Consider the following 72,089-nt stretch of genomic DNA (forward strand, 5'->3'; position numbering starts at 1 on the left):
TTGCTTTTTTAAATTCCCATTTTCTCTGTGTAGATAGGCAAGTAGACAAGTTGTGGCCCTTGGGAAATATGGTCTCTAAGTATTTTCCTATCTTTTTTATTTTTCTTCTATTCAACATATTCAACACACATTCTCTATGCAATCCAAATTACTGAATTCACTATCTGAAGAATATACCATATAATTTCTTCTCTTGCCATTAGAGTATGTGTGTATGTATGTGTGTGCACTCATACCCATATAATAAAAAGGCCTATACCAAAATCAGAGCAGTATTTATGACTAATGTGTGATTTACGTGTAATGTGGGCAAAGGAATATGAATATGTGCATTCTGTTTTGTGTTTTCCCAAGGTTTCTTCAGTTATTACAGTTACTGTTAACATTATCTTAATTAAAACAATTAAAAGGAGATAAGACATATCATTTGCTTTTATATGAAAAGTCAAAACTCTTGAAATGTGCTTTCAAACTACATTTTTATCTTTTTCTTTTCCTCACCATTCAACACACAGTCTTTGTAAGCCGAATTAATGTATTCAGTCTTTATTCAACACCATGTATTTTTTTCTCCTACTTTTTCTACATTTATTTCTCTTTATTTATTATTTCTAATTTTCTTCCCTCCTATAAAATTCTTGGGCTAAAGAATCTTACATTTTATATACTTACACTTCCTTAAGTGTTTATAATAGTGCATGCCCATAGTTAGCATTCAGCAAGATATCTCCTGATTTGTTTTTGTTTAACCGATTATTTTTAAACATAATTATCGTCACTAGACTTCAATAAATATAATTTCTTCTTCTACTTAACCATCTTTTCTGACCCCTGATACAAATGCAAAAACAAAACAATCAGAAACTGTCCACCATTTACCACTTTCATTTCTATTATCTCAGCAATCAAAGGGGTTTGTTTATTAAGACAATGGCATTAAATTATCTTCCACTTACTGCCCTAGAGAATTTGAAATAATAACTTATAATAAAAGGTGCAAGTTTGGTAAGATTCATAACAGAAAGTAGAAAATCAAAGACTAGTGGAAAGAGGGAAAAAAGTCAATTGTCTAAGGGATTCATAAACTGTTATTTTTTTATTAACGGCTTTTTAAAAAAGCAGATGTTTTAACAGAATAGATGTTCTCTACGTTAAACAAAATCTTACGTAAAAATCCTGTGTATGTAACAGGTTAAATGGAGCCCTCCTGGTCCAAGGGAGGCAAGGTGAGATCCAGAAGTCCTGAACAATAGATACCTCTCCTCAATCCCTGCACTGGCTGCCTCAGTGATGACTTAGATTTCAGGAGGTTCACAGTATTTTCACTAATACAATAATAGATATTATTATGAAGCCTCCTGCTTATATTTAACTCTGGGCTTCTTGGAAGAAAGTGCGAGAAGGTACACAATATCATAGTCTTAGTATGTAATGGAAAAAACATCGACGATCTTACAAAGAAGCACCAGTTTTCTTAGTAAAAATAGATTTACTGTGTGTACCCTTATGAATCATCACTGAAAAACATATTTGACAATGTCTTCAAAATGAATCTTTCAAACCATAAAAAATCATGTTTCATATAGCTGTTTCTTATATCTACGCTCAATAAAAACTTGGGAGAACTCTGTTAGCATGAAGAAATTTCTGCTTATGGTTAAACTGGTTAAGTATAAGAAAGTAGGTTTTAGGTATTCTAAACTAGTATATAAATAACTTAACAGTGGATATGTGGGAATAGAGTACCTATGTCTTCTATAAATACAATACGTTTGCCAAGCCTTTTGATAATAGAAGATGGGTAACACTTCACTTTAGGTTACGATTTTAAGTGAAAGCCTACGAATTTTGCCATATAAATGACTATATATGTATCAAAATCCTAGTATACAAATTTTGATTTAGGCTGCCTTTTCTCTTCAGTCCTTTCTCTTTTGTAAAATTTCATCTAAAATATGCGATGAATGCCTATTAACAAATTATGTACAATTTCTTGTATTTGATAGAGTGTCCAACATTTTGGTTAAATACCAAAGTTTGGATTTATTTTACGTATTTCAGGTAGTCCTATTCCAAATCCATATCAGCCAACCTTACCTGTCAGCCCAGGAATGAATAGAGGAAATGTTCTTTCCTGGATAATCCTTGGAATAAAGTCACAATACTATTCCCTTCACAAGTTAAACAACATCTGAAGATACTTGGTCTCTCCTGATCCCTTTACTAAGAATCTCTTCAAACAAACCTTCTTTTAAGCTATCTGCTCAAAGTTAACTATTGGAAGTTATTTTTTTTATTTTTATTTTTTCACTTTTTATACTTCCTGTGCTCTGTATCTATTCATATATGTTCATTCTTCTCCCTCTCTCCCTTTTAATCTTCCTCCTTTCCTTTCTTCCTCCCTCCCATTCTTCCCTCCTTCACTCCTTTCTTCTTTCCTTCATCATGCAATTATTTATTTTATCATACATTTAACAAATAATTAAATCATTTTCTATCTGTGATCATCTACCAGGTAAATATCTTAAAAAATAAAAAATCCTTAATTTACAAGAACACTGTATAGGTGAAAAAGGCTTTTCTGGGCAGAGGATAGCTTATATGCAATGCTAGAAGTTTGTATATTCATATATCTCCTTAACCAAAGGCCCGTAAATAAATTTGTTCTCATATTTAGCAAGAACAAAATTTATATTGGGATATAGGAAGGAGTAATAGTGAAAAAGGAATGAATTTATATGAAATGCTAAAGACGTTTAGCTTTATTCTGCATTATTTACAAAGTCAAGGCAAGATAATAAAAAAGGGATGGGCATAAGATGTACATTTAGTATAATATCCCTAGCACAAGCGTGAAGGGCTGAATGAACAGACAAGTACAGAGACTAGAAGATTATCTGGGAACCGTGTGTCAATATGCAGAGAACAGAAGATGAAGACCTGAGTCAAGTCCAAGGGAGTGATAAATAAATTAAAACATAAAATCTGTAGAATTTATATTTGAATTTTTGACTATTGATTGAATGTAGGAAGTGGCTGAGGAGAGAAATACATGATGCTTCAAATTCTCATACAGCTACTAAATGGGTGGTGCTGCTACTTACCCAACTCAGAAAAATAAGGAAAAGTAAGATTCGGGTTCATAGATGATAGGTTTAGGTTTTTTGATTCTTGTGAAAGATATCTCCAAATGAACATTTATATACTTTGCTTTATTCATTTCTCTTTCACATAATTCTGTTTCTATGTTTGTTCCAGCCTGTATGAACATGAGTAAATCACACATCCACTCTGTGCTTCAGTTTACTTATCTATAAAAAAAGATATGACAATAAAATTAGCAATGCCTATCTCATGAGGTTGTGGTAAGCAATAAAAGACCAACACATATATAAAGGGTTTATATAATTGTGAACTGTTATTATTATACCTCTGCTTTATAGCTTCTCAATACCTTCCACTAAATAATTTATGTAGCTCATGCTGTGTCAAACATAAATTAATTACTCTTTTCTCTCCTTTCCCCCCAAAACGCCTAGCTGTGAGCAATATTGTCTGACCCCCCTTTTTCTGTGCCCAGCATTATAGCTGGTATTACACACATCCCATAAAAAGAAAATGTATTTTTCACATGTGTGCAGTAGCCCATATGATTGGCAGGAGCTATGGAGGTCAGAAAGAACATTATGTTAAATATTAAGCACAGACTGTTTGAATTAATTACCCTTGGGGAGTGGGAATTTGGAATTATCTGTGTTAGAATGAAGTTTGAGGACTTCATATTCAGGGTCTTAAAAGTACAAAAGTCATTTTGAATCTCAAAAAGAGTGCTAAGACAAAGCACTTTATGTGAACTAAGGCCTGAGTATAGAGCATGCCAGGGATGAGGACAGAGATGGGAATAAAAATTGGGGTCACGGAGATGAGCCTGTGGTGTCAGAACCAGACATGCAAGGTGAAGAGAAAGCAAATAGAAACCAAATCGGGAGATTCCAATTGCCAGTAAATGAAGAACTGAGCATTCTGGGGGCAAATCCCTTCTGCCAAATACACAGAAAGGCTAAATAATATGTTTTCGGGAAATGACCATAATAAATGCATAGTAAATAAAGAAACAAAATGAGATAACTTACCAGGCAGACAAAAGAATAAATATAAAGAGGAAAATGAAAAATTGAGAGATAAACCTGAAGGCATTTGCCAATACCAGGAATAGAAATTTGGTTTTTATTAATAACTACCACTCCTGGAATGTTAATAAATCCTTGAGCTCTTCTTCAAAAGTAGAAAGCTGGAACTGAAAACTCCATGTAAAGGCAGATCTCAGAAAATTCTGCATTCTATGAAAGAGTAGGATAGGAAAATGAGTTTCTACTAGCAAAGTGAGACAATCAAGGAACTTTTCTTCTTTTCTTAAATTCACATGGAAAAACACATAGAAATTCAGGCCCTGGAATTCAAAATACAGTTCTGTCATCTGGATTTGGTGTTTAAATGTACATATATAGACATATATAGACATACATATTTATATGTAGCCTCATAAATAACATAATCAATAGAAAAAAGGCAAACAACCCACCAGCAAATATACTGAAGTGTAGTTTGAGATAACTACTATAGTGAAAAATTCTGCAAAATCTTTATTACTTTTATTATTATGTTTTTGTGTGTTTTAAATATAATATAGTTGAAAGTAAAAGGATTGAATTCAGAGAGGTAGGGTCTTGAGTATGTGATTGGCTAGTACAGGCAGATACTGAGTTTTTTCTTTGTATCTGAGAAGTGCGGCATTAGAAAAGTTTAGAGGATTTAAAGAACTCAGAGTAAACCAATATAGATGTATTTTACATAATCATTATAGTTAAATAAATATAATTGAATATAAAAGCTCATTACTGAAAATAACTCTGCTTAGCATAAATCACTTTCTGAAATGAAGACTCATAATCTCTCACATGCTCTGCTCTCTTGAGATCACCTTCAAACATGACATGTCTGATGTTCTTACAGGCTTGCTTATGCTGGTTGACACGGATTCTGGAATGCTTGTTTGTGTGATGTGTTCCAGTAAGAATTATTTAAACAGATTCTGGGAACATAATAAATACCATGAATAAAAGCAGAGTTTATGTGTTCTCTGTAAGCTTTTATTTTCAAATACAGAACTGCCCTTTTGTTCTCCTCACTGATTAATTTCACTACGTGCTTACTTCTGAGGCTTTTATATTATAATATAAATGATACAAAGGCAACATGAGATTATATTAACCCCTATAGGTTTTTTCCATTTTAAATCTGAGCACAGGCGGGGCGCGGTGGCTCACGCCTGTAATCCTAGCACTCTGGGAGGCCGAGGCGGGTGGATTGTTTGAGCTCAGGAGTTCGAGACCAGCCTGAGCAAGAGCGAGACCCCATCTCTACTAAAAATAGAAAGAAATGATTTGCACAGCTAAAAAAATATATATAGAAAAAAATTAGCCGGGCATGGTGGCGCATGCCTGTAGTTCCAGCTACTCGGGAGGCTGAGACAGAAGGATTGCTTAAGCCCAGGAGTTTGAGGTTGCTGTGAGCTAGGCTGACGCCATGGCACTCTAGTCAGGGCAACAGAGCGAGACTCTGTCTCAAAAATAAATAAATAAATAAATCTGAGCACAGAAAATATTTTGCTGAAAACAGAGAAAATCAAAGAATTATAAAATTATTAGAGCCAGCTCCTTCAAATCCAAGTACGATAATCTAATTGTAAAAATTTCAAGAAGGCTCATTTATAAATCAGAATTCTGAGACTCTCACAGCCAATTAGAACAACAGTGAGAACTACATAACAGTCCTGCTACTTCCCCTGGAATCTCCCATTGCTCATCAACTCTCTTGAATTATGCTAGTTTTCAACTTAGCATTTTATTGCACTCAATATTTTTTTTGGACATGGCCAGGAAACTAAATCGACAGAATTTTAACCAAAAAAAAAAAAAATACTAATATATTGAAACTTGTTTAGCATTCTTAAATGTTGATAAAACACTCTTGTGGGAGGTATAGTGAAAGGCATCATAGACTATGAGATAATTTGTATTCTTCATGGGGCTTAATAATGTGATGACTGTAAACATTGCACTTTCCCCAGCTGTAAAATTGGTGCTTATACAACACACCTCTTCAAAGTCCAGCAGGTATGTTACTTGGAAGGGTCCTCAGCACTATTCTTTGCCGTTTTCTCAGCAGTGACTTTACATCCACTGATGAAGCATTCTTTGTCCTCTGGGGTCTCCTCAGCTCCTAGTATCAAACTTGTTCAGGGAATGGAACTGGTGAACTGGTGGATTTCTTTACGTTAGAGTACAAATGCTTCTCAAGTCTCACTTTCACTTGCCACCTTGTTACTTTCAGATTCATCTTGCATTTTAGTTGGGAAGAAAATTTTAAACCAAGAAAATAAATAGCTAATAATAGTGTTTGAGCTGTAAAGCAACAAGAGAGAGAAAAAAATTGGAAGTAATCAATATAATAATACAAATACATGCAATAGGAAAGTTTTCCTGTTTTCATATCAAGAAATACCATACATAATATGTGTACATAGTCACTCTGTCCATAATTAACCTATAACACCAGATAAATAGTAACCTTTGAAAGTCTGTTAAACCTTAAACTTTTATAGATTATCTTCTCTAAGAAGGGCACAAAGGGAGAAAAATATGAGTGTTAAGGGAATTCTAGAGCTACAAGGCTTATGACTTATGTTCATGTATCATAAGACTGGAAAGCCCCTCTCTGTAAAGACAATGACTAAGCAGATTCAGGCACAGGATAGTGGTAGGTGTAAAATACAGGGAAAAACAACAAATAAAGTTACAACTTTGGACTGAGAGAGCCTAGTCAGAGTTCTGACTGCAACAATTACTATGTGTGATTATGAGCAATTCTTTAACTCTTCTGAGTAAAGCTAATTGGGAGGCAGAAGACCACATATCTCTGATGACATGATATGAGTCAGACAGACAGACAGACATGGACTGAAAGCCACCCCGACCTCTTACTAACTTAAAGTTCTTCAAAAATTAAATTCTTTGATCTTCAATGTCTTCATCTATAAAATGGAGATTAATATATGTTTGAACATTGAGATCTGATGAAGAACTTAGGTAATATGCTAAATACATGATAGTTATCTATAAGAATATTGGACAGGTGATTATCACTCTGCTTGAGAATATGGAATCTTGTAAATGCACGTTAGTGGTGCCTACATGGGATTCTAAACTAGTAAGGTTTTCCCACTGAAATTCTCAAAATATGAATAATACTCAATATAGTCTTCTCTATTGTCCCAACATAGTACAACTAATGAATAGTTCTTTAGGAAAAATATTACTTTCTCCTTTTAAAGGTCTCTGGTTTGGTAAGGCATTAAGTTCCTAGTGTGTTCGTAAATGAGACTGTAGTATGTTATCTGCTCTGAGTTTGAAGTGAGAACAGAAAAGGGGGAGAGTATATGAAGAGCAAATATTTTAAAGATCAGAAAATAGTCATATTATTCACATCTTGATAATTGAAAATGGCCTGTACTTTACTATCTATGGCTTCTTACACTGCTGACAGTTAAGAAGCATTCCAGACTTGCCTGATATTCCTGGTGGCAAGACTGATGGATTCATCAATGCTTCAGTCCACAACCACATAAAGTCTATTTGAGAATAATATGTGAGTGCCAATTTTTGTCTGTAACTTCTGTTGCCAACATCAAAACTCACAGAGTGAGATGTTAGCAGTTTGGAAGGCATGATGCATACAGCAAGTTTTCCTAAAATTCCTCGGGAAAATTGGCTCACTCTGTTGATTTCAAAAATTAGTAAACTGGGACTTGGGGCTTTCTCTTATCCCAGTAGGATGAACTCCATCCGTGATAAGCTTCCTGTGAATTTGGTGCTTCTCTCTCTCAGGGTAACATCCCAAGGGCTCTAAAATCCCTAGGTGATAGTTGGCTGGAATTCCATGGCAAAATTTGAGCTGATACTCAAGTCTGGACCGCCTAATCCTGAATCAGTGTATTCATGCTCCCACAAAGAAGGCCATTTGTCACTATTGCCCTTTGTGAAGTGAGAATAACAGGATGGATTAGGTTTCCTCTACTAGATCACAGACCAGCCCACATGTTTAGCAGAGCAAAATGTCCCTGGTACTTCTCTCAGTGGGACAACAAGAGGATTAGGAGCCCTGATTTTTCTCATCTCTAGGAGACTTTACCTTGCAAGTTTCCCAAGGAAGTCTTTTCCTTAAGACCAGGTGTGTGATACTGGAAATTATTCAGAGTCCTAGTTGACTGCAAACATACTTATTTTATAGAAAAGAATAACATTTCAGGGGGGGAAACGGGAGCATTAACAAAGGCTGCATCAGTAATGGTGTTGATGGAACAGAAGATGATATTACTTAAATAAGTAAAACCAAGATTTTCCAAAGGGCTCTTCATAAAATATGCTTTTTATTGTTTTTAAACAATAAAATATTGAGCTATGTGAGTATCAATACCAGGAAACACAATATACACAATATTCCTATAATGTACAACTTGTTCACCAGGTATTTAGGCTTTGTAATTGCCTGTGAGTAAAGATAAAACACATAAATTTCTTTTGATATTCCTGTTTAGAGTACAAAAGATGTTGTTTTCTATTCATTTATAGTGTTACTAAAATAATCTATACAATTGTTTTATATCTTACAGGTTTGTATAAAATAACACACATAAACTTTATATAATAGATTAAGTGCTCAAGGAACACTGAGTTTTGAGACTTATTTACAATCTTTACGAAGCTATCCAAGAGACTTTAATTATGATTTTATGTCCTAAATTTTAAAAAGCCATCCTAAAAATGTTAGTGATATGTAGGGTGCAGTTTAAAGATCGATTTTTATTCTTCAGAGAAATTTCACTTGGCTTAACACATTTCTTCTTTAAAAATGTCTGGATAGCAGGTAGAGTTGGTGTTATTTATAGTTTACACTGAGTAACTGATGGCCAGAAAGTACAATGGGTGAGTCTTGGCCCTTAACTTGACCCCCAGGCATCTGCACTTTCCACCGGAATCTTCCTTGTCTGACAACTCTGCTGAAAACCTTGCTGGCCAGGGAAACAGTTTTGAAGCTTTTATTTTTTTTTTTAATGATACAACAAGAGATGTTCACAGAACACTCTTCTGTTCTTCCATCTCTCTTTCCCACTCAAGAAAGTCCAACAGAATGTGAATGGGAAAGATGTTATTACAGTTGTTTCAGATGAGTCTCTCATATTATTAACTTAAAGTTATTAATCATCACTCCTTTGAACACACATACAACACCCTTCTTTGGACACTAAAATATTGGAATTTCCATTTACCTAAATTGGGAGGTGGGGGATTGGTAAATCAAGACATTAAATTCTTAATCGTTAAATAAAAAACATCAAGAATTCAGAGCTTTTGTACCCCCATGATGAGCTGAAATAAAAAAAAAAAAAGAATTCAGATGTGAGATGGAGAAGATTTTAAAATAGGAACAATTCAGATGATGAACTTTCTTTTCTGCCATCACCACTGGCTCTTGTCCCAACTTACACTAGCCTCGGAATTTGGTAGAAGGGAGGAAGAATAATTGGGTAGATAAGAAAGTAAAATGGAATGTCTTCCCTTCAATTCACACTACTGGGCTACTGCTGGGTGGGAAAGGGACAAGATGTTCAAGGAAACCTTAGGGAAAGTAACTAGCCCCACCTCAGTCTGGGCCAGAATGCCTGTTCTGGGGATGTGATTTGGATGAGGGGTTCTCAATCTCTTTGATCTCAGAGGCCTCTTTCTTCTTTAAAAATTATTACATATCCCAAAAAGTATTATTATATGGCATATATATATGAAATTAAAACTGAGAAATTGTTTAAAACACAAGAATACATAAACTGCCATAAGAGTGATGTCATCACATGACATGTAGCTTCTGCAAAATTCCAGTTAAAAACGAACACAATACCTTAGTATTATAATGGAGGTAGTCGGCTCTCACAGACCCTGGAAAGGATCTTAGGAAACCTCAGCGTTTCCCAGACCACACTTTGGAGTACTGTTGCTTTAGAGAGCCCTACATTCTCTCTCTCTCTCTCTCTCTCTCTCTCTCTCTCTCTCTCTCTCTCTCTCACACACACACACACACACACACACACACACACACCTGAAACACAGATATTTTATTTTATGTTTTGGTTTTGTGAAAAAGCTTTTTGAAAATTTGCTTACCAGATGAATATTACAGGAAAGCAAGGTGAAATTAGGACTTGTCTCTAGTCTGGAGGATCCGGGGCTGAGAGCCCAGGAGTACGAATGCATACAGGAGGCCAGTACTATGGAAAAAATTACAGCCTCTGTCCTGACGAGGCAGACAAGAGGCCTTACTTTGGCTTAAAATTAGCTGTCTCCAATCACCGGAGCAGATGTCTAGGCAGACCGAGTTCATCAGACGACAGACTGTGGTGCTCCTTCCCTCCTCTCTGTTGGATTTTGGAGGCATATAGGACCACCTGGGAACCCTGGGTCAGAACACTTAGGTGGAGAGCAGGGAATCACATGCTTGATTCATCTCCCTGGAAACAGATCAGATCATTTCCTACACTAGCTTTGGCAGATCCTGTCACTATCTGCAATCCTCAGCCAAGACTCAGATTTTGTTCTGATCTGTCCCAACAGATCAAAACTATTGTTCAGGGCTGCCCTGAGAGAGAGCAAGACTCCTTTAACCTCTAGGGGGTGAGGGATCTCACAATCACCAGTCTCTGCAAGCCTGTGGAAAAGAGACTATGGATATATATATATACACACACACACATAACACATATATAATTTATCAGTATGTCATCATAAGGTATGTTGGTACATTTTTCCTCTTTCTGAAAGCCCTTTAATGTTTTGGCCAGAAAGCAACATAGCTGAGAGGCTGCTTCCACCTTGATACTTTCGTTATTATTGGCCCTGCCGTGTTCCCCAACTCAACACAAATGGTGCAATCAAAGAAAATGATGGCAATGCAGAGCTGGATGTAACAATGGCTAAGAACCATCTCTGAATTTTTTTCAAGTCTTTGAAGAAATTTGTGGGAAAGCCTAATTCCCTGTACTTAAATATGAGCTGGGAGTGAGTGCAACATGGCCACCAAAATGCCATCAGATACAAAGAATTTCACAGTGCACATTTTCCATTTCTCATTTCATAGATGAAAGCAAATCTAGAGTGAATTTTTAGCTAAAGACATAGATGGCAATGTTGAAACCTCAGAGGATTGCCAATAGCAGGACATTTAGGCAGGGGGCTGAGTTAGAAGGGGAGGCTAGTCATCAAGGAGTTCCATCTCCTAAAAGCAATCGCAGTACAAAGCACAGACCAGTAGAACTAAGTCCATCCGTTCTGATAACTACGACGAAGTAGCCATGAGTCACACACACTTTGCTATCTCTGTCATCCTGAAGTTATTTTATTTCTTTTGAACACAGATGCCACTTTTGGTAAAAGAAGATAGAAGGGAGGACCTACAATTGAACATGATGTAGACCTGGAAAGATACCACATAAAAATGAGAAAACCATAAGTAGAACTGACTTCATTAGGCATCTTACATCTGGCCTTAAAAGAGTTAGTTGTTAAGTTAATCAAATAAACATAAGAAAAATTAATTTTTATTCACTGGCTGTGGTCACTATAAACTCTGGCCTGTTCCCTTTCTCTAGTAGGCTAGATCCTCGATATAGAATTGAGCATAAGCACATTTGCATATTTCTTCTACTCAATCTTCTGTAATAATAACAAAAACAGTAACTATGTCAGATAATTTTATTTGTTATATTTATGAGCTACACAGTCATGAGATCTTTTGGGGAGTTATATTATTTAATCATCACAATAACTCTATAATTTGAATGTTACTATTAATAATATATCCATTTAAAAATGAGAAAATAAGGCTAAAGAAGACGAATTAATTTGCATGAGTTTATATAGCTTGTAAGTAGCAGAATGACATTTATACAATCAGGCTATCCCTTTCTTGAGACCATGTTGTAATCAGAGTTGTTAAGATTATTGCTTTGACTTCAATTGCTATATGTTATTGCAGTGAGAAGCAGTAATGATATATGTGTTGATTTTTTTTTTTTTGCTAACTCTTTTAGGTGTTAATTTATAACTCTAGAAGCTGAATATGTATTTTTAATGGAATTAGCTCTAACACTGCATTTTTTCAGTATATAAAGCTCATATACGTATATTATTTGCTTATATACGTGATTATGAGCAAGGACAAAAGAAGAGTAACCCATTCATTTACAGATTAAGAAAATGAGGACCAGGGATAATGGCAGATTTCTTTTTATGTGGTGTTTCTGCATCTCATGAGAGATATTAGTTTGTAATTTTTCTTCTTATAATATCTTTTTCTGGTTTGTGTTTCAGTGTAATGTTGACTTGATAGAATGAGTTAAGAATTGATCCCTCTGCTTCCATTTTGTGGAAGAGATGGCTGAGGATTGGTATTGTTTCTTCTTTAAATGTTTTGAGAAATTCATTTTTAAATATATCTGGGCCTGGCAATTTTTCAAAGAGGTTATTAATTATTGATTAAATTTCAATAATAGACATAAGCTTATTCAAGTTATTTATTTCACCTTATGTGAGTTTTGGTATTTTGTGTTTTTCAAATTCCATTTCATTTGTTATCAAATTTGTGGGCATAAAGTATCTTTTATTTTGCTTATTTAAGGTTTGAATTCTCTTTCTCTAAATTCCTAATGTGCAAGCTCAGGTTTTTGATTTAGGTTCTCTTTCTTTTCTATATATGTATGTAGTGCTATAAATTTTTCAGTTTATGTGTTATGGCCCAGAATTTGGTCTATCTTGTTGAATGTTCATATGAACTTGAAAATATGTATGGGTCTATAATATAATTCTTACACTTTTTCCTTTATATTAATAAATAAAATGGGTTTTTGCCTCTGGCTTCTTCAAGATTTGTTCTCTGTCTTTGGCTTTTTTGCAGTTTCAATATGATATGCATAACTGTGGCTTTCTTTGGTCTTTGAGATTACAGGATCTGTGGTCTAATGACTGTCATAAATTTTTAGAAGTTCTTGGCTACTATAGTTCAAATGTTTCTTCTGCTTCATTCTATTCTTCTTGTTTTCAAATTACATGTTACATCTTTTGAAATTGTTCCACAGTTCTTTCATGTTACTTTTTGTTTTTATTTTTATTTTTTATTACTGTTCATATTTACATTTCACTTTGGGAAATTTATATCAACGTATCTTCAAGTCCACCAATTATTTTCTTAGCTGAATCTAGACTACTGATAAGCCCGTTAAAGACATTCTTTATTTCTCTTCAGTGTTTTTGATTTTTAGAATTTCCTTTTGATTACTTTTTAGAGTTTTGAGATCTCTGCCAATTATTACTCAGCTAGTCTTGCATGTTACCTGCTTTTTCTATTAGAGCCTTTAACATATTAATCATAGTTATTTTAAATTCCCTGTCTAATAAATTCAACTTCTGTGTCACATCTAAATCTGGTTCTTATAATTGCTTGTCTCCTTAGACTATGTTTTATCTTCCCTTTTGGCATGCCTTGTAACTTTTTGTTGAAATATAAGCATGTACCAGGTGCTGGGAACTAAAGTAAATAGGCTTTTAGTGTGAGGATTTATTTAAATATGTCAAAGAGCTGGGCTATGTTTAAGGCTTACTGTGGCTGTCAGATCCTGAGGTTTCAAATTCTCCCAGTGTACTTTTTTTTCTTCTCTTCTGTTGTCTGGAGTTCCCTAAGTACTCCTCCTCAGAGATAGTCTGCATCTTGCAGCTTTTTCATCTGTAATCCTCTGTTATTATATGGAAGTTTTGTTGGCACATGGTACAGTGTAGATTAATTCTTTAATCTCATGCTTAAGCTGTAGTGTTTTAGTGTGCTTCTGTCTGTCTCTCATGAAGGGATGTTACCTTCATAAGAGAGTATCCAATTATATAGCTTTTTTCCCCTTTCTCCCTACTGTGTTACGTGGCTTTTGTGTTCTGAATCTATTTTCTTGAAGTGCTGGCTCCTGTTAACTGTGTATACACACACACACTCCCTGCTTCCTAGTAAGGAAAGAAGGCTAGAAGAGTCTAGAGAAGGAGAAATGCCCTTCTTCAGCTGCGATAAGGGTCACAAAGTATTTTTTCTCCCAAGGAGACTAGGTGTGTGTTGTGAAGAAGGCTCTGGTTATATTTCACAACAATTACTCTTCTCTTTCCCCTGCCAGCACCATTAGTGCATTCTTCTGGGATCTTGACTGTGAGATATTGATGGAGCTCCTAAACATAAATTGCATGAAGGTGCTGGGGTCCTCCTGAGTCTGCAGTTGCATGAGTGTCTCACTCTCACGCTCACCCACACTCGGCCTCCAGGAATTCATCAGATTACCATCTAACTTTCCCTAGCAGTTTATGGCTCCAGCAGTTTCTGCTCGATGTGGGAAAATCTCAGCTATGACTTTCCTTTTGTGCATGTATCTCCATATTTTAGGATGACAGGTAGTCCTGGAAACTTAATTCCCTGATGGGTACCAGAAGGCACATTAATTTTCAGTTCCTCCAGGTTTTTATTGTTGCAAGACAAAAATGTTGATTTCTAAGGTCTTTACATTTTGGCACCAGTGTCCCTTCATCATTGTTCACTAATATTGCACTCCTTTTCTATGCTCTAATTCCACTGTGTGTGTTCATCTACATTCCATGTATTTCTGCATTCCTACTACAGTTTTCCACTAACATACTAATTAATGCTTGCTTAAATGGTGAAACTACACAACATCTCACCCTCAATGTCCAAAGAAAATAAAGTCTATCATGCTTATGCAAATCAGATTTTTTCTTCTTGTCTATAAGGCATCATGTGTACATCCAAGTGGCAACTGTGGTAAGAATCTTCAAAAAGTTGCCATTTCAGAATCAGGCTAGTGTTCAAAATTAGGCAATTAAATCTAACTATGCTTTGAGGAGCTAGAAATCAAAAGACAACAATTTGTGTGGAAATTTGGAGATATCAGAATGAAGGTGATCCTAAACGTGTTACCTATGCAAAGGTTAATTGCACAAATAAATTAAGAATGACAATGAATGGAAAATATATAAATGTAGTAAGAGACTTTAAAGATTAAGAAGAACCAAATAAAAAAGCTTGACCATGGAACTTCAAGAAGAGAAGAAGGGCCGGGCGCGGTGTCCTAGCCCTCTGGCAGGCCGAGGCGGGTGGATCGCTTGAGGTCAGGAGTTCAAGACCAGCCTGAGTGAGACCCCATCTCTACTAAAAATAGAAAGAAATTATCTGGCCAACTAAACATATCTATAGAAAAAATTAGCCAGGCATGGTGGTGCATGCCTGTAGTCCCAGCTACTCGGGAGGCTGAGGCAGTAGGATCACTTAAGCCCAGGAGTTTGAGGTTGCTGTGAGCTAGGCTGACACCACGGCACTCACTCTAGCCCGGGCAACAAAGTGAGACTCTGTCTCAAAAAAAAAAAAAAAAAAAAGGAAGAAGAGAAGAGAAGAGATGAGATGTTATATTGTGTTACATAAATCTGGGCCTATACAAAGAATATAGATATTTAAATCATTATATGTAGTCGACTGCCTGCTTTCTACACTCTTAAATAGAAAATTTATATGTATGTATAACCCATTTGAATTTATTTTGTTTAAATTTTGTGTATTCATTACTCTTTACAAAATACTATATGTTAATATATATGTAAACAAACCAAGCATTGTTTCTCATGTATAACAGTAAAACAAGGAAAATTGGCTTTAATAATCTGTGTGTATGTGTGTCTGTGTGTGTGTGTTTAATTTTGGATTTAAAGTTTAAATGAGGTACAAATAAAAATAAGTTTTAAAATTCTGTCTTACATTTATTACAGCTTGTGGGGATTCAGTAGACGTCTCACTGGCTCATTAGTGGTGCTTATGAAACAAGAGCAGTTGAAAAGGGAAGAAACAGCTGTTTGGAAATGCAAAGAGAGAAATTAGAGGAGAAATACAGGTAAAATATGGGCACTTTGAAAATAATTGTAGTGACATGAAAGAGGTACAATTTAAACATTATTTAAAAACACCTTGCAAACTACTTTAAACTCAGGGATCCTGAGTCAATAATGAGTTTATACATCAGCTCCTCCAAATGTAGTTGAAATGTGGAGAATGCTATCTAACTTATTCATTCAAAACTCCATCCCATTGCTGAGTAGGAAAGTAACTTCTTCTTTGGAGAACTCTTTTAAGAGTCAGCAATTTAAAAATACAGGGAAGAGTCACTAGGCCATTAGTATTTTTTTGTTTGTTTGGTTGGGTTTTTTTTTTTTGGTTTTTTTTGAGGCAGAGTCCTGCTGTGACACCCTGGTTAGAGTGCCGTGGCGTCAGCCTAGCTCACAGCAACCTCAAACTGCTGGGCTCAAGCAATCCTCCTGCTTCAGCCTCCCAAGTAGCTGGGACTACAGGCATGTGCCACCATGACTGGATAATCTTTATCTATACATTTTTAGTTATCCATGTAATTTCTTTCTATGTTTTAGTAGAGACGGGATCTTGCTCTTGCTAAGGCTGGTCTCGAACTCCTGAGCTCAAACGATCCACCCGCCTCGGCCTCCCAGAGTGCCAAGATTACAGGCATGAGCCACCGCGCCCGGCCTAGTACTTTGATTCATGACTTAAAGCGTGACTTGTATGAGGGGACACCTGTCTCACTCAGGTGCTATCTTTAATTGTGGAAAAAAGGCAATTTTAGAAGCAAAATGAAGAGAGACTTAAAAAAAATTAGAATAGTGAGATTTATTTGCATATTCTTCTTATAAGAGAGAGTGATTTAAATAAATACTGTAATTGTATTCAAATTTGGAAAAAAATATAGTCTGTCAACTTTACTGTCTTGCACTATTTAAATTTTTCTCTTTTTAATCAAAGTCCAATTCAAACTCCACATTTCTGGAGCTCAAATTCTGTTGTTTATGGGTCTAAATTCTTCAAACATATCCCCTTCCTGAACTTACAGAATCCTCACTCTCCCCATGGCAAAGTGCGACACCTCTAATTACATGACATGCAACCAATAAAGTAATCAGATTGACTTTGCTCAATGATATCTGTACAAAAAAATAGTGTTGTTATAATAGGAATATACTACGATATATTTTAACCTTGAATGCAGCAATATGACGCGTTAGTTTATTTAGACAAATGTATGTCAATAGGTGGGATATGGAAAACTTTTCCCAAACATAATTTACTCTCTACAAAATTGTATGTGAGGATCCATTTCTTTATATACTTTTTAGCCAAGTAAGTATTTTAGGTTATGTCCATACAGTTGGAGGATCACTTCATTTCTTCATTAATTGAGTTTTGAAATCTCTAAAGTGCTAAATATGCTGATTGAGAAGCAAAAACAGAAAGAAAAATCCATCTTAATTGTTATATCATCCATGCAGCAAAATCCCAGGTTTAGTTTAAGCAGTGACTGTTGTAAAGCTATCTCTTCTTTCTGAATCCAGAAGATCTATGCTCCTGAAGGAAAGAACGATTCCACATAGCCCCACTTTGGTAGAAAATCAAGCATATTTGCAAAAACTCATAGAGATGACTGGGAGAAATAGCCCTGAACTTTGCCTTTCTCATCCTTCAACAACCAATCCAGCTCCCCATGATTAGTTTTTCACATTTGGGTTTGAAGTCAAGACACATCTAGTTATAATTGTTCCTTTTTAGGTTATTATAGTCATCTATGTCTTTCATTAGCTTAAAGAATGATATATGATGGAGAAAAAAAATTTTTTTTTTTTTTGAGACAGAGTCTCACTTTGTTGCCCGGGCTAGAGTGAGTGCCATTGTGTCAGCCTAGCTCACAGCAACCTCAAACTCCTGGGCTTAAGGGATCCTACTGCCTCAGCCTCCCCAGTAGCTGGGACTACAGGCTTGTGCCACCATGCCTGGCTAATTTTTTCTATATATATTTTTAGTTGGCCAGATAATTTCTTTCTGTTTTTAGTAGAGATGGGGTCTCCCTCAGGCTGGTGTCAAACTCCTAACCTCGAGCGATCCACCCGCCTCGGCCTCCCAGAGAGCTAGGATTACAGGTGTGAGCCACCTCACCCAGCCGAGAAAAAAATTTTAAATTTTGGAGGGTTCCATAACAACTATCATCTCTAAGTCATTTCTTGTAAAAGATTTCATAGGTATAGTAACATACTTAACCAAAGAAATGAGAGATCTCTACAAGAACTACAAAATACTGACGAAAGAAATTGTAGAAGACATAAACAAATGGAAAAACATCCCACACTCATGGATTAGAAGAATCAACATTGTTGAAATGTCCATACTGCCCACAGTGATTTACAGATTTAATACAATTCCCATCAAAATATCAATGTCATTTGTCACAGAATTAGAAAGACAACTCTCAATTTCATATGGAACCAAAAAAGACCATGAATAGCCAAAGCAATCCTAAGCAAAAACGACAAAACTGGAGGCATCATATTACCTGACTTCAAATTATACTACAAGTATTCAAGTACCCGAAACATCATGGTACTAGCATGAAGGCAGACACATAGATCAATGGAACGAAACAGAGAACTCAGAAATAAAACCACATAGATACCGCCAGCTGATTTTCAGTAAAGCAGACAAAAACATACACTGCCCTATTTAACAAATGGGGAAGGACACCGTATTCAATAAATAGTGCAGGGAAATGGATAGCGGCATGAAACTGGATCTCTATCTCTCACCATATACAAAAATTAATTCAAGATGGATTAAAGACTTAAATGTAAGACCTGAAATTATAAAAGTTATAGAAGAAAATGTAGAAACAACTCTTCTGGACATTGGGCTAGGAAAAAAATCTATGACTAAGACCCCAAAAGCAAATACAGCAACAACAAAAATAATAAATGGGGCATAAATAATGTAAAATGTTTCTTCACAGCAAAGGAAATAATCAACACAGTAAACAGACATCCTACAGAATGCGAGAATATATTCACAAACTATACATCCAACAAAGAACTAAAATCCAGAATCTACAAAGAACTCAAACAAATCAGCAAGGAAAACAAACAAACAAAAAACAAATACCCCGTCAAAAATTGGTCAAAAGACATCAATGGATTTCTGTCAAAATAAGATAGACAAAGGACCAATGAACATATGAAAAAATACTCAACACCAAAAATCATCAGGAAAATGCAAATTAAAACCAACATGAGATACCACCTTCTCTGTCAGAATTACCATTATTAATACGTCAAAAAGCAATAGATGTTGGCACAGATGCAGCAAAAAGGGAACACTTACACACTGTTGGTGGGAAGGTAAATTAGGACAACCACTATGGAAAACAGTATGAGATTCATCAAAGAACTAAAAGTAGACCTTATGAATACCATTTGATCCAGTAATTCCACTACTGGGTATCTACCCAGAGGAAAAGAACATTATATCAAAAAGACACCTTTCCTGTATGTTTATTAGAGCACAATTCGCAATTGCAAAGATATGGCAACAACCTAAGTGCCCATCAACTACTGAGTGGATAAAGAAAATGTGGTATATATAATATATATTAATACATGGAACACTACTAAGCTATAAAAAAGAATAAAATAACATCTTTTGGAGCAACTTGGATGGAACTGGAGATCATTATCTTAAGTAACTCAGGAATGGAAAAACAAGTACCACATGTTCTCACTTATACGCAGGAGGTAAACGATGGTTATATACGGTCATAAAGTACTATAGTGGACATTGGAGACTAACTAAAGGGGAAGATGGAAGGGGGTAAGTGATCAGTAGTTAATTACTGAGTACAATATACACTATTCCAGTGATGGGTACACTAAAAGCCATGATTTCACCATTACAAAATTCATCCATGTAACAAAAAAAACACTGGCACCCCCTAAATCTATCAAAATTTTAAAAAATAAAAAATGAAAATAAAAATTGGGGAGGGGGTTCCATGAGCAAATATCATCTGTATGTCATTTTTTGTAATGGAAGATTTCATAGATGCAGTGTCTAAACCAACAAAAAAATGACATTTAAACATGACACTTGAAATTAGGAAGAGCATAAAGATTCTGTAAGTCCTATGATAGATGCTAAACACAGAATCTGAGAAGATAAAGATTCAGAAAAAAGCTGTCATCAAATATGGTTGTTTGATTCCAGTTCCTGATAAGATGGACAACGCACCCACTATCCTGTCTATCAGGGTGAATGCATGGAGACGAAATTTTAGGACACTAAAATATAAATAGCATGGGATTGGGGATGACTATCAGAAGTACCCTTGAAGTGATAGTTCATCATTTCTTTTATTTATTTTTATTTTCGTTTATATATTTATTTTTTAGTATTCCTCTACTGGAAGGTAGTGCAACCTGAAACTTGGAAGTAAATACGAAGGCACAAACAGAGCTAGAGCCAAAAGTTCTTTAGTTCCACTTCAAGGAGCAGGTCAAGGAATTCCTAACTCTCAGAGAAAGTGTGGCATCCCCTTCCTTTTGTTGTTGTTGTTGTTGCTGTTTTCTTTTTCTGTCCTCACGTAGCTGGAAAAGGGAGTTCCTGGGAGCCTTAAATTACCCAGGATATCACACAGAGGAAGGACAGCACAAAAAATAAATTCATAAAGTTGTTTATGACCTACTTTTTCATCTCAACTTTCACATCCATGAATGTGATCTCAATCAGCATAGTAAAGACTTTGAGAACTGACCACAACCAAGGATGTAGAAGAGCTGCTAATTGGTGCATACCTAAGACAGATCTGAAGAGCAATGCAAAGGATTTGAAAAAATGAACTGACATTAAAACCACAACTGACAGAAGGATGTTAGAAGTATGGGCTTGAAACCAATCAGGTATATTGCCTGCTAAATTAAAAAAAATATATCGAAACTCTTCTTAGAATTTAGATAAAAGCCAGACTCCCATAACATACTAATGAAAGTATACAGGATATAATACAAAATTACTCAGGAAAAGAAAGCAAAGGAAATCTCAGCTAACACAGAAATAGACAATAAGCTGACATTAACAATGAAATGACACAGATTTCGAATGTTCTAGCAAAGTATGTAACTAATTCACAAATGCTTCATCAACAAGCCGTCATGAACACTTAAAAATGGAAAAATTCCAAATGTCAGCAAAGAAATATAGAATATAAAGAAGAACCAAATGGAGATGTTAGAACTAAGAGTGTACTAATAGATATGAAACCCTCACTGATTGGGCTAAATAGCGACATAAAGAAGAACTTGAAGATATGGCAACAAAAATCATTTAATCTGAACAATAAAAAGAATTTTTTTATAATAGTGCTCAGACCCTCAGGGATCTGTGGGACCAACAGAAAAGGTCTAACATTTGTGTCATCAAATTCCATAATGGAAGGAGAAAGGGGGGGGGTGCTGAGAAAGTATTTGAAGAAATAATAATTGTAAACTTCCAAAGTTTAACAAGTGATATGAGAACCTATGAACTTTTTAATTGAATCTGTACATTTTGGCAATGTTTTCTTTTTCATTTTCTTTTTTAAAGTATCACATACTTTAAATAAAGATAAAATGCTTTTATATTTTCAAAGATCAGTGATAGAGAATAGATCAGTGTTTTCCAAGTGTTGGGAATTGGTTAGGTTAGAATGTGACTATCAAGCCTTAGTGATGTTTTTATTATTCTGTGTCTTCATTGTGGTGGTAGGCACAGAATCTACAGATGTATTAAAATCCTAGAACTCTGCACCACAAAAAAATAATCAATGTTATTATATGATACTTTGAAAAAGAAAATGAAAAAGAAACCATTGCTGAATTAAGATTCAAAGGAAGAGGTTGTTTCCTTCCTGCTTAATTGTATTCAACCAATGTGACTGTATAGGTTTGGTTTAATGGGAAATAGGTAGAGGCCTTAATGTGGATCTTACTAATATTGGAATACAGGAGACAAGATTAAAAATGCTAAAATTACATTTAAAACATCAATTTCATAATTTCCTTTAAAAATCATTTTCCAAATAATTTTTTTTTGTTTTTGTTTTTAGGTAAAAGATTTTAGGCAAATAAAAGTTGGCCCAAGATTTGGTTGTCTCATTTTCTTACTAAATTAGAAATTAAAAAGTAGTCAAGAAATATAAACACAAATGCCTTTCATTGTGTTACAGGCTTTAGGGGGAAAATAGGTTTTGGTTAGGGGGTTGAGAAAGCAGTAAGAAAATGTGAAGAAATTAAAATAACAATGACTGTTTAAGTACCTTAGAGTATATTTAATAATTCAGTTCAAGGAGGAGAAGAACGGTAAGAGGGAAGGAGGAAAGGAGGGAGAGAGGAAAATTAGTTTCAGATATAAGACACGTATCATATATTATTTTAGAACAGTGTTGTCTAATAAAAGTATAATGTAAGACATAGGCAATTTAAATATTCTGGTACCTACATTAAAAAAGTGAAAGGAAAAATGAAATTAATTTTGAAAATATATAATACATATATCTTATGTTATTTTCTATTAAATGTACAATAAGTATATATTCTAATAGGAATTTTGACTAACCCATCATAGTCAAAATGGTAATCAATATAAAGGTGTTTATGAAATATTTTACCTTTTTGTACTACTTGAAATCTTTACACATTTCAATTCCAGTACTAAATTTCTATCAGGAATACATAATCTATTTTTAAATTATATAAAATTAAAAGTTGAAAAAGTAGATTTACCTGCTCATGTTCCAAACATGCTTCAACATTTTCTAGTAACTGAATTGAGTAACCGTTTTAAATGTTAACTGATCAAATAACAACTTAAATTTAAAAATTCTATTAGTCGGTCACACTAGGCACATTTCATGTGTTTGTTATTCACTGGTGTCCTTTGGCGTTCATTTTGGACAGCACAGTTCTAGTACATGAATTTAAATTATGTCAAAATACACACATTTTCAGTAGGTTATTTCCCCTTTAGAAATGACTTTGTATCTTGTAAGTTTTATAGTGAAAACTGTTTTGTCCTATTGATATTTATTCTAGGAAATATTAATTTGTGCCCTGAAGTTTAAGAAAAACAGAAAAAAATTATCAATGTTTTTAATTTTATTTCTTGTGCCATGATTTTGACAAAACTGTCCACTATGCTGGTATTTGCCAGTGTAGCAGCCAATCTGGTGTATTAATATTGATTGTGTTTGTCCTGATTGTCTACTTCATGTAGAGCATTCTCTCTTCTGATACATCTGCTCAGTTGAGATACAAAATGAAATGAAATAATTATTTGCAATTTGTTACCATTTGAATTGGTTAAAATTCTCTTTTCTAGATACATTAAATGATGTAATTGCTTAATATAAAAATCATCAGACTTATTTCATTTTCCACAAGGAACAGACGTCATGGCAAATTCCTCCTCACATTTGAGCAGCCCCAGACATTATAAAAAGAATTTGTCATCTGCAAAAGACAGCTCCATGGATTAAACAGAAAAGTGGGCAATTTTTAATGTAGATACTCTTCTACTTTGTGTCTTTGTGTCTAATTCCATACTTTTAATACCCCAGGGCCTTCTTAATTTCTTGTTACGTCCCCTAAAACTCCAAGTACATCATACGTGATAATTTATATCATTATAATTCATTGAAATGAAGAAACTAGGAAAGAAGTTCTATGGGAAATTATTAATGAATAAGGGAATCCAAATTTTGACAGATTTTATCCATGCATTTCATCACCCACATAAACGCACACATCTATCTGTGGACATAGTTACAGTTAATGATTGGTAAACACATTTGGAGTTATCCAAGTTTGGTGGAATTAAAAGTGTGAAAATTTGTCATGCATTTTTCATAGAATCATAAAGAGATGTCCTATTTTTGTTTTTACTTAGACTCTTTATACCTTCCTGATCAAAAGTATACTGCATCTTCGCTGGTTTGGATGAAGCAGACTTTTTTTATTTTTTATTTTGTTCATCATTGCAACTTGAACCTAAGACAATGTAAGGCCAGGAAGACTGTGGCTCTATAGGTATTTGCTGAATACAAGATAAAAGCTTATCTGAGAATGGAGTTAAATAATAGAAAAGGGGTGTCAAAAAACATGAAACAAGCAACAAAATCCACATGAGAATGTTTGTGCCTCAGAAACAAAATGAAGTGTCACTCTAGCTACTTCTGAATTTTTTATAATAATTATGTGATCCATGTTCCTCAACCCCCAAGATAGTTGTGCTGTGTTTTCTTTCATTATACAAGAGCAATGTATCATAAAACTTGTTTTTTGGAAGTTTCTCTCAACAAAAGTATCATGACTTATTTTTTGTACGTGGCTTCTTTCTATGTTGTAAAGGAAATCAGTGGATGAGTAAAGCCATAACTTTACAATGTATGGAAGATGCTGCATTGGTGAGGTTCCACTCTCATTGCATATTATTAGCATCTCTAGAAAATAAGTTTGTAGGGGAAGTCTGAAACCTTAGAAATAAAAATCAAAATTGTTTCTTCATCTAACATTTGAGTCTTTCATATGGCTATGATGAAAATATGTTTAGAATTTATGACAGATTTACAAGCAGTCCATTTAGCACTATTTTATAAATTATTGCTAAATAAAAGTAGTAAAATAGAATAAAAGATGATTAAGGACAGTTAGTATAATATTTTTGTCTTTCATTATATATCAATTCATTAATTTAGAATTTATATTTTTCATTATATAGAATTTGGGATAGATATTTCCATAGTACTTAATTCTTAACCAGAGTGTCATTTTTTAAAATGACCATGTATGTAGTTTAAGGGGAGAACCATATTCCCGATAAGCTCAAAATATTTTTCCTTACTCTATTCCTTAGTAATAGCTTACAGTTGACTGGATTATTATATTTAACACATACTTCTGATTTATATATTTGTAATTATTTATATAAAATTTAGAAAAGTGATAGAATTGCATTTTATTTTTTATTTTCTTGAAAGCAAGAAACAAAAATTAGCTAAAGTAAATTTTCTGTCTTGTTTAAAATAATGTATTTTATTTAACCATATGAATTTTGATAAATTTTGATTTTGTTTTATTTCATCTTCTTAATGGGAGTAATTAGAAGATTTGATATGACAGAATAAGGAACCTATCTTAGCAAAAATGTCAAGAAAATAATATTTATTATATACTCTATTTTCCACAAGGCACTGTTTTTGGCATTGTTTTTTACTCTTCTCTGGATCTACATACCACGAAATGTTAAATTCTGTTTTAAATATATTAACCCCTCCCTAGAGGAATGATGAAGCCACCCACCGGTTAACATTTATTTTATATCAAAGACAAAGCAACGATATCCTGATCCAGAAAAATAATATTGATTAATCATACACAGTGAAATCATCACATGATATTAATGAGAAAAAGAGAGAGAGGGAGGAGGGAGATGGGGAGGGAGAGAGGGAGAAGTAGAGAGAGATTGAGAATTGAGGGAGCTTATTTCTTGTTGACTCTAGACTTCCACTGTGAATCAGTTAAGGTGTTGCAATTGCCCATCACTCATGAACCTCAGCTGATGGAATATATATTACCTGGATCATTGCCAACTGCTGAGCCTGGGAAAAGAGACCTTTAGGATCCCTTGTGTGTAGTTAAATCACTTTCATCCAGAATGCATTGTCCATAATGTCACTCAGCCTCTTCCACCTGCTGGGAGCTGGAGAACAGTTTGTGAGTGGCACAAATGAGCACTTCCCCATTTAGGGTACATTTCTACATATTGACTACCTAAAGCAAAAAGGTTAAACCTGAAACAGTGTGAACAATTTAGTGAAGAGATAACTTTTATTAACAACTCATGTGGGCATATTTTCCTATTAAATAAGAATTATATGCAAAATATTATAGCCTAATAGTTTCCTTACAGTATAGTTTATAAAAATTATATATTTCTGCTCTGACTTCAATGACCATAGAGTGAGAGGAAAATAAATAATAATCAAATGTAGTGTCACTTTAGACCCAGGCAAGAGGTGCCCGTTTCCCAGCACTTGTGTTTTATAATATTAATAGAAGGGTTCCTGTATCACAAAAAACACACAAAAAAATCAACTTGTTAAGAAAAACGCATGGGATCTATACCTTGGGATCTGGCACCCAGTGCTGGTAGGATGTGATCTGTGTCCTTCAATTTTCACTGTCATGAACAACATCCTTGGACCCCAGGGGAATGCTTCTCCATGTCCTGTGCTCTTTAGTTTCTGGCAACTGTGTCCTGATGCCACCAAGTTTGTGAATTGTGACAATATTACTGAGATAACACTGTTTCAGGCTACAAGGAAAATTTGAGTAGTAGAAGTTCTTTGGAAAAAAGAAAAGTTAGTTTTTATTGTGTTCCAATTCATGGTGCCAGAGGTTCTCACAATTTAGTTCACTATTTACACTGGATGCACATGTAGGATGAGGAGCATTCTATAACATTAAATACTTCATATTAAATTTTCATATATGCATGTATAGCCATAACATTTATAAAGACCTTTTTTAACATTATTATGTGGTGCTATATATTGCTTTAAAGATAGTGAAAATTTTGATAGAAGTGATAGCTATTTGTATGTGAAAATAAAGTTATCTGTAGTATTTACTGATCCCTGTCCAATGTTTGAAGAGAATATGTAAAATTCATTGTTTAGTTTCCAATTTAAAGAGTAATTGCTTATTTTCCTCAGGAGAGCAAAATTTATCCATGATGGCTCAGAAAGTTCATCTAATTTATCATTATTTTCAATAAAACAAAAATTATGTAAAATATTGAATGTAATAATAAATTTGCAATTCTGTCAAAATGAATGTAAGAAAGATAAATTATATGGAGCAAGAATGTACTAAGTTCCGATCTGTCAATGCATTCTATTACTTATCCAAATGTTACCAGTGATCAGGAAAAGGACACACAGATATGCTCAGAAATAATTAACTCAGATTCTTTAAGATTTTGCTTATTTTAGTCATTCAACTGAAGCTTTACACATTTTTCAAATTTTTGTCAGTTTTAAAAAAGTTTTAAAGAGGATAGAATATGATACATTTAAGAGTTTATTTACTATATTTACATCTTTAAATATTTAGACATATGGTTTAACTTTAGACATATATTTTTATTTGTATTCCTTTCCGGGCCCGACAAAAGTTAGTGGCTGGCCTGATACAAGTGTAATATTCTATTTATGTTTTTTTTTTTTTTCCAGAATGATGTTGTGGAAAGAAAATGTGACGCAGATCGAATCTTTTGGGATTTGGAGAGAAATTGAGGAGATGACAGAGATGATTCAAGCAAAAGAAATAAAATCAAAGAGAGGAAGTGAAAGTAACCAGGCATATCTGTGGGAATTAAAGAAGTTGCCTGGTATGGGAAGTCTTTGTTGATATAAAATTGGACAAGAAGTTGAAGCCTTTTGAAAAGGACACTCAAAGTCATAAAATGTAACCAGAAGATATTTGCACTTCAGTGTTTATTGTAACATTATTCACAATGGCTAAATTATGGAATCAGCTTAAGGGTTTATCAAAGGATGAATGGATAAAAATGATGTGGTGTATGTACAAAAAGGAATATTATTTAGCCATGAAAAAGCAGAAAATTTTGTCATTTGCAGAAACATGGATAGATCTGGAGGACATTATTTTAAGTGAAATAAACCAGGCACAGAAAGACAATTATTTCATTTTCACACTCAGATATGGGACCTAAAAAAAATTGATCTCAAGGAAGTAGTGAATAGAATGGTGGCTACTAGAGATTGGTCAGGGTGTTTACTGTATTTCAGAGTAGATAGAAGTTTTCAAATGCTCCCAACCTAAAGCAATTATGAATGTTTCAGGTGAATCTTGTCCCAGTTACCCGGATTTGATCATTGTATGTTGTGTGCTTGTTTCAAGATGTAACATGTAACCCATGAATATGTACAATTATTATGTATCAATAAGATAAATAAATAAATAAATAAAATAAAATAAAAGGCAGGCTGTGGAGTTCAGAACTGAGGCAGTAGTATTTTGTGTAGAATAGAAATGAAATCATAGTTTGAAACATTGCAACTAGCATTTCCATATGCAACCCATCATCAGAATTTCTTGCAAAGATCAATTTCACTCATTTCTCTTAAAAAAAAAGTCTGCCTCATCTATCATGTTTTAAGTTCCTTTGAGGTCAGGAATTTTTACCTTACACAAATTTTATCCCTGTTTTTCCTCTCATAGTGCTTTGCATTTGGTAATAATTACATAATAAATGTTTGTTAAATAATAAATCAGTCATATTATTAGCTTGTTGACAATTTTTTTTGCCCTTCTGTTAATGTTGCTATAAAATTGTATTTCTAGTTAGGTCATGAATTCCTCAGAACTGAGGAGTAATTCTCTTGGTTTGCCCCAGAAGATTTAGTCACTCTTCATTTGGAAGATATTTGGTTTGCTTCCTATTTGGGGTGACTATGAATAGAGCTTGTACTGGATTAAATAGTGTCCTCCAAAAATGTGGTCTTTTTTGGAAATAGGATCTTTGTAGACTTAATCAAGTTAAATGAGGTCATACTTGATTACAGTGAACCCTAAATCCAAGGACTGGTGTCCTTGTCAAGAAAAGAAGTTTTGGACATATAGAGATGCGAACGACAGGAGAGTGGAAAAGGCCATGTGGAGAAGGAGGCAAAAGTTCAGAGCAAGGCAACCTTAAGACAAGGAATGCCAGGGAATGCCAAGGACTGATGACAAAGGCCACAATCTAGGAAGAGGCAAGGGAGGATTCTTTCCCAGAGCCTGCAGAGGTAGACTTTAAGCCTCCAAAAGTATTAAAGAACAAATTTATGTTGTTCTAAGCCACCCCGTTTTTTGTAATTTGTCATGATAGCCCCAGGAACCTAACACAGAGCTACTATGCTAGGTTACATGGTTATTTGTTTACTGTTATGAGAAATTGTCAAACTGTTTCTTATTTAGCGTTCCTGCATGAATGCTACAATTCTAGTTGTTCCACATCCTATCCAGCACTACATCTTAACAATCTTTTAATTTTAGCAGTCCTGCTAGGTACATGATGTTATATAACTGTGTCTCTAATTTTGCATTTTTCAATAACTAATAGTATTCAGCATTTTTGATGTCATTATTTGCTATCTTGATCTCTAGAGTAGGTCTTTCAATGCTCATTTATCTTTCCCCCTACTTCCTAAATCCTGTTCCCTTTCTATCCTGTCTTCTTCTCTTTCACTTAGTAAATTTATATTCATTTTAAATTTTTTTTATATCATGATAATAAGTTTTAAGGAAGGAACAGAGGGTAATGCATAAATTCAATCCACTACCTTTCCTAGAATTCTGGCTCTGGTTTTTATTTCTTCACTCAGTATAATGCCCTGATGGCATTCAAGTGGTTTCATACATCAATTGTTTGTTCTATTTTATTGCTGAGAATGGGATTCATTAATCTATTAAGGGACATTTTAGTAGTTTCTAGTTTTTGGCAGTTATGAATAAAGCTGCTATGAACATTCAAGTACGGGTTTTGTGTGAACATAACTTTTCACTTTTCTAGATAATTATCTAGGTGTGCAATTGCTGGGTCATATGGTAAACATATATTTAGTTACTTTTAAAAATTGCCAAACTACTTGCCTTGGTGGCTCAGCCATTTGACACTCCCACCAACAATAGATCTGATTTCTCTTCATCCTTGACAGCATTTGGTGCTGCCAGTGTTTTTATTTTAGTTTCTTTAGTAGTCATGTAATGATACCTCATTGTGATCGTATTTTTTATTTCCCTCGTTAACTTAAAAATCACACAATTTATAAACTTAGAAAGGAGACTTTATTTCTTATAAAGGATTACAGCCTGCAAGGTGGCCATTAGACAAACTGAGAAGTGTACCCTCAGGCAAAAGCTGAAAAGCAGGCACTTTGTGGGGGAGGAAAGTGGAGCAGGGATTTGTGCTGAATGGGTTGACCTATATACAATAGGTTATAGGAAGATCTATGAATATTCATGAAGGGGGGTCTTAAAGCATGCATATTGAATAAACATGCTTGTTACATATGACCCATGTTCAATTTGAAGTGGAGGCTTAACATTGAAATGTATTACAATTAGGCCTTATGTTTCAAAAGATCTTTTCAACACACAAAGGCACTCAAATGCACAGCCTCTGTAAACTGGCAAGAACCAGTCCGTGGTCACTGATCTTCTCATCAAGAGAAACTTACTGAAATCAGTGTCTTGTCCAATCAATGCTGTGGTTATGGCTTGTGGAACAGGGTTATGGCTTGTGGAACAGCTGTGGTTATGGAAGTGGGTGAGGTGTCAATAGTTTTAATATTGCTTATCTTGAGGCAAGAGCTTGTTTAGCTGCTAGAGAAAAAGAAAAGCCTTGTGGCAATTACAAGATGTTTTATTCCTTAATTATAGGGCTGTGTGACTTAACCCTTGCCTAGCATGGCCTTAGGTCTTGTTTATAATTTCATATCTTATTGCCACCATGACTCCGTTCCATCAGTCTTATTCTATTTTAATATTTATGCTGGTCAGTTGTGTCTAAACTGTAAAAAGGAGTCAGAATAACAAGGTGTGTCTGACCTCCCATCCAATTAGGACTGAGAACTCAATTCTGAAGGTTACTCTGGAGTTGGGGTTCCCTTGGCCAAGAGAAGATACATTCAGTCAGTTGGAGGGCTTAGGATTTTTTGTTTATACCCTAATGGCTAAGGAGGATGGACTTATTTTTGTGGACTTATTTTCCATCCATATGTTAAGCCTATTTTTACATTTATAATGTTCTATATCATATCTGTATTTTCTCTGTGTGCACTAGTGCATGTGTTATATGTGTATAACAAATTCTCATTAATTACTTTCCCAGCACACCATTATTCCACTCACTTAATTTCCTCTGACATTTAAAATGTAGGCCTATTTCTGCTTGTGTAAAAGGCGTGCCTTTTTCTCTGCTAATTCACTACAGAATATGACAGCCATGAACAAGTATATATCAAAATCATAGTTATCAAATAATTAGCCAAACCCTCTAACTGATCCAATCTATTAAATGCTTATCCAAGCCAGAAGAACACAAAGGAAATTTACTAAGTGAACTGGAAGTATACAGTCTGCAAGGCATAGCTATTCAGGTTAAAATCTTCATTAGCAATCCAATTGACATAGTGAATTACACAGAAATATCATGGCTACATCTCCTATGCCAATCCACTATTTCTAGCTTCCAAGGAAGTAGCAATATCAACGTTTCACTCTTACATAACATACAAAATATTCTTCCTTTACCATCACAGTTTAAAAGAAATACATAAAATTAAATATTTATCCAGAAATACATATTTTTATATATACAACTGGCATTCAAACCTAATATTAAAGTGGTCTGAAGTCTGGTAACACATCAAAGTTATGATGGGTTTCTCTGTCCTTGCTCTAACATATGCACCACAAATTACCTTCGAAACTCTGGACCTATTTGACATACAGCTTAGAGAGTTAAGTCAAAAATTAAAATTGATTAGAATACAGAGCTTCACAGATAACATATCTAAGAAAACTCTTCTCATGTATGGTTCTGGGTTGGTTTGTTTGCTTGTTTCCACTTCATATCCTTCCTTCAATGGCAATGCAATCCCAGAATGCTGTGTAGTTTAATTATCTTAGAATTGTACTTACAGGCCTAGAATAGCCTGTAGACATGGTACACCATAATGGTTAGGAGTTAGGGCTCTCAGGTTCCAATCTTGTCTCCGTCACTTACTGGCAGAGAGAATTAGGGAAAATTATTTTGGCTTTTCCATTTATCTTTTCCATTGTACAATTTCCTCATCTGTAAAATAAGAAAGCAATATGCATAGCTCCTTCAGTTTGGGGCAGTATAAATTGAGACGATACATATAAAGAGTTTGAAACAGTGTCTAACATACAGTAAAATTCTCAATAAGTGTTATCTATTTTTATTATCATTTAAAATTATATATATATATGTGTATGAAACCAACAATGAACAATAGGAATTTAAAATTAAATGAAAACGTATAGTAATACCATTTATATTAACATCTCCCAAAATTAAATACTTAGATATAAATCTAACAAAATAAGTGTAAGACCTATGTGAGGAAAACTACCAAATTCTAAAAAAAGGAAGACAGTGGAGCTTCTGTGTTCATTGATGAGATCACATAATATTGTCCAGATGTCAGTTCTTCCCAAATTTATCTATAGATCCAATGTAATTACAAACAAACTCCCAGAAATTTATTTTATATATTGACAAACTGATTCCAAAGTTTATAAGAAGTAAAAGGCCCAGAATAGTCAACATAGTATTGAAGGAGAAGAACAAAATTAGATAATTGACATTACCCAACTTCAAAATGTACTATAAAGCACAGTTATCAAAGCAGAATGTATTGATAAAAGATATAAAATTAAGTCAATGGAACAGAATAAAGTGCCTAGAAAAAGACCTACACAAATAGAGTCAACTGATCTTTGACACAGAAGCAAAGGCAATACAATAGAGAAAACTCATAGTTTTCTGTGAAACTTCTGGATAAAAACATAGGAAAAATGCTTCATGAAATTGGACTGGGCAAGGATATGTTCAATAAGACCTCAAAAGCACAGGAAAGAAATACAAAATTAGACATATGGGACTACATTAATCTAAAAAGTTTCTGCACAGAAAAATAAAACAATCAATGAAGTGAAGAAACAACTATGGATGGAAGAAAGTATTTTCAAATTATGCATCTTACAAGGGGTTAACAACCAGAATATATAAGGAATTCCAACAACTCAATAGCAAAGAAACAAATAATCCAATTGAAAAATTGACAAATGACCTGAATAGACATTTATCAAAAGCATATACACAAATGGCCAAGAGATACATGGAAAAAATGCTTAATATCAATAATCATAAGAGAAATAAAAATGAAAAAACACATAATGAGAGATTACTTCAACCCAGTTAAAACGGCTATTATCAAAAAGATATAAAGTAACAAATACTGATGAGCATATGGAGAAAAGGGTATTAACTCTTACACACTGTCAGTAGTAATGTAAATTAATATAGCCATCATGGAAAACAGTATATAGGTTTCCCCAAAAATTAAAAATAGAACTATCATATGATCCAGAAATCCCATTATGGGGTATATGTTCAAAAGAAGCAAAAGCAGTACGTCTGACAGCTGCACTTCCATGTTTATTGCTATTCACAATAGCCAAGATATGGAATCAACTTAAATGCCCATCTAAAGTATAGAAGACAGTGTGAGACACACATGCACACACACACAATGGAATACTATACAGTCATAAAACACAATGAAATACTGTCATCCGTGGCAAAATGAACAAACCTAGAGGACATAATTTTAAGCAAAATAAGACAAGCACAGAAAACAAACACTGCATAAAATTACTCATCTGTGTAATCTAACAATATTTCATAGAAGTAGAGAGTAGAATAGTGGTTACCAGAGGACAAGGATGATAGAGGGGAGGAGGGGACAAGGAGATGTTGATCAATGGGTACAAAGTTACAGTCAGAGAGAAGAATACGCTTTGTTGGTCTAATATACAGTGGGATATAGTAAATAACAATGTAGTGTATATTTCACGATGGCTAGAACAGAAGATTTTGAAAGTTGTTAACACAAAGAAATGGTAAATGGTTAAAGTTATGGATATGGTAATTACCCTAATTTAATCATTGTGTGTGTGTGTGTGTGTGTGTGTGTGTATATATATATATATATATATATATATATACAGGCATTGAAGCATCACATTGTATCCCATGTGTACCAAAATGTACAATTATAAATAAAAATTAAATTAAAAGGAAAAAGAAAAGATAGTCTTTTCAAGAAATAGCGCTAGAATAACTAGACATACAAATGCAAAAAAATAATAGACCTAAATCATATTTCCTTCACGAAAATCAACCCCAAATGAATCAGAGATTTAAATGTAAAATACAAGACTATAAAACTCCTAGAAGATAACATATGGACAAATCATTGACCTTTGGACTGGTGATGACTTTTTAGATACAATACTAAAGGTATGATCCATGAAATAAATAATAATAAGTTGGACTTTGTTAAAATTAAAAGTGTTTGATCTAGTGAAAGACACTGTCAGGAGAATGAGAAGGCAAGTCATAGGCCAGGAGAAAATATTTGTAAAATATATCTGGTACAGAATTGTTATCCAGCATGTATAAAAAACTCTTAAAACACAACAATAAGAAAATAAACAACCCAATTAAAAATGGGCAAAAAAATCTAAGAGACATCTTGCCAAAGAAGAGTTACTGATGACAAATATGCAAATAAAAAAGATGCTCAACACCATATGTCATTCAAGAATTGCAAATCAAAACAGCAATAAGATACCATTAAATTCCTATTAGAACAGCCAAAACCCAAAACCCTGACAACACCAAATAAGGATGTGGAGCAACATTAACTCTCATTAATTGCTCATGGAAATGAGAAATAGCATATCCATTTTGGAAGACAGTTTGACAGTTTCTTACAAAACTAAACATACTCTTACCATAAAGATCTAACAATTGCTCTCCTTGTTATTTACCCAAAAGTGTTGAAAACTTATGTCCCACAAATATCCTACACATGGATGTTTACAGCAGATTTATTTATAACTGCCAAAACTTGGAAGCAACCAAGATGTCCTTCAGTATGTGAATGAATAAATAAACTCTCATCCAGACAATGGAATGGTATTCATTGCTAAAAACGAATGAGTTATCTAACCAAGAAAACACATGGGAAAAACTGAAAATTCATATTACTTGTGAAATAAGCTAAAAGGTCACATTATGTATAATTCCAACTATATGACAATCTTGAAAAGGTAAAACTGGAGATATTTAATAGTAAAAAGACCAGTGCTCTCCAGGTATTTGAGAGGGTGAGGGAGATTGAATAGGTGGAATAGAGAGGATTTTTAGGGTAGTGAACCTATTCTGCGTGATACTATAATAGTAGATACATGTCATCATTCACTTGTCAGTACCCATAGAATGTACAACACCAAGAGTAAATCTTAATGCAAATTGTGGACTAGGAGTGATAATGATGTGTCAATGTAGGTTTATCCAGTATATGTACATATACACACATAAAAATTTTAAACATGTAAACACGGAGAGAAATTTACCTTGCTGTTGCCTCGAGTCTAATGCAGAATCAGGATGCTGATTCTTATGCTTTTTTCTGTGCCTTAACTTTCTCATACATGTGAAAGAATCCAGTTTTGGTCAATCTTTTCCAATGATCAGATACTGTACTCTCTTCTTTGATACTTTTTCAAGGCAGAATCATTAATTACATTGTTCACCTTTCATGTTCCCCATTGCTGTCTACACTTTAGTGGGGTTTGGGAGGAGATAGGATGATCTATTTTTATTCTGTAGTTCCATTTCAAAAATCTCTTCTCTAATTCCTTTGATTCAGGTCCAACTATATTGTTTCAATACATCTATTTATTTTTAAAAGCATAGCTATATTAATTATAAATCACTATTTTACATTGTTACTTTTCCATCTTTTGAATCTATTTTATACACTTTTTTAGATGTGTAAGTCTGAGTTTTGAAAACTATATAAAGTTTGTAACCACTATCACAATAAAAATTCAGAGCAGTTCCATCACCTCCAAAAGTATTCATCACAATATCTTCTTGTGTTCTTTTTATTTTTGAGTTGTATTTCAGCGTATGGATGTGCCACAGTTTGTTTATCCATCTACTTGAAAGACGTTTGGGTGGTTTTCTTCTTTATGGTTATAAATTAAGCTGCTTTGAGTGTTCGTGTACCGGTTTTTGTGTGAATATGGAATTCATTTCATGTTGGTAAATACCTATGACTGTTCATATGGTAAACGTGTTACAAAGTGCCACATTGTTTTCTTGAGAGCCTGTACTATTTTGCAATCCCACTTGCAAAGCATGAGAAAGTCCCAGCAATTCCACATTCTAACCAGAGTTTGATTTGGTATTGTGAGGTTTTCATTTGGTCAATTCTATTAAGTGTGTATGTATATCTTCCCGTGGATTTTACTTGCATTTTACCAAGGACTGGTAGCGCTGAACAAAACCACCTTTTCTTGCCCTGATTTGCCAATCATATATTTTTCTTTGCTCATTTGTTCAGCGGTTTGTTTTCTTAAATTTATTTTCTTTTCGTTTCTTTTTGTTTGTTTGTTTGTTTGTTTGGGGTTTTTCGATGCGCACTGTCTGGGGAATGGACACGCTTGAAGCTCTGACTGGGGGCGGGGGTGCGGTATGGGCAATATACATAACCTAAACTTTTGTACCCCCATCAGAAGCTGAAATATACTTTGGTTAGATTGATTCCTAGTTTTTTTGTTTGTTTGTTTGTTTGGGTTTTTTTTGTAGCCACTGTACACCACTCTGTTTGTCTCTGCCTCGTGGATATTTCTCCCTTCAAGCATGTTGCTACCTATGGAGTTAAGGCAAGGACAGATGTCCTGCCAGGGAACCCAAGAAGGTGGGGAAGATGGTTGACTCCCTCAATTTAACTTTTTCCATTATAGAAACCATAAGTTTGGGGTAGATTTTCTGCACGTTTGGTGCCCGGCAGAATTAGGGTGGGGAGGAGTGTCATGGATCTGGAAATTTGATTCTCCTAACATCTGCTTGGAGTTTTTCACGTCTCTGTGGTCCAGGGTACTATCTCATCCTCATACCCAAGCTCTGGGTTGTTGCTGGACTAGATTCTATGCCTCCATTTTGGAATCAGAACTTTGTCTTGAATTATTTATTTCCAAATATTTGGGACTCTTCTAGATCTGTTTTATTATTGGTCCCTAATTTAATTAAGTTACAGTCAGAGAATATATTTTTGTATTATTTTAATTATATTAAGATTCCAAAGGCTTGTGGTTGTTGCTCAAAATGTGATCTTAGTGAATATTTCATGTGCACTTAAGAATATATCTTGTCCTGTTGTTGGGTTCAGTATTTCATAAATGTCAGCTTTGTGAAGTTGGTTGATAGTATTTTTTCAATCTTTATATTCTTGTTGATTTTCTGTATAGATAGCTAAGAGAAGAGTGTTAAATTCTCCAAGTAAAACTATGGATTTATCTATTTCTTCTTGCAGTTCTATCAGTTTTGCCTAAAGTATTTTGTATTAATAGCTTTGTTGTTAGGTGTATACACATTAAGAATGACTGGCGAATTGGCATTTTATATTCGGCATGGTATAATGCTACCTTTAGCCCTGATCACCATCCTTGTTCTGATAACTACTTTCAATGTTATAAACAGGGCACTGAAATTTGTTTTATAAATTACTTTTTCATAGCATATGCTTTCCATTTTCATTTCTCTTTTAATTTTAATTTTACTATATCATTGTAGTTAAAATGAGTTTCTTATAAACTGAGTATAGTCTTATCTTGCTTTTCTTTAAAAATCTAATTTTAAAATCTCTTAATTAGTATATTTAGACAACTTACCCTAAATTTAGTTATTAATATGGTAGATTTAAGTCCACCATTTTTTATTTTCCTCTTTATTTCATTTACTTTTTATTCTTCTATTTTTGGTTTCATATCTTCTTTAGGATAATTTGTATTTCATTTTAATATTCTACTTTAATTTATCTATTGGATTTCCATTTTTTTTAAATATGATTTTAGAGATTGTCCTAACTTTTTACATTCTACTTAAACTATATAATTTATCAGGTAAAACACTGAAGAATTATAACTATAGTATATAGATTCCTTGATCCTCCAGTTTATATTTCAGTTGTCATATATATTATATCTATTTGTATTATAAAATAATGGCAAATATTTGCATACATATTGTAAATGACTTTATTGGAGAAAAAGTCTATTCATTTATCTAGATATTTAGTTTCTATTTCTCTGCTGATAACATCTATATATATTTTTTATTTCAAGAGCATTTACTTTTATCTCTTGGAAGATGATAATAATAAATATTTTAATGTATTTGTTTAATAATTTCAGTATCTGGGTCATGTCTGGTTTGTGAGCTATTAACTGTCTGCTCCTTTTTGAATTGTTTGGATATCCTGGTTGTTGATGTGCCAAGTAATTTTGGGTTGAATAATGGATAATATGAATATTATGTTTTAAAATTCTGGTTCTATTAAAATCCTCTGGAGAATGTTGATTTTATTTTCCTTTGTTTGTTTTAAGAAGCAATCAATCTAGTAAACTTCATGCTGCAAATTCTGTCTCATTTACTGTGGGTGATAGATTACAATGTCACTTCAGTTATCAACTCCTTTGTTATATTTTTTAGATCTGTCCTTTCTATATTTCACTAGGGTTCATTCTTGGACTTGGGCAGTTGTTTGTGTTGTAATTCAATTATCAAAGCCTTTAGTAAAATATTTTGGGTATATCCTACATTTTCAGTGCTTGGAGGAAAGGTGTTGGTTCATATGCAGAGTTAGGAGATTGATTTATTTAGCTTTTCTCTCTCTGTCCCCACAGACCCTTTTCCTGTCTCCTCTGGCTAGAGTGATGGGGTTCTTTTAGAGTGTTAGCCTTTGTACACAACTGTGTAATGACCAACTCTTTTTTTTTAAATTTCAGCTTATTATGGGGGTGCAAAAGTTTAGGTTATGTATATTGCCCATGCCCCCCTCCCATCAGAACTTCAAGCGTGTCCATTCCCCAGACAGTGCGCATCGCACTCATTATGTAGGTATACACCCATCCCCACCCCCACCTCCCACATCTGTCCGACATCCAATTGGTGTTATTTCCAAATGTGCACTTAGGTGATGATCAGGGAAACCAGTTTGCTGGTGAGTACATGTGGTGCTTATTTTTCCATTCTTGGGATACTTCACTTAGTAGAATGGGTTTCAACTCCCTCAAAAATATGGAACGCTTCACGAATTTGCGTGTCATTCTTGCACAGGGGCCATGCTAATCTTCTCTGTATCGTTCCAATTTTAGTATATGTGTTGCTGAAGTGAGCACTAATGGCCAACTCTTGAGCTAATCTTCCCAGACAAAAGAAAGGGAAAGAAATCTGGGAATTCTCTTCATACAAGTTTTTCTTTTCTTTTTAATTTTTTTTTTTTTTTGTCTACTTACTGAGATAGGTTTTTTAAAAAGTTTTGGGTGCCTAGTCCTCCATGACAGCATTGTTTTGGGTTTTGGGCAAGGATACAAGAAAACAAAAATAGAAAAAAAACACAAAACACCAAAAAGATAATGACTCTTCTATGCTCTTTGGCTTGCAGATTTTTCTTTCTCAGTTCTCTGACTAGAAAAAAATATATAGACTATCTTGGAGATTTTAATGTCCATGTCTGCTATACAATTCCCTGGTTCAACCCACTATTGAATCAAGACTTGGGGAAAAGGAGGAGGAAAAGAACATCTCACCATCACTGCATGGGTGTTTCCTCAAGTTTCACTTCCGTTACTACCAATTACCTGCTATTATTACTTTTCAGAGTACTTTGGGAGTTTATTTTTGTAATCTGTTAACAGATTTTAATTGCAATCAGTAAGAAAGAAAACTTGAAGTGAAATGGATCTATCTTGGCTGGTACTAAAGTTCTCATTAATGGTCCACTTTTTTACATTTATTTAATATTTTAGCTTTATAGAAATATTACTGATATACAAATAACCACATATATTTAATGTATACAATTAGATGGCTTTGTACTTGCGCATGTAGCTATGATACTGCCACAATTAATGTAATAAACATATCTATCACTTCCAGAGGTTTTCCTATATCTCCTTACTTTTATTTAATTTTAATTGTATTTTATTTGTGGTAAGAATACAAAATACAGATCTGGCCTCTTAAAATTTTGAATGCACAGTACTGTATTGTTAACTATAAGCACTTTGTGTACAGCGGATCTCCAGAATTTATTCAACTTGTATAACTACAATTACATACCCAATGAAGAGTTCACCATTTTCTATTTCTGCCTGGCGATCACCATTCTATTTTCTGCTTCTACAAGTGTGATTATTTTAGATATTTTTATATATATTTGTCCTTCCATGACTGGCTTATTTCACTTAGTATAATGTCTTCCTTATTTGTTTAAGGCTGATTAATACTTTATATAATGTTACTGCATTTTTAATCCATTTTTCTGTTGATGGATTGTTTCCATATCTTGACTATTATGAATAATGATATAATAAACATGGGAGTGCAGATATCTTTCCAAGATCCTAATTTTGGCTGAGCAAGTGGCTCACACCTGTCATCTCAGCACTTTTGGAGGCCAAGGTGGGAAGATTGCTTGAGGTGGGGAATTCAAGACCAACCTGGGCAAAGTAATTAGACCCTGTCTTTACAAAAAAAAAAAAAAATTAGCCGGATGTAGTGGCGCACACCTGTAGTCCCAGCTACTAAGGAGTCTCAGGCAGTAGGATTGCTTGAGTCTAGAAGTTCAAGGTTACAGTGAGCTATGATCATGCTACTGCATTCTAGCCTGGGTGATAGAACATGCTAGTGTCTCAAAAAAAAAAAAAGCTACTGAATTCAATATTTTGGATATACACTCAAAAGTAGAATTTCTGTATCATAGTGGTTTTACTTTAATGTTTTTGAAGAACCTCCATACTTTTTTCCATAGCAGCTGCACCATTTTACATTCCCACCAAGAGCGTATAGGGTTCCAGTTTCACCACAAACTCACCAATACTTGTTATCTTTTTTTATAATAACTATTTTAACAGGTGCAAGGTGATATCTCATTGTCGTTTTGATTTGCATCTCCTGATGATTATTTTTTATCTATTTTCCCTATTCAAGGCAAATGACACTTGTATTTAACACACACAGAAAAGCAAACACACATGCATATATAGACATGTACTTTATTCACTTCTGATTAAAAGGGTTGGTGTTAGTTTTGGAAAACTGTGGTATCATCAATAAGAGGGGATAAAAGTCTTTATAATATTGGATAGCATTTTGTTTTGTTTCAAAACCCATTTTATTTCTATCTCCTATCTAATTTAGTACTTGAATTCTTAAATCAAAATTTCAAGATTCTTGATTTTCCAAAGTGAGTAGAGGAATAAAAGATATTAAAGTTAAGGTAAGCTGTAATGGTAGAAATATAATTAGCAGAGGATTTTGTGTTATAATTATTCTGTCTTCCTCCAGTTTCTTTTGTTCGCTTTACTGGTATTCTCTGAGATCCACATTTCTTCAAATCTGTCAATCTTTTTAGCTTGCATTTATTGAAGTCTCCTTTATTAATACAATATACATATATGTTTTTATACCTGTATATAACTCTATATACACACTTTTCTTCTATTTTCTCTGACAGATGTATGTTATACCTAAAATGTGTTTCCAATAATGTTTTATGTCAGAAAATAATGACACCAAATGAGACTTGCAAAGTAAAAGTATTTTTTCAAAATGAATACAAATTGCTATGGCAGTTAGAGTGGTGGCTAAATGTATTTCATATGTACAAGATATGTTATAATTTGACAAAATGGAATTCAGAAAGATATTTGTTGGTTGCTGGATAAATGAGAAGATTATGTACCCAAATTTGATCATCTCCAACTTATTCTCTTATTCTTAAGATTCTCAAAAGAAATTCAAGGGAACACATTTTATTTGTCCCTGACATTAACCTAGAACTCAGAGGAGTGCAGGTGCATTTCAGGGTAACTTCCCATTCATTGCATAACCTAGGCAAATTTACCCGGCCAGATTTAGGTTTTACCAGTGTACTTCTAGGGATAGCCAAACCAGAGAACTTCCACAAGTAGAGAACTGAATAATATGCAAGAAAGTGTTCACTTCAATTCCTGGAAAAAGGATTCCCAAGACCATTCTTATAAGAGGTGACTCACTGAGCAGCTGGAAGAAAAGTATGGAAAATCGAACTGTGTCCAAAGTTACCTTGCTGTGTTTGGCACTGAAAGCTTTGTCTACCATAGTTGATGGACTTATGCAACATCCTCATGTTAGATCAATCCAGGTCAATTCTCTATTGTGAGTGAGATAAAGTGGCAAACAAGTGGGATGTTGAGAAAAGGTTTTATCGCTCAATATGAAAAAAATAGACACAAACAAACATATACATCCATACACATACTCACTTCAGGGAAGAAACACAATTGCAACAAGAAAGTACAAAAAAAGAAATGTTGTCCAAGTATGAAACAAGTTAAAATATAGAAAAATTTTGACCATTTAAATATGAAAATAGAGTATATATTAGAACACCTTTTTTTAATTTTTTTTTATTTCAGCTTGTTATGGGGGTACAAAAGTTCAGGTTTTGTATATTGCCCATGTCCCCCCATCCCCCCGAGTCAGAGCTTCAAGCATTTCCATTCCCCAGACAGTGCGCATCGCACTCATTATGTGGGTATACACCCATCCATTCCCCCCACCCCCCACATATGTCCGACACCCAATTGGTGTTATTTCCAAATGTGCACTTAGGTGATGATCAGGGAAACCAATTTGCTGGTGAGTACCTGTGGTGCTTATTTTTCCATTCTTGGGATACTTCACTTAATAGAATGGGTTCCAACTCTCTCCAGGAGAACAAAAGAGATTCTATGTCACCATTATTTCTTATATCTCATTATTGGGCATCTACCCAAAAGAACAAAAATCATTCTATAAAAAAGACACCTGCACCTGAATGTTTATAGCAGCACAATTCACAATTGCAAAGATGTGGAAACAACCCAAATGCCCATAAATACATGAGTGGATTAGTAAAATGTGATATATGTATACCATGAACACCTTCTTTTAGAAGGTACAAGTTTAATAATTAAGGATCATATACTTTCTCTACAGAACCAATTGCACTAATTATTTTAACAGTGACTAAAATTTTTGTAGTTTTGTATCATTAGTGGTATTTGTAAATTTGTGCATATTGAAAATAATAGAGGGTACAAAAATAACAATTGCTAAGAATAAACTATAAATGTTCTAATATTTACTTAAATTTCTCATTTTGCATCTCAGGAAGAATGCATATCAGATTGAGAATGATAAATTAACAAACATATATATGTGTAATATTTGATATTAGATGAATAACTGCAAATAGGAAATGGAAATGTAGATTTTTTTGCTACTCTCAGGTAATGCAAAAAAAGTTTGAAGAGAGGAAAAAGTATAATTTTATTTCAAATTATATTGTCCATATTGGAAATGTCTGGCCAATTTCATGTATTCCTCTTCTTATTATAAAAAAATGTATGTTTTCAAATAGAAAATAGTAATAAAGATGAACAGCTTTGCAACATAGGGATGAATGTATTTTTATTTTTGTTGTTTTCCCTGGTGACTTATGAGAATGTTACCAAAACATAATGTAACAAAAGGCAGCCAATTTTTTAATTGCAATACAAATAATTACATAAAATATATTTTGACATTTATTAAAGTTTTTTTTTTAATTTTATATAAGTTTAGGAGGCAATGATTTTATAAGACTTTAGCAAGAGAGTTTAAGTGTGCTACCAGTGAAGATTAATTAATTCATTTCACATTTATTAAACACCTATTAAAGCCAATCATTATGCCACCTAATAGTAACACAGTGATGAGAGAAATCACAATCATTGACCTTGACGAGTACTCAAACTACATGGGGAGAGAGACAGCTGTAAAACCCTTTAGAAATGTGAAGTTCTATTATACCTGGAAAAAAAAAACAACCTTGAAAGAAAACAACAAAAAACGTGCTGTGTTATCACAAGAGGAGTTGATAACTGAAACAGGGATATTAAAGGAGTTGAAAAGGAAGACCCTGAAGAATAAGCAGGACCTCAAAATAGGAAAGACAGTATAAGGGTGGGTAACAAAGTACTAGGGAGTATGGGAACCATTAATTGAAAATCACTAATGGCAAGAGGTGAAAATAGTGAAGTAAGCAGACGTTGATTCGTTCATTAAAAAACAATTAATCCATGCAAAAAGTTTAGTTTTATTCTATCAGCAATAAGAATTTTTAAATTACTTAACCATGAAACTAATATACTCCAAATATCATTTCAGAAAAATTATTTGGAAAGCCATATTGAGGATGGATTAAGGAGAAAGTGACATGAGGCAAAGATGCAAGTTACTAAGCTATTGCATTATTTTAGGATGTGCAATTTGATGTTGATAGAAAAGATTAAAAAGAGTGGATAAAATCTTGAAAAACTGAATATTTAAAAGCAGAAATGTTGTTTGTTTAGTTTCCTGTTTTGTTTTGTCTTTATATTTTTCACCTTTCATAAGAAATAAAATAGCCTATCAATTGAAGAATAATGGTATATCTTTTCATAAGAGTGAAGTTAGAAACTAATGGGTGTGTTATTGTGTTTGGTGTCTATCTCAGTTAGCATCATCAATATTTAATTCCCACCAACAACTAGAAAATTATTATTTTAGCAAAAATTTCATTTCAAATCTCAGATTTAAGATTTTGTGATGCTTTTTCAAAAAATGATATTCAAAGATTCCAAAGGTACCTCTGCTTTTCTAAATATATCAAGTTAATAAAAACTGCTTTTTAATGTCAATCTTATCAAAATATCTCAAATTCATAGATCTTTCAGTTATACACACACACACACACACACACACACACACACACACACACACACAGTGGGGACAATAATACACCTGTCTTTTTTTTTAATTTCACATGCTTTCCAAGATAAAACACAATGTGTTTTTTAAATAATATGCCAATGTCTGTCTGTCTTTCTTCATTGAGATTGGTTGAGATGGCTGTTATTCAAACTTAGGCAGAGAAGATAGAAAATTTCCATGCATAAAAGTCACTTGACTTATACATATCCTTAAATAAAGCAATCATTATCTTATTTTTGATCTTTTTTGAAATCTAAAAATATTTCACTCTTGTACAAATTTTCCACTCCCAAATTTGTATATACGTGGGAAACCTGAGACATATGTAGGAAATTTTGATTCTTCACTTGCTACATTAATTTTCTCCTTCATAAATCTCTAAAATTAGAAAAGACACTGACTATGAACCCCCAACAGCCTCATTTAAAAACAATTTAATTGCTGTAATTATCATAAATCACTCTAATAGGGTAATTTTCTTTCAGTTTTGACACCATTACATTTGAGTTCATTGGGGCTTTTCTAAATAAAACATAACCTTTCATTCTGCAATAATGTCATGTGCTCTTCTGTATTTTGACTCACCTAGAGTGTCAACTCATAATTCTAAACTGAATGAATAAAATACTTGATAAAATTTTCCTGATGAAGTTCATAGCTATCAAAATAATCTTCTTCAGTGTATTACTGAAAATCATATCATTCATTATGAATATTGAGATGCTGCCGTCATGTTATGGTGAGAACTTGGGACACCCTACACTCAGAGTCTATTGCTAGGTTGTTTACCTCAGATGGTTCCTGAAGCAAATGTATAAATTAAAATTTCTGCAGATCGGAAAACTTTGCTGTATTTTGTAAGTTCAGGTTAATCACCGAATCCATTTTAAAATATATCTGTTAATGTTGTAAGCTCTACCAGGACAGGATTTATAGATTTATTTTTATTTCCATTAATCTGAAACTCTTAAACTCAAAAAGACTCCTTAGCTAATGGTCCATAATGTAATTAAAATAATATTAGTATTACATGGAACAAAACATACTCTGCACATAAAGCCACTTTTTCTTGCTATACTATAAATGGGAAATTAATTCCTTTTAGTTATTAGTAGGGGGACAGGTATCTTTACTAGATTCAATGATAGAGTAACTTTACTGAATTCAGAGCTTTCTCCCTCCCTATACACAAAGCGTCCTCAATCAGTAATCTCTGATATATAAAAATCTCCTGGACAGTTTACTGTCACCTTATTCATACCCCAGATTAATTATTGTCAATAAATATGACTCAAAGGCAATTCTAGGCAAATGAAAATGAGACAGAATAAGACAAACTCATGAGTACCAAGATAGGAAATGTGAGCTGACATTGGAACAATGAAATCAGAGCAAGACAAAGTAAGGACATATTCTCATATTAGCTCAGAAAGTGGAATATTGACAAACATAATGCGGTATTCTATTTCTCTCATTAGCAAGTACAACCTAGACTTCTCTGTATTACTATTAGCATTATTTCCTATCTCACTGTCCCATTAAATTATTTTATTACTTGTTACATTGCCCTTATCATAAATGCTCTTTGCTATGAGGTTTCTTGAATCCATCTGAACCTTGAATTAATGGAATTAAGAATGAAGTTTTGGAATAACAATAATGGCATCCACTTTAGTAATCCAGTATTTTGAGCTTAGATCTGAATGAGATTCTGAAAGAGTCCTGATTCAGTGTCTGAATATTCCCAAATGGCCTATCCTTATAACATGAAGATGACAGAAATGTTTCAGTGTCATCCAAGGGCATCCAAAATGTCCCTGAATTCCAAAGCCATCATGAGCACAAGGCTTAAGGGTGTGGGATGATGATTTAAATTGATTAAGCTTCAAATCTAGCTCAACCACTTAGTGATTTTGCTACATTGGCTCCATATTCTTGTGTAATTTCAGGTTTCTATCTATATATGATGATGTTAATAATAACAATAACATAATTTATACATAGCATATGATAAAAGGTGTAGAAAATTACTGACTATAAAAATAACCATATTAATGTTATTATTAACAGTAGTAGTAGTAGTAGTTTTAGTAATAAAAATATCAAAATTTGAGCACTGAAAAGAGGCTGTTTAAGGAGAAGCTTTGCTTCACCAAGTTTGTGAGTTCAATGTCTCTTTCTCTAATTTACCCTAGTATTTATGTCATTTTAATTACCTTTGATCTTCCCATAGAAAGCTTCTGAACATGATCAGCTTGACTGTATCTTCTTTGCCCAGTAGATTCATCTTGGAAGTGACACTGTTCTGTTCTAATTTTATTTCTGGGAGATTTCCCTCTTCCTCAGGCAACTGATAGGACTATCCTAAATCTTGCATTTTGCTGAATTACTAAATTATTCTCTTTGCCTGTCAATCTAAAAAACTTAATACTCATTTGTAGTATTTTCCTCATTCTCATTCTCCATATCCAGCCAGTTAGCATCTTTCTTTTCAAACTCAGTAGGTCTATTTCTTGTATATCTCTTATAGTACTTAAATTGTGTTTCTTCTCATATCACACCTGGATTATTGAACCCTTATTTAATAGTGTTGATATTAACATGCTCTCACCTGTCTGATCTGTGCTTGCCAGTTCCAAAATATTTTTTTCTAAAATGCAAATTTAATTACACTGTTTAAAAATTTTTACTTTGCCTTGTATATAGTTGCTTCAGAATATATTTAATTGTCTTTAGTTTTGCTGTTATTTTTATTATCGCTGCTAATTCAATTTAAGCCCATTAAACACTTAAAATGCAATAGTAAAGGCGAAAGAAAAAGTTTCTCACAATTGAAATTCCTCCTCAAACTCCCTAGAGATAATCCCTTTTAGGAATTTTCCATAAATCCTTCTAAAGATATTGTAAGCACTCTCTCTCTCTCTCTCTCTCTCTTTCTCTCTCTCTCTCTCTCTCAAATAATACATACATACATAACTATGTGTACGTAAATATGCACATGAGATTACAGAAAGGATTATATTGTCAAATCAGACTCACTAGAATCAGAGATCTTACCCAGTATAAAGATTTTCAAATAATTTCAACAATTCTAGTAATCCTAAAGCACAGGTAAAACATAAAGAAGCTGCAGCTGCCAAAGTTGCTTCCAGGTTGGGTTCTTATGTCATATTTGTATGTTGTCTGGCCCACATGTGATATATGTGGGCACATCACTTAATGAAATAGAAACTGTTTTAGTTATGAAACGTCAACATTTTGTACTCCAACAATCATATAACGTACATTACATTTTTCAGTGATACTATACAGCACATGTTATTTTTCAATAAAAATATTATTACAATTATTATCTATGCTTTATTTTTATCTATCTTATTTTAGTGGCTTCCCAATATTCTTTTATTTAAAGGATATACTCTAATTTATGTTTCTCACTCTATACTGATGGGTATTTTAGCTGTATCTTGATACTTCAATGATACTTTGGTGGTTTATGCCCATAATCCCAGCAATTTGGGGAGGCAGAGGAGGGAGGATCACCTGAGGCTAAGACTATCCTTGGAAACATAATGAGACCCCATCTCCAAAACAAATTTAAAACTTAGCTGGATGTGGAGGTGTGCACCTGCACTCCCACCTACTCAGGAGGCTGAGGAAGGAGGATCATGTGAGCTACCCCAGAAATTGGAAGCTACAGTGAGCTATGATCACTCCATCCCTACACTCTAGCAGGGTGAAAGAGCAAGACCTTATCTCGAAAAAAATGAATAAATAAGTAAATTTGTAGGATTTTGACTTTTCTAAACCACTTGTACAAATATATCTAAAGAAATATTCTTAAGGGGGTTGTACATCTTAACTTTGACAGATATAGTAAAATTTAAATCTAAAACATATTTCAAATTAAACCCTCATTAATTGTTTTATTATAGCACATATTTTACATGAACAGTTGATGTCATTATACTTTTTAATCACTGTCATTTTCATGAGTAAGAAGTATCTTGTCACAATTTCTATTTGTGATTTATTCATCCAACAAACATTTTTGGAGTGCTTATAATTCGTCAGGCACCATTCTGGCAGTTAGGGTACAGTGGTGAATAAAAGACTAAAGTTCTCATGGAGCTTCTGGGAGCAGAAAAAGCAATAAACAAATACAATAAAATAGAATGGAGAACTAGAGGTAATTATGTTCTGCATAAATGCTCTAAAGGAAAAAAAATAATAAAGCAGTTTAAATGGATAGGAAGATGTGGTTTACTGCTGTTCAACAGGACAAGGGGAGCTTCTCTGAGCAGGTAATATTTAAGGAAAAACCTTAAAAACTTTGATTTTAGGATATATTTTAGTGACCACTCGGAATTTGCATTTGTTTAATCATGTTTAAGACTTATTATATTTCAATATATTTATTCATGTTTCATTTTCTACAAAATGTTTACAACATTATTGTTCTATTAAAGTATATATTTTAGTACAAATTTTAATAATTACTTTTATCACAAGTCAGGATTCCATTTAAATAATCTAAATGACATATGAGAATCTTTATATCCCAAGGTTTTCTCTTATCCCTGCCACATTCTATCACGTGTATTATACAAAAATTACATAAAACTCCTAACTCTATTCTTCTGTCAGTTTCTCTCCATATGAACACTCAAACACATCCACTAAAACATAACTCATTAATTTCCTCAGCTTGAGGCCATCCTTAATTTTCCAAGAAAAGGAATGGCTCCTTTCTCCTCTGTGATCTCCCAGTACTTACCCTCATCTCAGTTATAGTATTTATCACCTTTATTGTATGTGCCCATTTCTGTCATAAACACTCAATCGTGACCTCTCATCCACTTGATTCTCTCAATTTATCACAACGTCCAGCCCTGAGTACGTTTTAGATGAATATGTTTAAGAGAATAGATAAGTGCCTGAATCAAACGCAGCTCTAGAAGACAGAGAGACAACAGTTCAAACATTCATTTGTGGGTTGCAAATCCATGACTTTGTGTCTTTCACTCATAAGAAACACACTCTGGTCAGATGTAGGGAGCCACTTTTAATCTTCTTCAATTTCCACTGGACTTACTAAATAAAATCTAAGATTATTCACATTTATCTGACTGTGTTGATATTAGCCAGCTATTACTATGTCAGCTTTGTTTTTTCTCTATGTTTTAATTCATTCCTCTCTGATGGTCTGGCATTAGCTACAAGTTTGATTAGCACCGTCACCAACCACCTTTTACATTGTTTCTCAATACTACAGTAAGAGAAAAAGAAGTTGGAAGAACTTGAAATTCTAACACATCATGATTATCACCTATAAATTTCCCAGTTATTTCATTGTTTGTGTCCTTGAGTTCTATCTAAGAATCATATCTTTGATATGCTTTCAACCCAAGATGATAGGCTTGCAGCATAAGAATAATAAGAATAGACATTGCTGATATTGCTTTCAAATATACTTGTCCTCCATAGCTATGTGCCCCAGAATCTGATTTTAGTCTCAACCAAAATGTTTATGTTTTGGACATGAAAGCATCAGTTACTTTCAGCTATGAAAGAGCAGAAAAATTAGTTCTTTATGTGCCCAGGAAGTGCTTTAAAGTCCAGTCACATAAGAAGTACCTACCAGGCAAATACTATTGCCAAGAAATCTGTTTAGAAAATCACCCTAGACTTTGTACATCATTATAAGCAACAACCTATCACAAAAACACTTTTGGTCCATGAAGTTTTTCCGCAGCTGTTTGTTGATTAAATTATCAAGTGGACACCGTGTACATGTGGGATAGAACATGACAGAGAATTCAAGAGGGATTGAAGCAGTAAGAGGCTCTAAAGTACACAAACTAGTAGTCACAGCCAGAGCAGTCAGTGAGACAGACATCGCAAAGCCAGTGTAAGTGACTAGGATATTCACAGGTCCAGGACCAAAGAGAGATTGATACCTAACTAACTGCTGTGACACTCATAATCAACCAGCTACAGTTATAGCTCACCAGATATCTGACCTTCAAAGGATAAAAAAAGTATGCAACCATCAATAAACCATCAAAGGGAGAGATTATATTGATGAAAAGTGCAAACAATTCTTAGCTGGCAGGGTATCTTGGTAGGAATAGGCAAACACTTTGTGTAAAGCAGTCAAATGGAGTGTCAATATTGTCATATTAGCTAAAAGGGGCACTAGGTCTCCAACTAATGTTCTTCCTAATATACTCTTTTGGAGGGGAAAGTGATATTCCCTGTTTTCAGAAATGCTGATATTAAGCCAAAAATGTCTTATTGAATCTTTAAGTTCAAACCTTTGAAAAGAGTGCTTTGCAATTCATGTAGCAGAGTAAATATCTCTCTCAGTCAGACTGAACATAAAATATTTGTTGAAATTTTTCAGAGATTTTTTTTTGTGACATCCACTTTTTTCAGGTCACCTCCAACCCTTCTGTTTTTGGAATGAATAATATAAGCAAGGCAAGTTATGCGAATTTATTGAAATTTTCTGTGTGGAGAAGAAAGTCACTAAGATAATGTTAAGTAAGATGCAGATGGTGGCTGTGGATGTAAAGTCAATTGCTTGTTTCTGTAGAAAGTTAGTGCTAACAAAGTTAATGGCAATAGCCATATAACTTATTATTTAACAATGATTTGGGATAGTACTTAAGGCCAGAAATAAGGAAAAAAATCTTATAAAATTTTTGTAAGGAAGGTTTATGCACTTTTGTCTTAAAATTTATATCCATTTCTAAATGTGTCAGATGTCAAATCATTAATTTATATATTGCTCCATTTTAAGCAATCTTGTTTTCTGAAAATCCATATTGATCAAAGAAAAAACCTTTGAAAAAAACCTTCTTACCCCATTGATTTGTGGGTAAGAATTCATTTCAAAATGATCTATTTATTTTAAAGAAGATTCTCCACTGTAATATTGCCCTAAACACAAATTCTGTGGAGTTGGGGAGGCTGATGAATTTCAAGGTCATTCAGTGGGGTAAAATATAGAGTGAGATTAAAGGCTTAATGGAAGGAAAGGACAAGAGCCATTGCATAGAGGAAAATGAAACAAGGTGAGCAGTATTCTAGGACAAGACATTTTGGGTATCATGACTCAGGGACATGAAATAATTAGCACAGTCTAAGCCATATGTGTGTGTGTATGTGTGTGTATATGTGTATATATATGTATATATAAAAGTATTCTTTTTAAATCTATGTTTTGGATTAAGCTTTAGCTTTTTAAAGTAGATTTTTAAAGTAGACTTCTAAGAGTTGAAAGCTCTGCCACTTTTTACTCTATTTTTTTCTCTCTCTCATTTGATTTATGTTATGCATTTTACATTTAATAATAATAATAAATCACTAAAGTGGTTCAGAGAGCACAATGAAGCCCAGAACTGAGGATATAGGAAATGTGTTCGTTATGGCTGACTTTAAGATGTGGATTTAGGAGAGAGGTAGAGAAAGAGAACGTGAATTTCTTTATTGCCTTCAATATCTTCCCTGACTCTAGCAAAGGGACAAAGAAAACAATTCAGGGCAAATTCTCAAAGAATAAATATGTTGCATTGGCTGCAACTTCCTTTATACTCAGATATTCTCAGGACCCTGACTGTGGTGGGTAAAGAAGTGAGTAGAGGAGAGATAGCTGGGGAATCCAAAATTAAAAATATTTATTTAAAAATATTGGTTCCCAAATCACTTTTAAATATCCTTCAATGTTTTTTTGAAGGTTATTGTAAGGGCAACATTTTGGCATGTCAGAGGTTGATAGCAATGAGCATCACTGGTATGTCAATACTTCTTAATAGCAAGTCATAGCACCAAATGCAATCCTTTTGTTATCATAGAATAAAGGGACATTTAGAAAAGGAAGTGAACAAAAAAATGAAAACATATTTGCAGATATGCATTCATATTTGTTCCTGTGTGTCACTAAATATCCATCATTATATTCTTTTCATATATGAAAGAAACATAGTTTTTGAGAAATTTTGAAAACATTTTAGAAAATAAGTTGTTTGTATAAGTGTTTGTACTTTAATGGTTTTCCTCACAGAAAATAAAAGGAATAAATTTATTCTTGGCCATAAAAACCAGAGTATAATTTTGAAAAATATCCTAAACCTATAGCTCCAAATCCTCTCTGACAATTTCCTGTGATCAAATATCTGATGCTTCTGGAAAATAATGTTTTGCAGAAAACACTTTTACTGAGACTTTACTTGAAGAATCACAAACTCTAAAATAAAGCTATAAAAAATGTAAGTTTAACAACAACAGCTGCTACATACCACAGACATTTAAAACAGGAATGCCTAGAAATGACTCAGACAAGTCTTGACAATTGGAGCCAACATAAAAATAGTTACAGAGAGCAACAGTTTTCGTTTTCCCTAATTGTCAGAAGCACAGTATATGAGACATTGCAATAGAGGAATTAGTCCCGTTTACTTTAATGACTACTTTATTTGAAATTTCTCCAATTATATTTTCAAAAAATATCATCGAAAGCATTAAGCAGGCATGATCAGTAAAACATTTGTTTCTTTATCCTAAGTTTATGTCTCACTTTCTTTGTGTTGTAATTAATATTTGCTCTGGTAGAAATTAGTGGGCTTATAAAGAATATTTATATTATCAGGGAAACATGAAAAGCCATATTATAAAATTTATTTTGAACTCCCAAAAGAAGAAAATATTCATCATTAGATTACTAAATGTTTCTAGGTTAAATAGAAGTCAATGATTACAAATATTGTTTTGTTGATAGATTAAAAAATTTATATTCATTTTTGGATAGTGAAAGGATGTTTAATAATCTGAGATAAACAATTGGATATTTGAATGAGGGATATTTTTCTTGTGTCCACATACAGAGTTTTTTAAAGACTAACATTAAATTCGTGTTCTTTCAAGAGATTTACCTCATACAGAGTAGTTCCAGAATGTCTCCTTCTGTTATTATACCTGAGCAGGCACTATTAGCAGTTATTAGAAGTATAAAACTTTTATTATATTTAAATAATTTTTAAAGAATTAAAAGCATGGCTCCTATCAAATATAGAATAAAAGTTTCAATAATGTCATTCAACACATTCATTAATGATGGAACCAGAAAGGTAAAGTTGATTTAATGAAGAATTTGAGGAATAGAGATCTACATAGTCAACCAAAGAAATGCTGAAATAAATTTGCTAACAGATACAAAATTTTGTACTATTTTATAGGGCCTAAAATCTGTAACATTTTGTTTATCTTTTCTAGCAGATAGAAATTTACAGATTAACATATAACTTATTTGGGGGTTTAAAGAAATATCAAGAAATGAGATCAAATTCAGGTATATTATCCTGAATTATTAAGTACTTCTGCATGATTCTGCTAAAAAAAAAAAGATGTAACATGCAAGACACGAGGTTATCCTCATGTTTGTTTCCATGTTTTGAATTTTTTTCTGTAATAATCTTGCCTAGATATCTAGAGGAGTGATCTCTTAGGGAAAGCAATATACTTCTGTCCACTTTTAAAATCACCATCAGATCCACACTAGGGTCGTTGCATGGAATAGACAGTGGAATGGCATTTTTAAATAGACTCAAATTTCTGTAGGCAACAGAATGCCATCAGATGTTTGCTAATTGACGGGAAAAAACCAGTTTTCTCAGTTCCATAAAGATTCTTGCTAGAATCAAGAGATTTCAAAGCATTAGCAGGAAATTTAGTATATTTTTCTTCAGTGGTTTAGGTAATTAATGATTAAAACAGAAACCAAGAACAGTGGTCTTTAAAATTTTGTGTTTATGATACACTCTAAACTTTGTCATACAACTTCTGAGTTTAACATTTAAAAAAAATGTGTATGAATCATGAGTTATCCAAAATTAATCTATGAATAAAATGTTAGTAGTAAATCTAAAAAGTTTTGCTAAGGTACATCCTTTGAGGATTTCTACTTCTGTTTTTTTTTTTTGTTTGTTTGTTTGTTTTGAGACAAAGTCTTGCTCTGTTGCCCCTGGTAGAGTGCAGTCACGTCATCATGGCTCATTGCCTCACTGCCACCCTCAAATTCCTGGGCTCAAGCAATCCTCCTGCCTCAGCCTCTTGAGTAGCTGAGACTACAGGCATGTGCCACAACGCCCAGCTAATTTTTCTAATTTCAGTAGAAATGGGTGTCTTGCTCTTCTTCAGGCTGGTCTCTAACGCCTGAGCTCATTTAGTCCTCCCGCTTTGGTCTCCGAAAGTGCTAGGATTTACAGGCAAGAGCCACTGTGCCCTGCCCGAGGACTTCTTTTTTAAGTTCAGAATTTGAAAACTTGGTGAATAATTATATACAGAGGTAAGGAAAAAATAGGCATAATTCTGAGGCTGGCTGGAGGAGATAGCATTAACAGAAGAGTTATGTCCATTTTAGTTATGACATAAGCACACCTAATATGAGTACTTTATCAAAACTTTTCACTGATTGTTAAGCAATAGAAGCAGCCATTTTAAACAAATAATATTCAATTTTATGTCCATATGACTATTCAGAAGTCAGTTAAGGAAATGTATCCATTTTAATAAAATCTGGAGAACTTAACTACATAATGCAAGATTTATTTGTGGATCAGATAGTGGTAACATGTCAAATGACTATACATTTTTAAAGATATGGTAGACATGGTACAATAAACAATAATCTAAATGTAATAACTTCAGAGATATTTGGTGGTAATTGATAAAACCTAGAGTTCACAAAATCATCAAAATTTAATGTACAAAATTTCATTTGTAAAGTAAATAATTCAAAAATCAAAACAAAAAACTTCTAGAACAAGGCCTATGCTTGTATATCACGCTTAATCTTGGTCTCACAATAATAATTTAATACATATCAGCCAGTGATAATTTTACCACTAGGTTAACTGTAGGGTGACTAACTTTCTTGAAATTTTTACACTGTAAACAAACAAAAGTCCAATAAACAATGTGGAAAAGTATTTCACAGATGCTAAAAAAAAAAAAATCACTCTTTTCTTTCTCATTAAAGTCATCCTGAATAAATTTTAGAAAAATAAAATTACTCAGATATTTTCTTTTAGGAAACTATTTTCCTTTTAAATAAAGCATGGAGAGATTTGAAGAAAGCTAGTAATCATACACAATTCAGTTCGAGCACCTGGATTGCTCCTGGTCTAAATGGCAGGGGTATTTTTGTATTCATGGCATCTAAAGAGAGAATATTCATGCCATTAGAAATTCTGCTGCATAATGCCTTTTCAAAAATACAGTTTTGACCTGGACATTTAGATTGATTTCTACACACAGGCTGCTTGCCTGTAGATGAATGTCTCTTTTTAAAATTTGTTCTAATATTAAAAATGAAAAAAAAATGCACCCACTGTTGGTATTTTGCTGCAAATCAGCTTCATAGTACAAAACTGAGCTTTTAAAGCTCTTCCAAAGTAGAAAAGGATTATATGTAGTTTTTATTCATATTTCGTTGGGTTCCCCCCCTCCCAGAAATTAAATGCTTATAATTTTTTACTTAACATATCTCAAAAAGTAGCAGTATGAAGAAAACATTTTAACAGGAGCCTATGGGGAATAGACAGAGATTAGAATAATTGTTATTTGTAAGTTAAAGTTTGACATTTCCTGAACTTAAGGAATTCCTTCTGGAGATGTATACTAATACTCAAAATAATATTCAGTAAGGTTTCAAAGATTATACTTTATAATGATGAAATGACTTTGAAATTTCAGTACACTAAGAAAAGATGAGTAGTGCATTATATATCTGTGCAATTTTTTGTATGACAAAAGTATAAATAAAATTTGCTGTGCTTCTATTTTGTTGAACAGCTTTCAATAAACCATGTTGGTAAACAAGTGCATAAAAAATAAATGAGTCTTATCCTTATATATTGACATTGCACGTCAGGTCTTTAATGTAGAAAACTAAATGTTAATTTTATTCTTTCAAACTATTCAAAAGGAAAGATATACTTAAGATATTAGAAGTTTGATAAGCATTGGAAAACCCTTATTTTCTAATGATACAGAGCTGAAGGGATTAACCTCTGGCTCTCTTTGGTTATTGGGCCTGTCTTTGCTCTATTCATGCTCACTTCATGCTTTGTTTTCCTGAATGATGTACCAATAAATTCCTTTCTTCCATATTCTTTCCTTGGACAATTTGAAAGATACTGTTTTAAATGCTAAACATTTATTATATATCTTTGGCTTCCTCTCCTATCCATTGTCTCTTTAAAAATGGAGTTTGGTCAATATGAGCTTGAGAGAAAATAATAATAAAAAAATATAGATCATCTGAATGACATCTTGGAAGATCTTAGCTCAGATTTCTAGTCCTATTTTTTCACAAGAACATCTTCTAGTGTCCTAGCAATGATACAGTGCCTGTGCTTCCTGGGAAGGGGGCTCCTGTGAGGGGAGATCTCTGGAAGGCAAGATGACAGATATATCTAGCACTTCTGAGTCTCTCCATCTTTGGAATGTGTCTGTGCATTGGAATCAGACAATGGGGATATGCAGAAACTGGTGACATGCAACCCATTGTTTTTTTTCTAAATCTCAAATCTTTTAATTTCTCAACAAAAGTCAGAGTTTTAAAAATATATACTATTCCATGATACTCTGACTTCTAGAGCTAAAGCTTATGACAGTAGGCAGGTGACATGTGTTGAATATGGGACAAAATTTTATAGGGTAATGCCTTCCTCTAAACAAAGACAGAAATATGAAAACTCAGCCTGGCACAGTGGTTCAGGCCTATAATCCTAGCACTCCAGGAGGTCGAGGCGGGTGGATTGGTTGAGGTTAGGAGTTGGAGCCAAAAGAGAGACCCCGTCTCTACTAAAAATAGAAAAAATTAGCTATAGGTATGGCGGTGCTTGCCTATAGTCCAAGCTACTTGGGAGACTGAAGCAGGAGGGTCACTTGAGACCAGGAATTTGACATTGTAGTGAGCTAGGCTGACGATGACGCCACGACACTGTAGTCTGGAGACAGAGCAAGACTCTGTTGCAAAAAAAAAAAAAAAGAAAGAAAGAAAGAAAAGAGAAAAGAAAAGAAAAAAAGAAAAGAAAAATGAAAGAAAAGAAATATGAAAAATATTAAAAAGAAATATGAAGAAGAAGGAGGAAGAAGAGGAGTAGGAAGAAGAAGGAGAAAGAAGGAGAAAGAGAAGAAGGAGGAGGAGGAGGAGGAGAAGGGAAAGGGGAGGGGAAGGGAAAGGGGAGGAGAAGGGAAGAACCACTAGGATGAAAAAAGTTGGGGCAATGAAACAGAAGAATCCTTATCTTAAAATTAAGCAAGTCTATATCAATTTTATATTACCTTATAGGCATTCATATAATAACAATGATAGTAGAGAGCTAATATTTAAATCAAGCTATTATACAGCAAATAAATCTAAATGTTTATATATACACATTAATTGTTTAAATTTTCCTCAGGTACCTTATATGATATATTTACTACTATAATCACTGTTTTAAGCTGGGACCTGGAGTGCAGTAAGTTTAGCTACCTTCCCTAGGTTGTATACCTAGTAACTGACTGACCCAAGGTTTGAACAGAGATAGTAGTATAGCTCCCAGGAACACAAGTTCTTAACCCGCACATGCTACCATCTCTATGTTGTAACACTTTGTAAAGCATTAGTTCTTAAATGTGTTTAATAAAAGAAGAAAATGTTCCAATTAATATTGCTTTATAATATAGTTTGAAATCAGGGGGTGTGATGCCTCCAGCTCCGTTCTTCATTTTCAAGATTGCTGTGGCTCTTTTGGGATCTTTTGTGTATCCATACGAATTTTCAGATTTTTTGTTTGATCAGTGAAAAATGCCACTGGAATTTCAATAGGGATCACACTGAATCTGTAGATCACTTTGTGTAGTATAGACATTTTAGCAATAGTAATTCTTTCAATCCACAAGCAAGCAGTATTTTTCCATTTGTTTTTGTCTTCTTCAATTTCTTTAATCAAAGTCTCACAGATTTCAGTGTACAGATCTTTCACCTCCTTGGTTACATTTATTCCTATGTATGTCATTCTTTTTCATACTGTCATTAATGAGATTATTTTAGTTTAATGTCAGATAATTCATTGTTAGTGTATAGAAATGCAACTGATTTTTGTATTTTGATTTTTTAACTTGCAACTTCATTGAGTATTTATTAGTTCTAACAGTTTACTGTATTACAAAGTTATAATAATAAAAACAATATGGCACAGCCATAAAAATAGACATAGACCAATGGAACAGAAGAAAGAACACAAAAATAAACCTGCTAATACATGGTCAACTAATATTTGGCAAAGACACCAAGAAACATAATGGGAGAATGATTATCTGTTCAATAAAAGACATAAGGAAACTGAATATGCACATGCAGAAGAATTAAAGTGGACTATTATCTTATACCATACACAAAAACTAGCTTGAAATGGATTAAAGACTGAAATGTAAGATCTGAAACCATGTAACTCTTCGAAGACAAATATAAGAAAAACATCTTGTCGACTTTGGTCTTGGCAATGATTTCTTTTGGATATGACACAAAAATATGGCAAGAAAATAAAAAATGGACAACTGAAACTATATCAAATTAAAAATTTCTGCACAGCAAAAGAAGCAATCAACAAAATGAAAAGGCAACCTATGGAATAGGAGAAAATATTAACAAACCATATTATCTGAGAAAGGGTTAATATACAAAGTATATAAGAAATTCATACAACTCAATAGTGAAAAACAAAATAACCTGATTAAAAAAATGAGCAAAAGGCCTAAATATACATTTTTCATAAGAAGACATACAAATGGCCAACAGGTGTAAGAAAATGTCCTTACTGTCATTAATCATCAGGAAAACGCAAATGAAAACCACAATGAAATATCGCCTCACATCTATTAGGATGGCTATTATTAATATTAAAAAGACAAAAAATAAGTATTGGAGAGGATGTGGAGAGAAGGGAGCCCTTGCATAATGTTCATAGAAATGTAAATTAGTTTAGCCATTATGGAAAACACTATAGATATATTCCTCAAAATATTTAAAAAAAGAACTACCATACCATATGACCCAGCAATCCCACTCTTGAGTATATATTCCAAAAAACTGAAATCGGTATTTTAAAGAGATATTCCACACTGCAATAATCTTTGCAGTATTATTCATAATAACAAAGATAGGAAACAGCCTAAGTGACCATCAATGAATGAATCAAGAAAGAAAATCACGCGCACACACACACACACACACACACACACACACACACACACACACACACACAGGGATATTATTCAGCCATAATAAGAAAGGAAATCCTGTTATTTGTAACAAAATAAATGAACCCAGAGGACATTATGCTAAGTGAAATAAGCCAGACACAGAAACACAAATACTGTATGATCCCACTTATATATTCCATCTAACAAAGTCAAATTAATAAAAGCAGAAAGTACAACAGTGGTTACCAGGAACAGGGGTGGGTAGATAGGGGGGTGAAAGAAATGGTGAGATGTGGTCAAAAGTTACAAACTTTCAGTTATAAGATGAATAAACTCTGGAGGTCTAATGTACAACATGGTAACCATAGCTAATAATAGTTGTGTGTATTATAATAATAATTGTGTGTATTATTTACTAGAAATTTGATAAAAGATGAGTGTTTTTTTGGATTATAATTTTTTTAAATTTCAGAATATTATGGGCGTACAAACATTTTGGTTACATATAATGTCTACAAGTGTGCCCTTCCCCCACATCCATTAGTTGTGAATTTACCCACTCCCACCACCCACTTTGCACCTGACTGGCACCCAATGAATATTACTTCCATGTGAGCACCTTAGTGTTGATCAGTTAGTACCAACTTGATGATGAGTACGTGTGGTGCTTGTTTTTCCATTTTTGTGATACTTCACCTCGAAGGGTGGGCTCAAGCTCTATCCAGGATGATATAAGAGGTGCTAGTTCACCATTTTTTTTGTGTGGCTGAGTAGAACTCCATGGTATATCTATACCACATTTTATTAATCCACTTATGTATTGATGGACACTTGAGTTGTTTCCACATCTTTGCAATTGTGAATTGTGCTGCTATAAACATTTGAGTGCAGATGTCTTTATTATAGAATGCCTTTTTTCCCTATGTGTAGATACCTAGTAGTGGGATTGCTAGATCAAATGGTGTTTTTATTTTTAGCTAAAGGAAGAGATTTTAATAGTTCCCTCTCTCTCTCTCTCTCCCTCACACACAAGTAGTAACTAACAGTGGGGATACTATGTTCATTAAATTGTAGTAATCAGTATACAATGTATACATATATCAAATAATCATGTTGTATACCTTGAATACAATATTTATCAATTAAATATTAAAATTTTAAAAAATTAAAACAAAAAATGAAAATGCAGACAATATAAATTGCTTAAAAGGTTACATGTAAATTACATTAAGACAAAATAATAGCCTAGATAAGTTGACTAACCTGGGTTGTGACTTAAATTGTTTATGTTTAACACAGGTCTTTGAATTTCCCTTTTAGTAACTTTCCTGTATTTAGTAATTTAAAACCCCTTATCCCAGAAGCTACTTTCTTATTATTTTATAGATGTCATTTCTCTTTTAAAGATATGTCATTAAAATATGCTGTTTTATTACAAATATATAGCTATTAAATATAAGTTGAAAAAATCAAAAACAAAAAAAGAAGAAAAAAGAACTAACAATGATGCATGTCAGGGATTTAATAACAACTTCATTTATTTCTTCATTTAGGATACCTCAAATTGATGCATTTTTATATCATTTGATTGAAGGTAAAATAAACTTCATAAATCTTGCAGATACAAAATCTAAGGATCATTGTTGAGAAATGACTTTAAAGAGACACTTGGGTACTAAATATTTGAATCAAGTATTGACTACAAAACCCGTGCCATTCATAAGATTTTATATGTACAAGTTTTAAGAATTGCTGAAGGATATCTTTGCATACTGAGAATTTCATGCTGTTATTCAACAAATGTTATTTTAATGCTTAATAGACCTTAGAATGGTTTTAGATTTATCCTATTACAAACACCTTACATTAGTATGGTATACTTGTTATAACTAATGAAACATACTGATGCATTATTATTAATTCAAGTCCATCTTCATATTTCCTTAGTTTTTACCTAACTTCCTTTTTCTGTTCCAGAATCCGTTCAGAATACCACATGGCATTTAGTTGTCAGATCTTCATAGGATCCTTATAGCTATGACACTGGTCTCAGATTTTCCTTGCTTTTGATGACCTCAGCAGGTAACTGGCCAGTTACCTTGGAAGATGTCTCCCTATTAAAATTTTTCTGATGTTTCTACCTTGTTTATACAGGGATTATGAGGCATTGGAGGAAAACTACAGAGATAATGTGCCCAATGATACATAGTATCAACATGATTTATTATTGTGTATGTTAATTTGATCACCTGTCTGGGATAATGTATGTCAGGGTTAGCCACTGTAAAGTCAACCTTTTTTTCCTAATCACTTTCCACACTGTAATCTTTGAAAGTAAGTCAATATCAAAAGTCTACACTTACACAGCAGGGAATTATGTTCCCTATCCTAAAGAGTAGAATATTGACCTAACTTATTCAGAATTCCTTTGCATAAGATACTTGTCTCTTCTCTCCATGAATTAACTTACTTAAAATTTATTTATATCAGTATGGATTCATGTATATTTATCTTATATTTGGGTTATAATTCAACACTACTTTATTTTGGTTTTCAAATTGTTCCACCTTTGGCCACTGAGAGGCCTTATGGTTGGCTCCTATGTCTCTTTGGCATAATACAATGCACATATGTCATTGCTGTTATTTTATCCTGTAGGGAAACTAGATTGTTCTTTAGGGATTCTTTTGGCTGAGCCTTGGAATTAAATTGACATATGCTATGGTTTGAATGTGGTTTGTCTTCTCCAAAACTCATGTTGAAATTTGATTGCTGTTGTGGTGGTGTTGGGAGATGGAGCCTTTAAGAGGTGATTAGGTAATTAAAGAGGGATTAATGTCTTTTTCAAGGGAGTAGGTTAATTCTCCTGAAAGTAGGTTAGTAATTGCAAGAGCAGATTGTTCTAAAAACCAGTTCTGCTTTCTTGGTTCTTTCTATTCCATACATGCCTGCAATTTTTCCCCTTTACTACCATGGTATGATGCAGCATGAGGCCCTTGCCAGATGCAGCTACCTGATCTTGAACTTTCCAGCCTTCAGAACCATGAACTAGAAAAATTTATTTTCTTAAAGCTATCGAGTCTCAGATATTCTGCTATAGCAACCAAAATGGATTAAGACAACACAAGGCAGATCAACAGAAGAAAAGCACACAATTTTATTTAACACAAGTTTTACGTGGCACAGGAGCCTCCATAAAGAAATGTAGTCTGAAAGAAGTTACAGTCTGTTACTTATATTCCGAATTAGACAGAGTAATAAGCTGTAAAGAAGTAACTAAATAATGTGGATGTGTGGGGGAGTGTGGAAGATCTAACAAGGTCTGTACAGAATTCTCTCAGTCTTGACTTCTCTTCCTTGAAGGTAAGGGTGTTGCCTTTCCTTCTAGTATAGGCAGAGTCTTTCACACAAGAATTTCTCCTGCTTTTAGGACACAGAAAAGAGGTCAGAGTGATCTTTATGCACCTGCTATTTTTCAAGTGCCTTTAATTTATAATAGTCACCATGCCAGTGTGGTTTATTTTTAACTCCTTCAAGCACTTTCATACCTTCTGGCACTACAAGATGTTCCAGACTCATCTTGTATGTATTATGCTCCAGTCCTAGAATTAGCCATTTCTCCAAGGAGCCCTGGTTCTATTATTAGAGCATAATATTAGAAACAAAGACGTGGGTGTTAGATGTGCTCATTGTTACTGGTATGCCATTGTTTCTAGGCCTTCTTAACTGACAAACCAAGGAAACATACATGTACACTAACTTGTGTATATACCCATATCTATACATACTTCTATATATAAACACCTGTATCTATATTAAGCTAAACATAAATGCATACTGATATCTCCAACTCAAATCCATTAACATGTGGATTTCTGTAGCCTCCTCTCCTTGTTTATCTGTAACCTTTCACTTCAATAAGGAGAAATCTGGCTCCCACCATCTGCCATCTATTTATGTAAATGATAAATACCAATATGCATGTATAGCAGTATCCTAATTGTTAACCCATATACTCGGGGAAACAACTTTATAACCTAGATTAATGTGCTTATGTGCAGTTCCTTTCACCTTCAGTCTTACAACCTCCACTGATTTCCAAAGTTAATCAGGTCAAAAACTTTTCCTGCTACCCACTTAGATGAAGCAGTTTCATACATTTATGATATGGTTAGATTCTTTTGTCTCAATCCACATTCCATTCTTGGATCTTCAAACTGCTAAATGATGTTTTTGAATATGTATACATTAAGGTTCACTCTTTTTGCTGCAAATTCTATGGTTCTGGTAAATACTTAATATCATGTGTATGACATTATAGCATCATTACAGAATGCTTTGCACTGCCCTAAAGAGTCTCCTGTGTTTCATCTTTTTAATCCTCCTTCCATCTCCCAAACCTATGGCAATAACAGAGATTTACCTATAGTTTTGCCTTTTCTGGAACATCACGTAATTAGAATCATACAGTATGTAGCCTTTTCAACCTGGCTTCTTTCACATAGCAATATGCACTTTGGGTTCAGATTAAGATATTTTGGTATTTATCCTGCTTCCTGGATCTTTGATTTGGTATTTGTCATTAATTATGGAAAATCCTAAACTATTGTTATTTCAAATATTTCTTCTGCTATATTCTCTTACTTTTTCTTTGGACAGTCCAATTCCATGTATGTTACACCTTTTGAAATTATTCCAGAGTGCTTGGATGGCTTGTTCTGTTTTTGAATACCTTTTCTCTTTTCATTTTACTATGGGATGTTTCTGTTGACATACTCAGGCTCACTGAAACTTTCTTTGGCCAGTCTACCATTGAGCCCAACAAAGGCATTCTTTACGACTGTTGTGGTCTTTTGACTTTCAGTATTTTCTTTTAATTCTTAGAGTTTCCATCTCTTTTCTTGCATAATCTATGTGATTTTCTATGCTGTAAACTTTGCCTATTAGAGCTCTTAACACATTAATAGTAGTTATTTTAAATTTTCTGTCTGATAATGCTAAAGTTGGTGATCTGTATCATATCTAAATCTGGGTCTGATGTTTGCTGTGTCTCTTCAGACCATTATTTTGCTTGCTTTTTAGCATGACTTGTAATTTTTGTTGAATAGCAGACATGATGTGCTGTGTAAAAGGAATTGAGTGAGGTTTTATGTTACTCTTCTCAGAGTTGGGTTGTACCAAATGTTTTGTATAACTTTAGGTACCAGAGGCTTCTGATTTCTCCTTCATCCTTGTTTTTGTCTTCTTAAATTGAGTCTATTTCCTGCAGCTTTTTCAGCTATTACGATACTAGAGTCCTGTTGTAGTGGTGGTAATGTGTGAGTGAGGTACAGCATTGCATATCCTATAATAAAGTCTCAGTTTTTTAGTTGATATATGTAATTGGGCTGCAACCTTTACATGAGTTTCTTAGCTTTTTCTTCCTTTATTTAGGTGAAAAAGTAAAGCTATAGGGGTTTAGAATTGGGTAAAAGCATTTCTTCTTAGGTGGAATAAAGCTTTGGTAAAGTCCTTTCCCGAAGAGAAAGGCACCTTTGTTATGGAGAGTTTTCTGGGTGTATTTTAAAATGGCTGTTTCACCCTTTCCCTGCCAGAGCTTTGGGGGAAGATTTCTTGGCTCTTAACCATGACATCCTGTTGGGTTTCTGTATATAAAACCCACAAAAATGTGGGGACTCCTTAAGATTGCAGCCCCCTGCAGATTCTCACTCTCATGCTAGTTCATGCTCCATCTCCAGCAATTGATTCAAAGGCCCACTTAAGTGTTCCTGCCACTGTGTGTCTCCAGCAGTTTCTGCTCCATGTAAGCAGTTCTGTGTTGTAATTCTCTATATTCACCTGTTACATCTAATTTTCGGGTGGTGGTTTCCAGTGTGACCTCAATTCACTGAAGGGTTCAAGAAAAACTGTTCATTTTCAGTTTGTTTTGCATTTTTCTTGTTATAAGAAAAGAGATCAACAATTTTCTAACATTTTGCTTAACAGTGCTGAAAGTGGAAATCTCCACAAATATTTTTTGTTCCCTCCCCCCATCTGCTGAAAGAACTAATGAGGACATTTTTTTCAGAGTCTTTGCTAAAGACTTAGGGGAAGATACCATGACCCTGTCTGTCTATACTGTTAATATCCTTTCTAAGAAAAGAAAAACAAAAGATTGTCTGCAAGAGATTGTGTACTAAAGGAAGTTCCAAATTTGTCGATCCTTCCGCCATCATTCTCCTAAGCCACACTGCCAGCACTATTTTATACCATCCAGCGTTATTTTATACCACTTGCTTTCTAATAACCTTTGCACTAAACAAAGACTTACAGTTCCTTGAGCATGCTGTGAATTTTAACTATTGTACTTTGATCATGATTGCTCAATACAGCCTGAGCTACCAATAAAAACAGACAGGCCAAGCATGGTGGCTCACACCTGCAATGCCAGCACTTTGGGAGGATGAGGCAAGAGGATCACTTGAGGCCAGGAATTCAAGACCAGCCTGGGCAACACAGTGAGACCCTGTCTATATAAAAAATTTTAAAAATTAGCAGGATATAGTAACATGTGCCCGTAGTCCTAGCTGCTCTGGAGGCTTAGGTGGGAGGATTGCTTGAGCCCAGGAGTTCAAGGCTGCAATAAGTTATGATTACGCCACTGCACTCTAACCTCGGCAACAGAACGAGACCTTGTCTCTAAAAAAAAAAAAAAAAAAAGTGAATAAATAAATAGACAAAGAGTGACTGAACACTGAAGAAATTTAGATAATTCTGAGTTATTTGGAGTGGGAGATATTGCTTAGGTAAAGTCCTTCCTTTTGCCTCCCCAGTTCTAGAATATGATACCTACTCTTTATACTTTTCACAATGCATGTGCAATTTTAGGCTCCTTTATTCCCTAGACATCTAGAGAGCGAGAGATTTTAGTGCAATGCCCAAATTATACCTTAGGTACTTTAATCTATTTTACCTTAAAAACAATTTCAATATTATTTTTTGCCATTAACTACTGTATCAGTCAAGCTATGCCAAAGTAACACCTGTCATCTAAGTGCTTTACAAGAACTGAGGTCTAGTATCTCTCCCTAATAAGGGTCTATTCTGCGCTGCTTAAGAATGTTGCTTATACATCTTCATCATCCTCACCATGGGGACCCTGATGGACAGAGTAGCCACTAGCTAGAATATTGTGGTGACCATGGCAGAGAAAAAGAAAGCAAGAAGTATACACTGGCTCTAAAGGATTCTTGTTAAAAGTAACAAATATCTCTTTGGTTCATCCTCAAACTTAGGCAAGAACACTCACATGGTAACCTACTTTGCAAGAGAATAGTGAAGGAGGGAAATAAAACATTCTCAAAAAGTAATATAATTTAAAATGGATTAATAAAAATTCAGCAGAAAAATTTGTGCATGCTTTTTGTAATAAAGGTAAACAAAATGAATGATTTCCTCAAGAGATTGTTTCTACATCAAAGGCAAATAAATGCAAATGCTTGTATTAAAAAAGGCACCACACCTGGCTCTCAAATGAGATTCTGTCACTTCTCTTTAATAGCAGGTGAATGCCAAAATTGGCAGCTTTTTATTTTGCAAATCACATAATGTTTTGGAAAGTTACATTCATATTGTATGAAAGATAATAATGGTTTCTGATTTTGAAAAAAGACCCTGATTGCTATTGGGATAAAAAGTAGATTGCAGAAAAAGAAAGTTTTGCAGTCTTTCACAAGTTGCCCTATGCAGGGCCAAGTCAATGGAGATATTGACATTACATTTGCTTTTACATCTGATTTATCATAGCTATAAACCTCACTTAAAATACAGAACTCTTTATATTTGCACATAAACCAGCAAAACAAACAAACATCAGAAATATGTCTTAATTTTCAGGCTTCAGTGTTTTTTTGTTATTGATTAAAGAGTTTCCTAAAGTTGTTACACAAGAAAGATAGCTATCGTAGAAACAGGGACAACATATTTGTGGGTCTGAACACTAGGACCTATTTTGCTTATCAAGGCAATCTGAATCATTGCCTCATTGCCTTATCTCCAATATTGTCTTGTCTTTCTTCGTTTCTCATCCACCCTTACAGAGCACATAAGAAAACCTATTATGTGCCATACTTGTTTTACAAGTATGCATTAGTTGAGTCCTTTGCCAAATCTAGGCATTTCAGTCCTGACTTCACTGTTTCTTGCCGACTGCATGCTCTGTACCACATCTCTATAGCTTTCCAAATCAGTTCTCATTAAGTCTCAGCACAATTGCCTCTAAGCCAAATGACTGTGATCACTGCAGAACAGTCTATTTTTTTGCCCATGTTATGAAAACCATATTCCCATTAAGCCCATCAGAATTTTTGAAATTTCCATCACCAGATTTCTTTGGATAAAAAAAAAATCATTTTCCCATTTTTTTTTTTTTTAGTTTTTAAAATGAAAAAAAAGCATTAAGTGCTAATATGTGGATATCTTCAGACCTACTAGCTCCTTATCATGAAGAAAGTTAGTGTTTGATAAACAGGCAATATAACTGAAACAACTAGCCTTCCCAGAACTGGGAACCACTAGTTAATCTTTGACTTATCCTGATCTCCATATTTTTATTTCTTTTTCCCCTATTTCATGGATACCTTAAGTGACTGTAACGTAGTCTTTGCTAACTACCAAAATCAGGACCAGTCTCATCTTCAGACTGAGCTTTCTGTTAGCAGTAAATAAAATTTTTTGTTGTTGTTGTTTTTCCTCCCTATTTTATAGAGCTCTTACTGTAGAATTAGTAAGATCAGACTATCCATTTATTTCTCTGTCAATTACGATAACTCATATCTTTCAAATGCTACAAAATTCTTAAGTCCTCGAATGTTCTTAATAACTTTATCTGAAAAACATGGAAATTATTTTTGACTAACCTTGTTACCTACAATCATGGTAGGTGGAGAAAGACTGCAATTCAGTGCTTTTCATAGCTACTTTGGTACCTTTAAGTCAAAGATAAGTCAAAGATTTCCAGAAGTTTATAATTGTATTGATTATAGACAAAGTGCCCTGAGAAATCTATGAAGAAAATGATACTTTTGTCTTGGTGTTTGTTACCTCTGGCTCTAACAAATATTACATCCTCTGTTATATATTTCAGCTTTATCCTCCCTTGGTTGCCTTTGCTTAAGAAATCAGAGATTCCCTTTCCTATGGCTTGCTGAATTGTTTAGCTACGTAATATTCATTTGCCACTTTGCTAACTGCCTGCATGATAAAAACTTTAAATTTAGGTGGAGGGTGGTGTATGTGGTAATTGTTGCATCTTTCATTGAAGTCTGGGGAATTCCCACTGCATAACCTTATAAAAGAAATGAATAGAGGAAAACCAAAAGGCAAGATGGGTATTTAACAAGCCCATTTGAACTTTATTTCCCAAGTAATGATGTGGTTGCTGATGCCAGTCAAAAAAAACCACTCTTATTAAGTTTGGTAAACACATATGAGAAAACTTTTATTTTCCCTGTAAGGAAATGAGATATTTTGTTTGTAAAATCAAAATTATAATACATTGTAATGAACTATTACACAGGTGTAGTTTCTTATGAAAACAAAATTATAATTATGGGCAAACAGCTGGGTGCATTCTGACTTGGTTCAGTGTTTTCCTCTAAGAGATGTTTTCAGGAATAAAGGGAAAACGGCAATGATTTCGTTTTTCTTTTAGAATCCTGCTGTGGCTTTTTAAAAAATACTATGATATTGAAACACATATTACAATGAATACTTTGGCTAAAAGAAAATTCATTGAGCTAGAGAATGAGCTTCACTATATTAATTAGTAAAAATAATTTTAAAAATACTTATCCCCTTTTGAATAATAATAAATCAAATATTGGCACCTTGTCCGAAACCAAATTATTTTGCCAAAGTCAGATGGGAATATGAGGCTATATTTTACCAAATTATTTTTGAAAGCAAAATGAAAAATTTAATTTAATTCTCCAATATGGTTTTGAGACAAAATGGAAATTCTGATATTTATGAGTAACTTCATAGGTATTATGGACTGAATTGTATCCCATCAAAATTTATACGTTGAATGCCTTGTCCCCATGTGATTCTATTCAATATAAGGCCTTTTAGGAGCTAAGTAAGTTTAAATGAGGTCTTAAGTGTAGGGACATAATCTGATAGGATTGTTGTCCTTATAAGACCACCAACCTGTGGTATGTAAAGCTCTCTCTCTCTATGCACATGCACCAAAGAAAGGGCATGTGAAAACACAGAGAGAAGGTGGCTGTCTGCAAGCCAGACAAAGAGCCGTCACCAGAATCAGACCATGCTGGCACCCTGATCTTGGACTTTCAGCCTCCAGGATTATGAAAAAAGAAATTTTAATTGTTTAGTCTACCCAGTCTGTGATATTTTGTTAAGGCAGTCTGAATTGACTAATACAGTGGGATTAGTTGAAGTTTAGTTATGGGTTAGTTAGTTGAGGATTAGTTATGGGTTAATTGACATACTTCACCTATTCAAAATCCATACCATGTTTGTGGATGGACCCATGAAAAACCTCATTATGTTGTTTTGCCTAGGGCTTAAAAACGTTCTGAGCTGCCAAAGGGAAACCTTATTCTGATGTTTAATGAATATGCCATCACTGGGACATATGTCTTGGGTTTCCTTGCTTTATACTTACTTCTGTTGTGGGTGAAGTGAACTAGATTTTTCCCATTTGTGGATATTTCCAATCTGACATGTGGTAGAATCCACTGCTGGGAGTGGGTACCACAGTTAAACTTCAGCTAGGGAGGCCCTTCTTGTAGATAGTCCTCTTGCTTTAGAGCAGAGTTTCTCAGATTTGAGTGTGAATACAAATCATCTGGCAATCTTGTTAGATCTCATCTGAAATTGTACATTGTGTCAAACTCTCAGGGGAAGCTGATGTGCCTGATCTGAGGAGTATACTTTGAAGAGAAAGAATTGAGAATGCCCCAAATATCACAAATAGTGAAACACTAGGCATGTTTCTCCCTGGAAAACCAGAAGAGTTGCTTTTATTGAATGTCATATACCTTAAATTACCCAAAATGGAGGTCCCCAAAGTAAAAGTTTAGACATACCAGCTTCTCAGATAATGCACACTCTATTCTTTGATTTGGGTGATATAGATATGGGAAGTGCTTAAAACTGCCTAGAAATGCTTGATCATTAAAGAAAGACATGGGGTACTACTCAGCCATAAAAATATAATGAACTCATACCTCTTGTACCACCCTGGATGGAGCTGGAGCCCATTCTTCTAAATGAAGTATCACAAGAATGGAAAAACAAGCACCATATGTACTCACCATTAAATTGGCACTAATTAATCAACACATGTGCACATATGGAAGTAACATTCTTAGGGTGTCAGACAGGTGGGAGGGGGAAGGGTGGGATGGGTAAATTCACACACGATGGCTGAGGATTGGGCATGTTTGTAGCTGTGACTTCGGTGGTGAAAAGGCAGTATATGTAACCAAAGCATTTTTACCCTCATAATATTCTGAATTTTTTTAAAAAAGGCAATAACAAGTTCAATACATTGGTTAAGTGAACTAAATAAATATTTGAAAAAGACAATAATAAGATAATATTTCTACTTAACATGATACAACTATTCTGTGTAGAACAAAAAATATAGTACCCATTTCCCCAGAAGAGGATATAAAGTCCTCAGGTGATTTTTCACTCCTGTCTTTGATATTCTATAACTTAAAAACTATGAGGTAAATTTAACAATACTTATGTTACATAAGCGAATAAGAGAAGGAAGAAAATAAAGATATTATGCACACACATACACATACAAACTTATTCATAACAAAATAAGGAAGAATAACTCGTAGTCCTGCCTGGATTGAATTGTTCAGTTTTTCATTTACTTTAGCCACAGAGCATGGTAATACTTAGAGATGCCCTAACGGATGCTGAGCACTCTTCCTTACTTCCATTGTGGAGTAGCAGTCCAATTTCTTCTTGGATCAGGCACTCCA

At 33.8% G+C, this 72,089-nt stretch overlaps 1 non-coding gene across 1 annotated transcript; it reads right to left on the reverse strand.

The window, feature by feature from the left end:
- Positions 1 to 39,078: 39,078 nt before the first annotated feature.
- On the reverse strand, positions 39,079 to 39,185 carry LOC123637547. Its single transcript, XR_006734916.1, has one exon. It is a non-coding gene; the product is annotated as a U6 spliceosomal RNA (small nuclear RNA).
- Positions 39,186 to 72,089: the final 32,904 nt, after the last annotated feature.

This window comes from Lemur catta, chromosome 4 (genome assembly GCF_020740605.2).
Source record: "Lemur catta isolate mLemCat1 chromosome 4, mLemCat1.pri, whole genome shotgun sequence".
NCBI classification, from domain to species: domain Eukaryota; kingdom Metazoa; phylum Chordata; class Mammalia; order Primates; family Lemuridae; genus Lemur; species Lemur catta.